Below are 69,093 nucleotides of genomic sequence, written 5' to 3'. Positions count from 1 at the left end.
TTCTGGAGAAAATAAGGCATAATTCCTGGCAGTGATGGGCCCTAAGCAGAGCAAGCAGCACATGGGTGTCTTTGCATCCTGGCTTTGCCTTCTTTTTTTTAGCATTTCCATGTGGTCTCCAAATTATTTCAGCTCTTTAACATCTATTTTGAAAACCTGATGTCTCTGGTGACCCACCTAATTATGGGCCTACCATGAAACACTGGGTGCTGGGGAACGTGGATCTCCTCCCATACCTTGCTTCTCCTGGGATTCCCTACTGCTGCTCAGCATCATATTTGATCCTGGGCTTGCTTGCTTCAAAATCAAAGTAATTAGTCTGTTTTAGCAGAATCCTGGCTTCCTCATCCTTTCTTTCTTCACCGTTCCCTCCTAGGAATCTGAGTTTCTTGCCTAAACACCACCTTTCTTTCACCCACCAAAGCCATTCACTCTCTCTGTTCTTTGTCTTCAACAGGAGTTTCTGTTCCCAGGTTTTTCTTTCCTTCCTGCAGCTCTTTGCTGCAATCCTGAGAGCCAGACTCTGGAGCCTTTTCCCTGTCCAAGGGCACTGCAGCTGGCTCTGGGCAGCATTCCGGCAGCAGGGAGAGCTCCTGCTGCCCCATCCATCACCCCACTGGGTCCCTGGGGGTGTCTGTGTGTGCAGGGGGTGTCATCCATCTCTGCTCCTGCAACGTGACTCATCCAGTCCCAGCTGCACTTTCTGCTCCTCCTGTGGGAAGAGGGAGGAGGACACGCAAGTCTCTATTTCTGCTGTGAAAATTACACCCTTCTGTTAGTTCAGAAGGAGTGTGGAGGGAAGGAGTGGAGCACCCAGGCCTGTCAGCCCCACCAAAGGTGGAAAATTCAGTACCCAAAGATATGGTCTCACATCAGGCAGCCCATCCTGAAGCCTCTTCCTCTCTCCCTTAGAGCATTTGTGAATTTTATAGAAACCCACTGCAAAATCAGAGAAAGAGTTGCCTGAATTTGGCCTCTTTGAATGGAGAAGGGGAAGTTCATCCACATGTGAGTGTGAGAAGTTTCCTGGTGGTGACCCTGTCCCACCCTGAGCCCTGTGCAGGGTTGTGCTGGTCCTGCTTTTCCTTTCAAACCAGGGGCACAGCCAGCAGGGCCCTGTGACCTGTGCTCTGCTCTCTGCAGGTGATTCCTTTTAAAGCATCTGTGGAGTTTTAGAGGTCCTTGGTCAGACATGCAGGCATTGCTGCTTGGGAAACACTCTCTGGTGAGCTACAACTCATATGTCTGGAGGAGTTTGATACATACATGTGTCTATCCTGCTTCACTCCTGTGTAATTGAAGTGGTAGCAAATGCAATGGTTGGTCCTGGTGCAGGCGGCACAGGGTTGCTACAGCAGGATCACGTTGGTGCTGCTGAGTCAAATATTCAAATCCCTCGTGGATCAGAATGGAGACATGAAAATGTCATGGCTTTCTAACCAGTTGGAGCTTGTTTTTCTCGCCTCCTGCTTTTTCAAGGCCAGTCACTGCTCTTCAGCACCACTTAAAAGCTGGTACAGCTGACAGCTCACTAACATTGGTGGGTTGGGAGGGAAACCAAGAGTCCTTCCCAACCCCATGAGTGGAAGCTGGAGGTGTGGGGATGCTGGGGGGGTAGGACCAGCACAGGGGGGCTGGAGCTGTGTTTAGGGATGGCATCACATTACTGGTTTCCTGAGAAGCAGTTTGGGAAGTTGCCTATTGCCAGGTTCATTCTTGGGGTATTTTTTTTCAGACCCCACTCTCAGCAGCAGCTGAACTGTTTCAGCTGAAATTTGCTTCAAGGGTTCAGTTTGGGGTCAATTTAAGCCTGAACAGTTTCAAGTTTAACAAAGCTTCATGACACTGAAGATGGAGCTTGTGCTGGGCAGTATCAGCCTTCAGGGTGCATTCTGCCCTCCCTTTTCAGAGGGCATTGACTCATGGAGTTCTGCTGCTCTTCTTCCCCTCTAATGAGCAATCAGGAGAGTAAATAACAAAACTGGGTTTGCAGAGCACCATGTGCTGCATGTCTGCCTTAGCTGGAGCTATTTTCCCAGTGCTATTTCTGTGCATAGCCAGACCCCTGTGCCCAGGTCCGGGGTGTCTGCAGCTGCCTGCCTGCCTGCACAGTTTGGGAATTCATCTGATACCTAATCAACCTCCACTTTTGTTATTCATGGATGTTATTTAAGAAACTGGGAGCAAGAAGAGGTGCCAGGGCTCTTGCAGACCCAGCCCCCTCTCTTTTGGTGTTCACAGGTCTCACACAGCTTTCCAGAGCAGCCTGAAGAGGGGCAAAGTCTGATCCAAACCAGCTGTATTCTTCCCCAGAGTGGCATGGCTTCCCTGGGGATGCTGTCAGCAAGAGCAGTGCCCACAAAAAAAAGGAGGAGAATACATCCCATGTCCAGACTAATGCCCAAACCTCCCCTTTCCTGTGTCAGTCCCATTGGCTCCTCTGATTCTCCATCTCACCTGCCCCAGAGCCTCCTGCTCACTGCCCGGCTCTGCTTCTCCAACAGTGTGGATTTTTTGCCTTATTTTTGGCTTTCTCTCAGCTGATGCAGAAACAGCTGGGCCCCATCGGCTCGGGGGAAGCTCTGACCTGGGAAAGGCTCCAGGTCTCTTACGTTTGCTGCAATAGCTCATTCCTTTCCTCTCTCCTTCAGGAAAACCAATTAAAAAAAAAAAAAAACAGTGCAGGAGAAGCCAGAGGAGATGGGAACTGTTTGTGCCATCTCTGGTCTCAGTGCCTCCTGATCCACTCATGGTAAAGGTGGCATAAAAGATTTTGCCCACAAAAATAAGTCTCTGCTGATGGTCAGAGCTGGGCAGCAGGATTTTGTGCTCAACCTCCTCCAGGCTGTTTGTGTGTCCGTCCCTTCCTCCTCCTTCTCCTCCTTCTCCCTGCCCAGGAGCCCCGGGTGCTCTGCCATGTGCTGCAAGTGTGTGATTCAGTGCCAGAGCAGCGCAGAGCCAACATCACCTGCCTGTGCTCAACATTGCTGTTTAAAAATATTTAATCCTGATAGTCAGGATTTGGGCACTGTAGGGAAAGGAAACAGTGCCTGGGGTCCCTAGTGGGTACGGTGCCAGTTCCCAGAGCCTGGCCCTGTGGCAGGCACCAGCTCTCCTTCCCAGGTGTCCTGTCCTTCCTGCAGCTCTGCTGATCTCCAGCTCCCAGCGGCCTTTCAGCATCCTGCCTTCCTGGCTCTTACCCTGCTGCTGCCCTGCCTGGACAGCAACATCTCAAACCACAAATCCCCCTGCACCTCAGCTCCAGCCCCTTTCCTTCCAGGTCCCCTGACTGGTCACCCTCTGTCCCCCCCCAGTGTCACCTCCGGGTGCCCCACCATGGGCTCCCAGTGAGGGTCCCCAAGCCAGGGGACAAAACTGGCACAGGGAGAGAGAGAGTAACTTGGAAGGGGGTGATGGCGTTGGCACTGCACACAGAGGAGCCAGAGGGGCTCTGGGGACTGTCTGGAAGTCCCACTGCCCGTTCCCTCTGGATTTCACCTGCCATGGGGCGGCAGCAGCGTGGCCCTGGGGGCGGGGGACAGCTGGGCCAGCGTCCCAGATTGGAAAAACACATCTCAGGAGTGATCCCGGCTGGGCTGCAGGCTCACAGCCCGAAAGAGTTAACAGGCAGCCAGGCCGAGCCGGTCCTCCCACCGGCATGAGATCACCGCTGCCACCGCCAATCCTTGCTCCAGTCCTCCTCCAGTCCTCGCTCGGTCTGGCAGCAAAGGAGCCGGGAGCCAAAGCTGGGAGTGAGAGCAGCAGCAGACAAGACCCCGGCCCGTCTGCACCCCGAGCCGCCGGACAAAGCGACCATGTAGGATCCGGAATCTTCCCTCCGGCAGCGGCACGGCAGCGGCTCGTGGTGGGACAGAGACTTGCGTCCATTCCACGCGCGCGTTGTGCTGCTCCGTCCTGGGTTTTCTCGTCAACATGATGGGCTGCAAGTCCAACTCACTCACTTGCCTGCAGGGAGGAAAACCAGGGCTGCCGCTGGCCACGGCCACCGACTCCACTGCCACACTCAACAAACTGGCCCTGGCCACGGGCGGGACCGAGAAATCCTGGTACCGCTGCATCTTCCCCTTCGGCATCGTCTCCGTGGTCATCGGCGTCGCAGCGACGTGCATCACCTTCACCATCAATGGCCCACAGATGGACATCGCTAAGGTGGTCTCGGTGGCCACCTTGATCTTCGGGGTGGGCCTGCTGGTGGCCGCCTACGTGTGCTGGCGGGCCAAGCGGCAGCGCAAGCGGCACCGGCAGGAGCCGGTGGCCCTAGAGCAGGGAGCCCTATGACCCGGGCTGGGGGCAGAGGCTCAGCTCCACCCGGAGCCCCCTGCTTATACACCCCTCTCCGCGAGCAGAGGGGTGACAGCACCGGCTTTGTCGCACCCGAGGAGGTCCGGACCCTGCCCGAGGTCAGCTTGCCGTCATTCTCCACCCCGCCGAGCCGCCCGCGCCAGCGCCCGGCCATCCCCGCTCCCGGCACGGGGTAGGGGCAGCCCGGCCTCGCCTGCCCGGGACCGGCATGGAAAGAGCCCGGAGAGTGGCCAAGGAGCGAGTCACCGCACAGGGACCTGGCCCTGCCCGCACCGCCCGGCAGCCGCAGCGAGCCCCCGGCGCTGCGCCGGGACACCGAGGCAGCCCCGCGACCCCCGCTCGGTGTCGGAGGAGTCCAGCGTCACTTCTGTCCTCTGCTGGTTTTTCCCTGTGGCGCAGAACAGAAGGAGTTTCGAAAGAAACTCTCTGGGTGCGGGGAGCACCCGGAGAGCTGCGAGGCCGGCCGGGTGTGGGGCTGCGGGAGGCAGCGAACAGCGATGGGTTGGCCTGGCACGGAGCCCCTGGGACAGCGTGGGGGACAAGGGAGGGCGGGAGCTGAGCGTGGCGGGGGACAGCGGACCTTGGCGGCGGCGGGGGGACGCGGGGAGCAGAGGGGACTGGAGGGGGCAGCGGCTGTTGGAGGTTTGTTGTTGGCGGTGCGGCAGGTAGAGAAGGAACTCAGGCTCTTTCCATCCCCGTGCGGGTGAGCCAACCCGGGGATGTCCCGGGGGACATGTCCCCTCTGCAGGGATGCCCAGGGCGAAGGGGATCGTGCTGTGAGCTCGCAGCAACATTGCCCGGCTTAGGTGTGGCTTAGGTGGGAGTCTGAGAGCAATTCTGTTGGGGAGAAGGAGCTAGAGGTACAGCAAAAAGGAGCAAATACATTTTTGCCTCTTTTTTTTTTCTTTTGAAAAGAAGCGCGTGTTCCCATTCTTTGAATTTAGCCTTGAGCTCATGACCCTAAAAAAGAAGCCTGAGACGTGCAGGAGGATCCCTCTCCGGATGCCCTGGTGCCCCGACGCGGAGGCTGCGGCAGATCGCGCTGCTGCCCTGCCCCGGCTGGCCCCGCACCCAGAGGGGCCTCCCGAAACCAGCCCCTCTCCGGGTTCCTGCTCACGGGCAGCGCTGCCAAGAGCTACAGAGCAGCCACGCTCCCGGCCCGCGGCAGCTGGAGGCTATCCATGCACAGCACAGACAGCGAATAAGGCCAAAAGCCACGAGTGGGGACACACAGGAGCAAAGCCGAGCTTGTGCCGAGCGCCCGGGGAGCCGGGGACCCGGGGCACAGTCGACCGTGCCAGGCCCCGTGCCACCCTCCCTGCCCACAGCTCTGATCCCCACGGCTCTGGCTCCATAACTAACGCGTGCTCCACAGCCCCGGGAGCTGCTGCTGGTCACAGTGTGCATGGCCCGGAGCCACCATTCTCAGGATAGTGGGATATTAGGATACCAGGGCTTGGAGTCCCAGCCCTACAAATCCAGGCTCAAACACCCACGGAGTTTGGGAGGTTTGGGGACACTTTCAGCCTCAGCTCTGATCAAAGCTTTACTTCCATGAGCAATTAGGAGAAGAGACGATGTCACAGAGCCTTGCTCTGTGGCAAGTGATAAGTTTAGCAGGCTCTGAGCCCAGACTGTTGTTTCAGGGTGTTTAAATATCTGTAGTTTTTGGTTTCAGCCTCTCTCAGGGTTAGCAAACCAGGGGTTTCCTGCCAGGGGGACTCAGCACTGCATGGGGGATGCTCAGTGATGCATTCATGTATTGAGGGTTTGAAGTGCCAGCTCGGTTTTATCATTACTACTTTTTATTACGTTCTTCTTGCTCTAATGTTTCAGCAAGCAGTTTTGTGGCTGCCTGCAGATCCCTCTGCTCTCACCTTGCTCATCATGGCCACTAGGGCCAGCAGCCCTGCTCCTGATCCTGCCCAAATTGATCTCACTTTTAAAGTGCTCAGCCCTTCTCCCCCCACTCTGAATGTGCAGATGGGTTGTCCAGGTGCACCCAAGGAAAGCCTTGGAGCCAGCCCAAAATGTCTGATGTCAGGCCCCGTTATGTCTTACCCTTCTTAGATCTTCAAATCCAGTTCCCCGGAGCCAAATCCCCTCTCTCCTGCTCTCAATAACCTCGGGGCAGCTCTCCACAGGGCAGTGCCCAGGTGGAGCCCATCCCAGAGACAGCCTGGATGGGTCCAAGTGCCAACCCTGCCCAGTCCTGCACAGACTGAGGTTTTCCTTTGTTTCTGTTGAAAATTTTAAGGGATTTGAGTTCTGCAGTGAGAGGCACAGACACACAATCCCTCCTGCTGCCGGAGGGACAGACTCCAGGAGGTTCCCCTGCGGGGCTGCGGCCACTGCACACGCTGGTTGAACGGCAAGTCCTGGGGAAATTCAGCTCCTTAAACAGCATCAGGGAGGTTTCTTGGCTTCAGGAATAGATGGCTGGTAAAGTTATGCCCAGCTCAGCAAATAAACTGAAAGATGAAAGGCCCCCAGTGGTCAGTCCATACTCACAAAGGACCTGGGGATCCAGAATTTGCCACCCTGCTGGCACCACCCCACGTTGCTATTTCTCAGGCAGTGTGCAGGGTAGAGCTGGTGGGTCTGTGCTTGCTGGCAGACACCACCACCACCACCACCACCTTACCCTCCTCCTCCTCCTCCACTGGCATCTGGTGCCAGACATTGCAGATGTGTGAGAGCTGCCTGGGTCCCTTCCCTGTGCAAGCTGCAGAGGTTCCAGAGGACATTCTGCCCAGGCATCCCACTTTGGGTATCCCATCTGGGTATCCCATCCACCCCATTCATCCATCCCACTCATGTATCCCACCCATCTCCCCCACCCAGGCATCCCCCTGCACACCATGGCATTTTTCCTGGGATGCAGGGCCCAGCAGTCACCCACCACTCTGGGTGCCCCAGCCCTGGATCACAGCAGAGCCAAAGGCTGGATGTGCCACCCCAGCACTGTTTTGGGGAAGGTGGCTCACTCGGATGCTGTGTTCCCATCCCAGTTGAGGTGCTGGCACAGGAGCTGTCGGTGCACAGCCGGATCTGCCTGTCTCCAGAAGCAGGAAAGCACCCTGGGAAGGCAGTGCTGTGGCTGTCTTACCACAATCTGGGGCTAAGAGACACTCTCCACCCTTTCTAGGGGAACAGAATCAAAAATTAATAAACCTGTCAAGCTCACTCAGATACCAGTTTTCCCCTGCTTTGCTTCCCCACCCTCCCAGCACTGGAGCCACAGCCTGGCCTGGCAGTGCCACCCTGCACAGCACTGCTGCCTGGAGACCTGCCCCTGCCAGACACCTCTGTGCCACTGGCAGGAGTTATGCAGGGATGAAAGATGGCTCAAAGGCTGTGCCTTGGCACCTGCTTCCCAAAGCCACCTGCCCCTTGCATTGCACCAACACCCCTCGCCAGGCACTGCTCTTCCAGTATAGCAGGAATATTCCCTATCCTACAAACCCTCACCTTGCCTCCAGTGCCTCCCCAAGACTCTCTGCACACAACAACTCATCCCCATTCATGTATTCAGCTGTTGTGACAGTCCTATGCCCTGTTTCTGCCAGATCAACCTAAATCCCCTTTCAACACTGAACAGGCTTCAAGAGAAAAGCGCAGGTTTTGTGGCATCAGAGGGAAGGGTTAAAAATCGTTGCTGCCAGATTGGGAACAGTTACAAAAGGGAAACATAAAAATAAAAATATGCATCCCTAAAATAAGCCTGACATTTGTTTCTTATCTTGGCTGACACGTGAGTCCACTCCCACTGCATGGCTTTGGCTGCAGAGGGTGGAGGTGGAGCTCCCACCAGAGCTCCAGTCTCCCCAGGATACCCCATCTCCAGTCCTCATCAGGGCCATGGGGACTCCTATTCCCATTCCCTTCTGAAGAACCTGAAGTCTTGAGCCCTTCAGAGGAGCAGTGACAGAGGGACAGCCAGAGAGGGACCATTTTTCCCGGCTGCTGGAGGATCCCGGCGTATCTAATGGAGAAGCAGAGCCACCACGTCACCTTGGGGTGATGCCTGAACCCAGAAGGGTGATGGGGGACATTCCCTGCTCTGCTCACTCAGCTCTACCACTGCTGTGGCTGGTGTGGCAGGGAAGGATCTGCCCAAGGAAGGGGATTTTGGGCTGGGGTGTGCACCTGAGGTCCCCACACGTGCCATCAGCTGGGGATGTGCTGTGTCCCCTTTCCTGGTGAGCCAGAGGAAGAGGTGATCCTGCTCCTGAACAGCTGCATGTCTGAGCTGTGCCTGCACCCCCTGAAAAAGGACACGTGTTCCACCCTACTACACGAGCCCATACAGACTTAAAAATACATTTATTTTTGCTGCTTGCCCAGGTATCAGCTGGGCCTGGAAACTCCAGGCATGACTAGCAAAGCTCTCCCAGCCAGAAGGAGAGGTCCAGGCATGCCATGGTCCTGCACAGCTCTCAGCACTAGTGCTGATCTCCTTATCCCAGCCATGAGCAGAGAACCTGGCACAGCCTGGGACATCCATCCATACCAAAAATCACCATTCCCTGCACTTCAAAAACAAGTCCACGTGCCCAGCGAGGTGCAGGAATGGCCAAGTCTGGCTACTTGGCTCCACTCCGAAGCTGCCAGCAAAATAATGAGTAACTCTGAGACAGCTGGGCTGAATTCATGGCTAATCAACTAATTTATTTACTCCTCTGACAGGTATTTTTTGTGCAGGGACACAAATGGAAATTTTAACAGTTTTTTTTCCCTAGCTGTGCATGGAAAATTATGTCTTCCCAGGGCAGGGACAAGGGGTGGAATGCCAGGCACAGAGTGGGCATTGGGAGCAGGCTTTTGGGAACATTAAAATGACAAACAGACCATCTAACTCAGCACTCCCTCCCATGGGGTTGCTCTAATCTTGGTTTAGGAAGCCTCAAATGGACAATTAGAGAATATTTTTCCAAGTGAATGCAGTTTCTGATGGTCTGTGTGCGTGCAGGACTTGCTGTCACAGAAATGTCCTTGCACCAGCCCTGTAGCCATGCTGCAGGGATGTCCCACCAGCTACAGCTTCTCCTGGGAACTCTGAACCAAAGTCCCAAAGCCATCACTCAAACTCAAACCATATCTTAAATGTGGGGTTCCCCCTCAGAAAGCGGAGCTGCAGCACTTGGTGTCTCCAGCCCCGAGGAAGGTCCCCGTGGCTCTGGGGAGCTCCCTGTCCCTGCTGCAGGAGGGGAGGGGGGCCCTGGGGGCTGTGGGTGGAGAGAGGGGTGAGGCCACTGCTCACCTCCAAAATGAGATCACCAGGTGTCTCCTTCATTAGAGATTCAGCTCCTCTCACTGCTGCTTGCTTGAGCCCTGGTTTGGGTTTGTATCACCTTCCCACAGGGTTTTTACATGGATTAAGGGCATGGATTAAGGTTCGGAAGGATTTTGGAGATCTTGTAGCATAAAAAGCACCACAGAGAGGTAGGGGCTCAGCACAACAGAGATGGTGGTGGTGGTCAAAGGCCAAAGCTTTACAGACCAAGGGGGAACGGCTTCCCACTGCCAGAGGGCAGGGTTAGATGGATATTGGGAAGGAATTGTTGGCTGTGAGGATGGTGAGGCCCTGGCACAGGTTGCCCAGAGAAGCTGTGGCTGCCCCTGGATCCCTGGAAGTGTCCAAGGCCAGGTTGGACAGGGCTTGGATTCACCTGGTCTAGTGGAAGATGTCCCTGCCCCATAGCAGGGGGTGTCACTGGATGATCTTTAATGTCCCAATCCCAATCATTTCATAAATCTATGGACCTGCATCCCTCTGCTTTCCTGGTTCTGGTTCCAAATGCTGTGACTGTTCCCAGGCTCCCAAATGCTCCCCCTGAAGTTTCTTGAGCAATTCTAATCCCTCCCCAGAGCTATGCTGAGGGATGGCAGCTTCTCCCTGTGTCACCACATACAATCTTAGTTCAGAGACTGCTCCAGAGCCCTGGAAAAGGCCAGCTGTGCTTCCTGCTCAAGGCATCTCCTGCATCAGTTTAGAGTTTATTCACTTTGTTTGTCAGAGCACCAGGACATCAGAGCAGATCTTAAGTGAATTGGCTTCTTGCAAAGCACCATGGCACCATGTGGTGTGTTCTGCCCACACCCAGGGGCAAACCTCTGGTGACACTGGATGGCAGGTCCCCCAGGTGGGGGTTAGAAATAATGTGGGGTTTACCACAAGGCTGAAAAAAACCCTTCATAAACATCTTTGCTGGCTGCAAGGTTTTTGGAGCAGTGCCTGGAGCCTCAGCCTTGATGCAAGACCTGAAAGTCATAGAATCACAGAATGGTTTGGGTTGGATGGGACATTAGAGCTCCTCTCGTTCCACCCCCTGCCATGGGCAGGGACACCTTCCACTAGAGGAGCTCATGCTCTGAAGGAAAGAAGGAGGTATTTTCTTCCCTGGGCAAAAGGGAACTGAGGCACAGAAACCCTGTAATTTGGTCCCATTTTTCATATGGAATTTGCCAGAGCTGAGGCTTGAGCTCAGCTCTCCATGAGTCAAGCAGCTGGTGCCTGTAGAGGCTCAGAGGGTTGTGTTCGGCAGGACCCCACATGCCTGTCCATCAGGTGTGGGTGTCGGTGTGTCTGTGCCTGTGCTGAGGGAGGGGATTGTCCCGCTCTGCTCTGACCCGGGGCAGCCTCACCTGCAACACTGGGGCAGTTTTGGGCACTGCAGTGCAAGGAAGTTGAGACATGAAGCCATCAGAGAGCAAGGAACACAAAGATGGTGAAGGGCCCTGAGGGGAAGCCGTGTGAGGACACTGAGGGCACTTGGTGTGTTCAGCTGGAGCAGAGGAGACTGAGGGGAGACCTCAGTGCAGTTCCAACTGCCTGGGCAGGGGCAGAGGAAGGGCAGGGACTGAGCTCTGCTCTGGGGGGACCAGGGACAGCAGCCAGGGAATGGCTGGAGCTGTGCCAGGGCAGGGTCAGGTTGGATCTCAGGAAAAGGTTCTTCCCCCAGAGGGTGGTTGGGCACTGACCAGGCTCCTCAGGGCAGTGGGCACAGCACCAGGGCTGAGGAGTTGAAGCAGCCTGAGCCAGGGCTGCCAAGAGCCAGGGAGGGAGGATGGCAGAGGACTCACCGTGCTCGGCACCCGCCAGGGACATCCTGGCACCGTGCCCAGCCAGAGCCCATGGGGCAAACCCCCCAACCCTTCAGCACAGCCATCCCAGCCCTGCTGCCGTCCCACCCGCTGTCCCCCCGCGGGGTGAGGAGCAGATGGGCTGGAGCCGCCGGTGCCACAGCCGTGCCAGGCCCCGCCGCCGTGCCAGGCCCTGCCGGGGCCAGGTGGCTCCTTCCGCCGGGCTGGGCTCCTGCTCTCACAGGGGGATGGGGCAGTGGAGCCTTTTAGGCTTTTAGTTTGTTAAAGAAGCCCTGCTGTTGAGTCACAAGGTGCAGAAAGGACACTTTTGCTTTCCAAAATCCTTCTCCAGAGGAGCCTGGGTGCAGCTGGATCCAATCTCAGCCTTGGATTTTGTCAACAGTTTAAATTTGAGGCATTATAGAGGTGTGATTGAACCCCTTTGTCACTTGGGTTTTAATGATGGCAAACTGAGAACATTTATATAAAACAAATCATTTATTATTACAAATTATCAGATGAATAAATAGATGAAAGATCTTAATCAGAATTATTTGCTACACAGTATGAAAGTTAAAACTAGTAGTAGTTTAGTATAGGATAGAATAGTGCACTATCTTGAAGCAATTATATTAAAGCTAGCAAAAAGAAGTAACTACTGCTTAGAGATTTGATGTTATCCAGACCCCCCAAGGCTTGTGGGGACATCTCTTCTGCTCAACCTCGAGGAGTGACCTTGAGGGGCATCCCCACCCCAGGGAGGAATCTCCACTCAGACACCCCAAGAAGGGTTATGTTAGAAGAACCTGCCTGTATGAAAGGAGACTGGACTTTCACGGTATAAAGTGATTGACTGACAGTCACCTGACCCCAGTGGCTGCCTCACCACCAGGATGTTAATTCGGGGTTGAAGCCAGGCTGGTTTTCACATCTCCTGGTGCCCCTCTGAGCCCACCACTTAACCACTGGCAAACAGAGCATTGTCTTGGTCATATTCCAGGAGGGATGTCCTGCCACAGATGGAGGGATCATTTTGAAACCCTCCCCACCAGCAGACTTGGGGCTGGGAAGGGGGCAGTGGGATGCACAGCCCCCAAGAAAGGCATGGGGTCCCTGTCCCTCTTTTGCTGGGATAGGGTTAATTTTCTTCCCAGAAGCTAGTCCCAGGCTGTGGTTGGGATTTAGGATGAGAACAATGTTGGTGACACACTGATGGTTTGGTTGTTGCTGGGAGGTGCTCACTCTAAGTCAAGGATTTTCCATTTCCCATGCTCTGCCAGCGAGGAGGTGACAGGAACTGGGAGGGATCATGGCCAGGACAGCTGATCCAAACTGGCCAGAGGGATATTCCAGACCATGGAACATCGTGCCCAGTACAGAAACTGGGGAGGTTGCCAGGAGCCTGCTAAGGGGCAGTGGGTGGTGAGAGACTGTATTGGGCATCACTCCTCTGCCTGGGGGATTCATTCTCTCTCTCTCTCCTTTTCATTACATTTTCATTATTGTTATATTTTATTTTGTTTTAATTATTAAACTGTTCTTATCTCAGCCCACAAAGTTTATCTTTTCTTTCCAATTCTCCTCCCCACCAGGGAGGCTGGGAAGTGAGTTAGTAGCTCCCTGGTCCTTTGTTGCCAGTTGGGGTTAAGCCACAACACTCCTATATGGAGCATTATAAAACACCCTATTTTCATTCCAAGAATGAGACCCATGGGCTCCATCATTTACAACAAACTCTCCCATGACTTCTATGCCCATGTTCCCTATTTTTTTCAGTTTTGGGGCTGTGTGTCAGTGACCCACCTTGCCCTGGCAGCCCTTTGAGACCAGGGAGAAGCTGCCCATGGCTGCTCATCCCAAAAATTAGCAATTAAAGCCCATCTAACAAACACATACAAGCTGTGCTATGCCAAGGGAGACAGGAAAGCACAGTGCTTCAGACACCCAGGATGCAGCTAAACCACCCATGGAATACCCACTTCCAATCTTAAGACACAATTCTGCTGGTTTTTTTACTCAAAATAAAAATATGTTGGTGCCCAGCATGCAGTGCTGAGGAGCAGGAAGAACTTGTACTCAGTGGAAAGAAAAAATGCTCCAATATTGGACTGAGATGCAGCAGGACAAGAAACCTGGGTGTTGCCTCTGCTCTCTGCTCCTTGGGATCAAGGAATAAGGGACAGAACCAGAGGAAACAGCCTCAAGTTGCACCAGGAAAGGTTAAGATTGGATATTGGGTCAGGCTATCCAGGGCAGTTTTGGAGTCCTCAGCCCTGGAGGGGTTTAAAAGCCATGTGGATGTGGTACTTGGGGACATGGGTTAGTGGTGGGGGAATGGTTGGACTCGATGATCTTGGAGGGCTTTTCCAACCTAAATGATTCCATAACTCTATGATCATGACAACCCCACACCACTCTTGGTCTGTGCCTCCCATCTGACAAGATGCAAACCCCATTTTTCCTGAATCCCTGCACATGGAACTTGTGGAGATGGTAGAAAATGACAGAAGGTCCTCATTACCTCTCACTGCTCTTGAGAACACGAGGTACAAACCAGCAGTATGTCATGAAGTGTGTTAAAAAGGCTGTAAATCCCATGGCATTATCAAGGTAAAATGCCAGAGGTGGTTACAGCATCAGGGGTTTCTGCCAGACTAAAATCAGGTTCCATTAGAGGTGCAGGGACCACGCTGTCTCTCCATCCTGTCGTGCTTATGGAGGTTGTTTCTGCACTCCCAGTTCTGAATACGGAGTGAAATCTCACTTTCATATTTAAAATACAAAGTACATTCAGCCTGGAGAAGCCTGGAGAAGAGGAGAGTGAGGGGAAACTCATCGGGGCCTGTGGTTTCATCATGAGGGGCAGCTCCCATCTCTGCTCTCTGTGAGCAGGGACAGGACCCAGGGAATGGCTGGAGCTGTGTCAGGGCAGGCTCAGGTTGGATCTCAGGAAAAGGTTCTTCCCCCAGAGGGTGGTTGGGCACTGACCAGGCTCCCCAGGGCAGTGGGCACAGCCCCAAGGCTGCCAGAGCTCCAGGGGTGTTTGGACAACACTCTCAGGGACAGGGTGGGATTGTTGGGGTGCCTGTGCAGGGCCAGGAGTTGGACTTATGATTCCCTCCCAGCTCAGCATATTCAATGATTCTATGATACATTAGGTCAAGAATGTGACCCATCTCCACTAAGTCATTGCACAGGTCGAGCACGCTCTGAATTTGTTAAAAATCCGAGCAAACCCAGAGCTATTTAATGGTAGTCAACCTGGAAACAGTTAAAATGGAGGGTTATGTGGGCAATGAGGGTGTTTTGGAGAACTCTGCAGCACCTGTCAGCCAGGAATAGGTTTGCATCCCTCTGGAAAAGGTGTCACGCAGCAGGACTGTGAAGGAAGCAGTGAGATCCTCCTGGAGAGCAGGAGGAGAATGAACAGTGAAAGCTGTTTTAGCAGGAGGCAGCACAGCAGAGGGTGAAAAACACAGGCTGTTTTCAGGCTTTGGAGAGGAGGTAATAACCAGTGAGTCAGGAAAAATAATAATAGCTGGAATAAAAGGTGACAATAAGGTTTTGTTGAAACTGAAGTGGCATTTGCTCACAGTGCCAGGGATGGAGAGCTCTCACCACGGCCCTCACAGGGTGTCTGAGTAAGATCAAGGAGGTGACACTTTTTTAAAAACTCTTTACAAGTACTTCTTTAAAAGTACTCCTTGGATTATAGTTCGGAGTTTTCTAAGTCTCCGTCTTCCAACATCCCACTTAAAAACTCAAAAACATGATGCCTGTGAGTTTGTCCTTCTCTGCTGAGATGTCACAGAGGCTTTTGGAGGCATCTCCCAGCGGGTGCAGTTCCAGCCACACGTGGGTGATGCTCCACAGTCCTGCACCAGCCCTGAGCATCCCTGTATCCTCCCTGCTCCCAAAACCCAGCTCCCCACAAGCAAAACACTCAGCTTTTTGCACTAGAGATGGGGACAGAGCTGGGAAGGGGCTGGAGCAGCAGGAGCAGCTGAGGGAGCTGGGGGGGCTCAGCCTGGAGAAAAGGAGGCTCAGGGGGGACCTTCTGGCTCTGCAGCTCCCTGACAGGAGGGGGGAGCTGGGGGGGTCGGGCTCTGCTCCCAGGGAACAAGGGACAAGACCAAAGGAAATGTCCTCAAGCTGTGCCAAGGGAGGCTCAGGCTGGATATTGGGAAAATTTCCTCATGAAAAGGGCAGAGGTGGAGTCCCCATCCCTGGATGGATTTAAAAGCCATGTGGATGTGGCACTGGGGACATGGGTTAGTGATAGTCCTGTCAGTGCTGGGGGAATGGTTGGACTGTGATCTTGGAGGTCCTTTCCAGCCTTAATGATTCTATGATTCGATGGCATTTTCAGGACTTTATCATTTCCTTCTTCTGCTCACAGCAAAATAGTGGTTTTATTCAGAGTCCTTCGTCCTGAGGATGTTTTCCTGAAGAGCTGCCTGGCAGAAATCCCATGGGGCTGGCTCAGGGATTTGATTTCCCACAGGGCACTCACCAATTGAAATGTTTTCCCTGGGTTTTTATTACACTGAATCGTTACAACGACTCTTCCCAAGGCACCCAGCAGCCACTTTTGAGGAAAAAAAAGCACAAGACACAGCAGCACCCAGCAAAACCCATCTCACCTGTACAGTGGCTCCAGTTCATGCCCTGTAGTTTTACTCTTGATTGGCTTTTGTTTGCAATATCTACTTTTGTTGGGCTTAAAAAGTGCCCAATAAAGGCTGAATTTGTGGAACAGTGTCTCATGGCAGTGCCCCAGCCTGGTGAAACAATCCCGTGGGATTTATTTTAAGCCTGTGTTCAAGACCATATGCTGGGATGTTTTGCCAGAGCTAAGAATGGATCTGAAGTGATGAGTTTTACACTTTCTTAAGTGAATCCCTGAGTCGAGCCTGAAGTGGGTTAGTTGACAGTTCTTCCAAGGATCGATGCTCGGATCCTGCTGGGATAAAGGAGACAACAAATCCTGCAAAGTCTGTTCTTCCCCACTCCAAGTGTTGACTTTCAGCATTAAAAGATGCTCAAGGCTACCAAATCTTTACGTTGAAATTTTCAATTTGACTAAAAACTTTGAGGTACATTAGGTGAGCAAACACAAATAACTGGAAATCCCACAGCAACAGCACATCCCAGCCCTGCTGTCCATGTGACCTTCCCCTTCCAGAGGGCTGGACTGGCTGGTGGGACTGGTCAGTGCAGTCCCATGGGGATGTAGCAACCACAGAGGAGAGCAGAGGAATGAGGCACCTGGGGGATAAAGCTGAGAGGACCCAACTGCCATTTCTAAATCCTAAATCAACAGTACTGCATTTTTATGTCTTTTGGGATTTGATAGTTCACAGAATCATAGAATCATGGAATGGTTTGGGTTGGAAGGGACCTTAAAGCTCATCCCATCCCACCCCCTGCCATGGGCAGGGACACCTTCCACTAGACCAAGTTGCTCCAAGCCCTGTCCAACCTCATGGTGGAGGGTTGGAACTGGATGATCTTTTAGGTCCCTTCAGCTCAAACTGTTCTGGGATTCTGTGATTCTGAGTCTATGATGGGTGGCGTGTTTTCAGGAAGGACCTGTTGGAATCCCCTCACAGTTGTCTTTCTTGTGACCTAAGATATATCAAAGCTGTTAAATATAAGCACTTAATTTTTGGATGAGATCATCTCAGGGTAGGATGGGGTCATGAGGAGGAGTCATGAGCCTCACCATCATGATTAAATCCCACTGTGCCTGTAGTGCAGCATTGCAGGGCTGCTCTGAGTGGGACTGGTTTATGCTGTCCCCAAATCTCCTGGGGTGGTGGGAAACCTGGATGGGCTGAGCAGGAGTGGGAGGCCCATTGCTTGGCTGGATGGTGCTGAGCACAGTCCTGTGGGGCTTCTCTGCCCAAGAGATGTGCAATGTCCATGGCAATGTGAGGGATGGGACCCGAGGGTCACAGGAGAGGTGGCAGGTCCCACTCCAGCAGTTCTTTAATGCTCCGTGTGCACCCCTGCTTTCTGCCTCGGGCTCTGAGCCACAGCACGCCCCAGATGCCCCCAAGCACCTGCTTTGCTCTCTGTCAGTGCACAGAGCCCCTCCAGGTGCAGTGTTTAGGCAGTGCAGCAGCTCTCCAGCCCCCCCAGCTCAGTCTGTGTTAGCACAGGCACCTTCATCCCTGGAGAGTGTTCCCAACTTTCTCAGCCAGCACAGAGAAGTTCTCAGGTTAAACCAGCCACGAGATGCCAGCACCAAGCACGGGAGCTACAACCCAGGCTCTGAGGGTGTCTGATGGGGGTTCTGATACCTCACGGGGCATTTGAAGGTTTAGTCCCCACAACAAAGCTCACACCTGGAGGCACACTCAGGTTTACCCCTGTGCCACTTGCTCTCCTGTGCCTCCTCATCAGCCCGAGGGCTCTGGAGGCATTTTGCACTCTGAAAGAAATCAGAAAGTTGTGCAGCTTGCTGTTGGCAGCAGGAGACCTGCAGCACCTCCACACCTCCCACTGTAAAGGTCAGTCTTGTTCTGGGGGGGTTTCTGCTGAATATCTGCAGTAACACATGGCAGGGAATGGAGTGAGCGTGGCCAGGTGTCAGGAGACTGCTTTCATCACTTTTCCATTTCATGCCTTTCAGCCTCACTGATGTTCCTTCTGCTCTTTCATTAGGAAAACAATCCACAACATTCTGTTGCCTGTAGCTCTGTTGACTCTCTTTTATTTCCAGCCCTTTACAGCAGCAGGAATGTGCCTTCAGTGGCAGAATATACACAAGCTGAGTGTTTTTTGGTAAAGGCTTTTTAGAAGTGATCAGTGAAAAACTCTGAGTGCTGGGGCATCACACAGGTTTCAATCCAAACTGTTTAGTTCAAACATCATAGTGCCAATACAGGGACTGGGAATTTCATGTTTACTGCAAGAAGAATAGGCAAAAGTTAGTAATCTTCTGCACAGAAGGGATTTTAAAGGGTCTCTAACTGAAGGGTGAACCCCTGTGCAGGCATTAACCTGCATCCAATGTGGTTGGTATCCATGGCATGAGATATTAGCAACGAATCTGGAAAGAGGGATTCACTGGGGAAGTAGAGAGTAGAATCACGGAACAACCTGAGTTGGAAGGGATGCACAAGGATTGAGTCCAACTCCTGGCCCTGCACAGGACACCCCAACAATCCCACCATGTGCCTGAGGGCATTGTCCAGGTGCTTCTTGAACATGTTTCCTTGGGTCCAATCACTAGACACCACAATTAGTTGGATTTGTTGAGATTGAGTGTGTTGGGGCACTTGTCTAGAGTTTCTGGACATCCAGAGGATTTTGGAAGAGTAACTCCAGAGGGGCTAGTAGATATCTGGAAAACTCATGGTAAGCACCTTGCTTGGGCTGAGGGACAGAACCTTGTGATGTGCTAATGTGGTTACAGACAGTTTTGGGCTCATTCCCTAAGGATGCATAAACCTTAATGTTAAGGGATAGGGTCTTAACTACAGAGGAATAGCACTGAAAAGGTTAAAAAAGGACTGGACTCTCCAACAACCCTTTCAGCAGAAAATACAGGCTAAATGAAATATAAATGGAGTAATATATCATCAAAAATGGAAAAGAGGGACAGAGGAGGATGAAGCAATGAACAACCTTGGCCCTATAAACAGGAGATAAAAATAGGGCAAAGGGATGGCATCAATCTGAGGGCTGTTTCCAAAACATCACTCCCAAAAAGCCGCAGACTGACCTTTGGGGAGAGCTGGTAGGTGCTGAAGAGAGGCCCCCTCCAAGGGCACTGCCCAGGGTGGGAGGGCTGTCTGGGGTGTGAACAGTGGGCAGATGGGCCGGGTCCATGGAGGAGTCCCTTGGCTCAGGGACTTCAGAGCTTCTGGCACTGCATATGGTGATGGGAACTCTTATTTCTGTGTCCAGGCTGCTCCAAGGCCTCCTAGGAAGGGACACAGACTCTGATGAAAACATTTTCTGGAATTTTTATTCCCTTTTCTCTAGAGAACATCCCTATACACAGTCACAAACCCATCCCATTGTTCTTCAGACCTTTTCCCAGCACTTACCCTTCTTGCATTGCCTACAAGTCATGGAGATGAGGACAGCTGCTGTCAAGCTGCACGTGCTGACCAGGACCAAATCCTGGCTGCTTTTGTTCCTTCTGTCCACTTGGTGGCCAGTTTGGATGAGAAGCTCTTGGGGTGGGACCATCACTCTCTCCTGTGGCTGCATCCTGCACATACATTGTGCTTCAGACCCGCTCCTGGGAGAGACATCAGCAGCATTTCTTCTGCTAAGTACAATGATCTACACCATTTCCTTTGGGAATATTAGCAGGAAGAGGCTGTGCAGTGTCAAAAATGCTGATCTCCTTCAGTATTCCCTGGTGGAAGTCTCTCAGAGTTGCTCTGTTGGAGTGGAAACTCCATAGAGGAGTCTCTCCAGAGCTTTAACACTCTGCATCCTCATTTGCAGCCACAGGCACTGCAGAAAAGCAGCACAGCAGCATTTGGGGGACGCACAGTAAAAATCCCTGGCTCGTTTTGCATCCAAAGTGGCTCTTTCCAAGGCCACATCTTGTGCTCTGTGTGGAGCCTGGCTGAGATGCCAGTGAGCATCCCATCCAGGGAACACAGCATCCATGGCCAGAGAAACCACAGCCTGTGTAGGAAGGGTGGAAAATTCCTGTGATGTGAGGAAGAGGAGAGTTGTGAAGGAGAAAGTGATGAGGAAAAGGGATTTCCTCCCTGAAGAGGTCAGAGCACTGTCCAGGACGGAGAGCAGGAAAGCCCAGCACACCCACCAGTGTGTCCCTGACTGGCTGAAGAGCGGCTCAGGACGTGACTCTGGGGAGACGGAAGGAGAAAGCCAAAGCCCACGGCATAAATTCCAACCCTTAGAGTCAGGATTTCCAGGAAAAGAGTTGGAAGAGACAAGAGCCCTTCTGGGAGGCTGGTGGTGCTCAGCAAAGGCAGCAGCAAGTTCTCCACTGCAAAACCTCAAGGATATTCCAGCAGTGAGTCTCCAGCCAGGCAGGTTTTGGCTATTCCTCAGCCAGAGTAGAGTAGACCCAGCAGCAGATTTGACCTGGAGAGAGCAGGATGGGGCTTTCTCTCCCCCCTGCATGGCACAGTATGATCCCAGGCTCAGCAGGGTCTGGACTTGTTCTCATTTAATGGCATTTTAACCATGTCTGACTCTAATCTTTGGCCTTTCAGCCTTGGCCAGCTGACAGAAAGGTCCCCACAAGCCTTTAACTGTGTCTGTAGCCTTGTTGTGATGGCAGGTGAGTGATGGCCCCAGCCCTGCGGGGGGTGGCAAAGAGGGCAAAAACACCCTCTCGCCAAACGAGCTGGGATATCATTACAGCTTCGTGTCACAGCAGAGAGCTGAGTCACTGCCAGGTACAGACAGTGACTGTGAGTCACCAGCACAGCCCAGCTCACCCCTAACGGGCTGTCCTGCTGCCCTGTGCCCCAGCCAGCTCTCCTGGCACTGCTGTACCCTCACAGGCACCCTCGCTGCTCCAGCACCCACTGCCAGGCACTGGCACTGGCCTTGAAGCTCCTCTGCCCTCCCTGTGCCAGAGGGATGCCAGGCAGATATCCCCTGGCAAAGGTGGTTGCTCACACCATTCATGTGCATCAACAGCTTTAAGGTGGAAGAGGGTAGGTTTAGGTTGGATATGGGGAGGGAATTACTCCCTGTGAGGGTGGGGAGGCCCTGGTACAGGTTGCCCAGAGAAGCTCTGGCTGCCCTATCCCTGGAAGTGTCCAAGGCCAGGTTGGACAGGGCTTGGAGCAACCTGGGCTGGTGGAAGGTGTCCCTGCCCATGGCAGGGGGTGGAATGGGATGAGCTTTGGGGTCCCTCCAACCCAAACTAATCTGTGATTCCATGATGATTCTACATCCATGTAGAAATGTAAACTGGCATCTGTTCCCCTCTCAAACCTCAAAGGCCTGAGCTCTCACCCACATGAAGGATCCCTTTCCCTGGTTCATCTTCCCAGTTGCAATCCACTCCCCCTTCCTGGCAGACCAGAAGAAGTTGGAGGAGACGTGGCCCCCTGAGGTCCCTCAGCTTCAGAGCCAGGACCTTGCCATGGAATAAATGGAATTTTTTTGACTTGAGAACTTGATAAAAGATCTATTTCCCCTGTCAGGGCTGGTGAAGCCAGAATGCCCCAAGGGCAGCGTGTCTGTAAGGAGAGCATCAGATGGGGTGGGACTTAATGTTTCTGATTCTTGGTTTAGTGTGCTGAGTTTTAATTGGTGAAATCAGACTCAGGGGAAAGATGTGCTTTCACCTGAATCAGGTGCCTGACAGAGGGAGCTCTGCCACACTGCCCAGACTCTGGGTTAGTACAGGGGGGAACTTGTCTTCCAGCACTGCCCTGTGCCCATGCTGGGAATACACAGATGTTCTTTGGTGAGACTCTCTCCTGGAAAGCTTTACTTTCAGAAGAAGTCATTATAAAGATAAGCCAGAGAAAATGAAGCAATAAACCTCTAGAAAAATTAAAGGAATAGGGTAATTTAACACAGAGTTAATAAAGGAAATTAATAATCTGCTGAGTAGCCAGCAGACAGACATGGCTGGAGCTCTCACTTGAAGTCTTCACATCCTTCTTTCCTCACACACCTTCTGTGAGCACTCCCCCATCTCCTGCCCTCATCCTTTCATGTCCAAGGTGCCCAAGCACTTCCCACCCCTCTGTGTACAGCAATCACCTCGCTCAGCCCCAAAATACATCTGTGAGTGTGGGAGGAGTGTGGCAGCACGAGCTAACTAACATTGCACAACAGCTCAGGCCCAGAGCGAAGGATAAACTTGGGGCTGGATTCAAAATAAGCTGGGCTGTGTGGGATGAGCCAGCCAAGCTGGAATTCAGCCACGAGTTCCTCAGCCCTGGGCCTGTGAGTGAGCTGGCCCTGTGGGTTTGACTGCATTTTAGGAAGGCACAGTCCTGGCCTGGCAGCACCAGCAACAGGCTCGGTCTTGGCTCAGCAGCTCTGCCAGCAGCACCCTCTTGACCTCTTCGTATTTCCAGGAAAGCTTGGAAGGGGGCCCAGCCTGCCAGACAACTTTTTTGAAATTGGGAAACCAATCATAGTTTAGGAAAATGGCATTAGTGTCTCTGTACTGCAGGGTATGTGCACACGTGTGAGCCACTCCCACAGCCCAGGATCCTGCTCACACCAGCACTGCAGCCACAGCAGCTCCGGGTGCTGGGTGGGCTCTGGGTGCTGGGTGAGCACAGCAGTGCTGGAACAGCCTCCTGTCTGTAGGAGAGATGGCAGATGGGACTGCCAAGCCTCGCACCAGCCTGTGCTGCCTGTCCATGATGGCACTGCTGGGGACCTCAGCTCCCCCTGGTTCACCCTGGGGTGACACATGGGCACATGTGGCACTGGAAGGACAAGCACCGGGAAGAGCTGATTGTTTTGAGGGTGGTGAGGTCCTGGCACAGGTTGCCCAGAGAACCTGTGGCTGCCCCATCCCTGCTCAAGGACATATTGGACGGGGCTTTCATCTAGTCTAGTGGAAGGTGTCCCTGCCCATGGAGGGGGTGGAATAGGATGAGCTTTAAGGTCCCTTCCCACAAAAATCATTCCCTGATTCTACGCCCCTGTGATTCAGTTTGGTGATGGGAACGGGCTGTTGTTCCCCAGGAGAACTGTGTGGGGACAGCCAGCACCCACATGCACCGAGAGATGTCACCATGGGCAGCACCTGCCAGTGTCTCCCCCATCACGGGGGTGTCACCTCCCAGCAGCCTGTCAGCAGCATGGGGGCTTGTCATGTTGAGCCTGGGAATGTGTCTGCATGTCCATGTGGTGCTGCAGGACACGGGGTTGGGAGCAAGGAGGTAAGTGCAGCAGTGAGCCCCCAGATCCCCTTCCATCCTCCCTCCCATGGCAGGGCTTTCAAGCACACTGAGAGCCCTGGCCAGGACTAGCAGCTCTGTGTTCAGTAGCCTCAGGAGCACTAGCCATGCTCTGCTGTTCCCCAAGGATCATTCCTCCTGTTCCTCCACCACTATCAAAGCTCTTCAGCTAAGGACAGTCCTGACTGAAGTCGCTCTCCCACAGGGAGGGAAGGAGGTACTGGCCATGAAAGCTTTAAGCTCATTACTGCCACTGGAGCAGTGATTAAGTTGATTTGTGCAGGAAGCACAGTGGGAGCAGTCTTTCTTCGTCAGACAACACCAACACAGAAGGGAGGACTCCCATCTCCCCTCTGGTGCAGAGTAAAGGAACAGTGAGATCTCCAGCAGGCTCTGGAGCCACTGCCACATGGGAAAGGACTGGAGAGAAGCAGAGAGTAAAGGGCTGGTTCTGGGTGGTCTCCAGGTTCAGGCTGGGAGTACAGGTGAGGAAGGAGGATGGTGCAGTGGCAGGACTAGCATGGGGCAGGCATCAGATCTCCTGCACAGACTGTCCTGAATGGAGACTTATCGCGGCTTCTGCTGCTCATTTACAACTCTATCAACATAAAAAAATCCAATGCTGTGCCACAACAGCCTTGCCCCTGGAATGGTGGGCACACGAGGTGGCTGCAGTATCACTGCCCTGGCTGGGGGTCCCACAAGACCCTGACCCCCTCCAGCTTTGCCCCTCCAGCGCTGCCCCACGTGGCACCAGGCAGGTGGGAGCTGGTATGGGGTGTCCCTCAGCGTGGGCAGCAACAGGGAATGGAGCACTCAGCACCTGCTTTCTAACAGGCACTAAATGTTCTGAGCATCCTCAAGTGAAACCAGACCCCAGAACCATCCCCGAGCCTCCCAGGTATGACCATACCTCAAACATTATTTTTCTCTCCAGGGAAGAACATATTATCATAGAATCACAGAATCACAGAAGAGTTTGGGTCAGAAGGGACCTTAAAGCTCATCTTGTCCCACCCCCTGCCATGGGCAGGGACACCTTTCACTAGCCCAGGTTGCACCAAGCCCTGTCCAGCCTGGCCTTGGACACTTCCATGGACGTTTAACAGATTATCACGGGCAAAACCAGAGTATGGCAATCCAGCACTGGTCTGTGGTTTTGCTCCCAAAAGTTCGTGACATTTGAGGCAGATGAGTGTTTCCTGCCCACACCTCCAGCAGAACTTCTCTCCTGCTGACGCAGAAGCTCCTGCCCGGGCTGTGTGTGGCACAGCAGAGGCACTGCAGTGGGAGCCCGTCGTGCAGGTGCCACGTGTCCCCTCCTGTGCCACCCTCCTTGTCCCCGCAGGATGCTCCTGGTACAGCCTGTTTTCCTCCCGGTGCCGGGGGAGAACGATGGGGGCCCTGGGCTGTGTAGTGGTGTTGTGGGGCTTTTTCTGGAAAGCTGTTAGCCCAGGGCTGCGGGAACACGGCGAGGTAATTGGGGAAGATGAGCCTAATCTCATTTTTTTGTTGTCAAAAGGGTGTGAAGAAGAGAAAAGGAGATGTTCTGGTAAATCACCATCAGGGCTGCTATAGTAACACGGCTTTAAAGATTGCCTCGTTGGCCTCCTTGGGGCTATAGAAAGCTCTTCAGACTGTTCTGTAGTTTTCCACTTTCTCCTGGCACAGGCTGGCCAGGGCTGCCTTGTGCCTGCCAACCACACCAGGACTTTTGTCCTGCCTGTGCATCCTCTGGGTGCAGGAAAGGAGCAGGGGAAGCAAGGGGCTGAGTCCCAGAGGTGTTTGTTAAACTGCTCCCTTCCAGGCCCCAGAGAGTTTCAGAGAAGTACCTTTACTCACTTATTACTTCTTTCTCCTCCCTCATTCACTACTCTGACTCATTTCCCTGTAGGGAATCAGAGAGGGCCCCCAGCCAAGGCAGCTGGTGAATCACAGCCAGCCCAGGACCTGCAGAGTCCAAGGGAATGGGAGGCCAGAGCATCTCTTGGCCAGCACAGCACCCTGTCCTGAGTCCTGTCCTGAGCCCAGAGCTGAACTTTGTCCTGAGCTCTGTCCTGAAACCCAGTCCTGAACCTGACCTGAATCCTGCCCTCAGCCCTGTCCTGAACCCTGACATAAATCCCAGCCCTGTCCTGAACTCCATTCCTGAGCCTGCCCTGAGCTCCATCCTGAACCCTGTCCTGAGCCCTGTCCTGAACCTGGATCTGAGCCCTGTCCTGAGCTCTGACCTGAGCCTGGAACTGAGCCCTGTCCTGAGCTCTGACCTGAGCCTGGAACTGAGCTGGCCCCCAGCCCTGACCTGAGCCCTGCCCAATCCCTTTGCCCCTGCCAGCAGGAGCTGGGGCACAGACAGTCCCCCGAGGAGGGCTGGGGCCAGCACAGGGCCATGTGAGATCTGAGTCCAGGGTGGGAGCTTCACTTGCCACAACTGTGCAATTCCCCAAGAGTCACTTGCCACCCCAACAGGGAACAGGTTCCCTCCTGTTTTTAAAGGAAAGCCTCAAACATCTGCATGGCAGTGCAGTAACCCGAGTCTGAAGTGCTATCAGATGCCTCAGCTGAGACAGTAAATACCATGGGAATGAGTTTTTTCCTGCAATCTCACATCAAGCTGCTGGAGTTTGCCCCTTACACATGGACTATTTCTATTTCTGAGCAGTTCCCCAGCCCTCACCCCTGCAGAGCCCCTGCTTCTCTCTGCATCCTTGAGAGCTCCTCTTGCTTCCAGCACAGCCAAGCTCCAGGTCAGATGTGTTGCTTAAGTGTATTTGCTGGATAAACAGAATTTAACAGGATTTCTGGCTCCAGGAACTACTTACAAATTCCTGTCCTCTCCTACCACCCGTGCATTTCATTCCTCTTTGCACCAGCTTAACACAGGTGGAGGCGTGTGTGTTTTATGCCTTTGTTTCTTTGGAGTTCACTGGGATGGAGAAATGCTAATGTTTAATTTCTGCAGGAGGGAGAGTGTGTTAACAGCCAACCCCCTCAAAGGATCCCAGATTAATTTAGTAAAAACAAAAGTCTGATGTGAATTGTGCCATGAAAAACGGGAACTCAGCAGGTGAGCTGGCCTGCAGCTTCATGCATTGAGGAGTTTGCAGTAATTTCTCCAAATTCATAGAAATAATTTGTCTTATTCTTATTAAATTAGCACCTAAGGTGTAATTTCATTTCAGATGAGACGTGTCCCTGTGCTGAAGAGCTCAAGGTCTCCTAGATGTGCTGCAATATATGAAACCAAGCACAAACGAATGAAGATTTGGCTCCCAGCACATGTGGCCTCGTGGTTTCTCGGAAGCAGGAGAGCACCAACCCTTGTTATCCATCCCCTGGTGGCACACAGGCAGCCCCTCAGCAGCACCCCATCATCCCAGCACCCCATCAGCCAGGGGGGACATGGTGGGGTTACCCATGGTCACACCATGCACAGAGACACGGGAATTAGGAGGTGGATCCTGCAAGTCCCACCCAGCTCTTCATCACTTCTCCCTGGAGTCAAAGGCTCAAAGTCCAAGTTGCTGTGGGGTGGGGGAGAATCACTGCCCTGTCAAAGGGTATCTAAAAACCTGAACTGTAGGGATTTGGTAAAATAACTAAATACCTGTGCATGGCTGTCACTCCTTTTGCTTCCTTGGAGCCTTGGGTACAGGAGGAATTCAGTGGGACCACTCACTGGTCCATGTCGGCCCCTCGCTGCCTGAGGGCTCCATGAGCATCAGCAAAGAAGCAAAAGAATCACAAAACTGTTCACTTCTTATTCAAAGATGAAGTAAAATATGGAGGTGCTATTTAAATGTGGGTGTGCTGGAATAAAACACCCATCTGCAATGAGTCCCTGCTGGCACCTGGGCCCTGGACACCCTTCTGGGGATACACACTCAGGAGAGAAAAGGGGTCTGCTGCAGTTTGAAGCCTGGGAAAGCAAGAAGCCATAAAACCAGGAGAGCAGCTCCATTCCCTCCTCTCCTGCAGCACTGGTGTGATGTGCTGTAACACACCAGAGGTGGATCTGCGGAATAAATCAGAATAATCAGCTGGTGTTTGTCAGAACCACATGGCCCACTTACATGTCTCACATGGAGCACATCCATCCTCGGGAGTGAGACCAGTGCCTACAAAGCAGGCAAGGCTTTATCCAGGAAAGTGCTGTTGGAGAGGAGGAGATCATGGTGCACAGCCCAGACAGTCTTGTGCTGCTCCATAGTTTCCTTCCATTCTCTGCAAGGACAGGAAGGCTCCTGCCTCCTGTGGCAACCATAGGTGTGAATCTCAGCTGTGCCCAGCTCTGCCCTGTCAGTACACACATGTTATCCCCCGGGGGGGATAACACCATCCCTCAGGAGGCAGCCAGTGCCCTCAGACTCTGTGCTGCAACTGGAGAAATTCCTCTTTGCCACGAGCCTGGGTTCAGGAGGAACAGCTCTCCCAGGCTGGCACTCCTTGGAGCACGGAGCACCAGCAGCACAGCTGTACCATGGAAGGAGAACATTCTTAATCTTAGTAAAAAAATACTGTCTTTTCCCCTTTGTGTTTTAATGAAAGTATGCAGTGCTCAGAAGGTTCCTATGTGTCTGTTATGAATTTTTTCAGTTTACCAGGATGTGGCTGTTATTCATCAGTTTTCAGGTTTGTGAGCTGAAGGGTAAGGTTTTATTAACATCTTCTCAGAGGAAAGGACTCAGCCTTGGGGTTTCATGCATATTTACATTCAATGCTAAACATGCAGAGATGTTCCTCTTGACATTTCACTTGGTTGCCCTCTGAGAATAGGAACCTTCCCATCCTCTTGCGGGATATTCAAGCAAAAAACAGACAGAAAACAGCTTTTGGCTCTGAGAGAGACATCTGAGGATCTGACATGGAAGTGCTGCTCTCTAAGAAACTCTGCTGCTAGTCCCCAGCAGCTGGTCAAGGGCTTGATTTTTCCATGATGATAAGGGAGCAAATGCAAGGAACTTTCCTGCTGGAGGCAAAAGATGCTTTAAAGCAGATGCTTCGTCTGCAGCTCTGGACATCTGGAACTGGTTCCCATTTTTGCTGTAGATCCCATGTGTGACTTTTCCAAAGCCTTTGCTTTTCATCTTGAGATCTCCTGCTGAAGCTCTGAGCTCTAGGCCAGGCACTGCAGTGCCTAAGTGTCAGAAGATGATGATTTAAAACACAGCCCTGCAGTGCTGTGATAAGGTATGGGGATGATTCATCCTAAATGGAAGCCATCCCTGCTCCTGCCCTTTGAAATGCACCGTCTGCTGCCTCTTCAACCTGTGTTCTCCTGTCAGACAGGACTGGCAGAGAGGAAGTTTTTGTGGCACAACCCTCACTTGCAATTTGTAAAGGTTTTCAGTTGGTGGGGAAAGGCTGAAAATAGCTCCCTAAAAGCTTTCCATTGCTCCTCTGTCTCTCTTCCTGTTGTGTTCCTCAGGAGGAAGGACATCCATCATGTCTCGCTGGATGTCCCAGCCTTCAGAGAAGTTCAGTATCAGGAGACTTTTGACCTGTGGGTCCTGCCTTTGTCTAAAGTTGGTTTGATGGAGTAGAAGACAACTCCCTTTTGGAGAGAGGAGGGATGGGGCTGCACACGCTTCTCTTCAGAGTTGGCTTGCAGCAGCTCAGCCCCATCCTGCTGGTTTGGAGGCTGCCTTCCTCCCTTCCTCAGTGAAACTCTAACCTTACAGCCAAATTAAAACATTTAATCTCCAATCTTCAGGCTGCAGAAAAAAAAGAGCTTTAAATCTGGAATGGAGTGCAAATAGATCCATCAGTGTCTGTCTCATTTGCTGAGCCTGGCTAAGCAGAGATGCTGGGATGAGTGAGTGACCCAAGTGCCCATCTGTTTATCCAACCCTCTGCTGATCAAAGTACGGAAGGAAGGCGAGGTGGTTGAGCTGGGAATGACTGTGTTACCCCCTCAAACAGCACTTGAGGAAAGCTGAGCCCACCACCCACCACAGGAGCTGCAGTATTGTATTCATCTTCATCTTGACACCTGCATTCTCACTATTCCTTTCCTGTTTGTCATTCTTGCTTAACAAAAGGATGTCAAGCTGATATTTAAGGCAGCCTTGAGAATATTTACTGAGTATTGTAGCATCACTTTAATGTCCCTGAAATGCTGGGCTGGAGAGTGGTGCCATCCACTGCCTCCTGGGGCTGAGAGCACACCCCACCAGCAAAGGAACAATCTGCAGCCAGATGTTTCTTACCAAAAACTATTTTGTGGTGGTGGCGGCAAACTCAGGCTGGCCAGGCAGCATGGCACCCATCCAGCAGTCCCTCCTGAAGCAGGGAATGCATTGAGTTCTCCTGGGAGTGCTCAAGGCCCTGCCCAAGTCACAGGTGTCCAGTTGCTGATGCTGAGTCTGGGGTTTCCTGCCTTTAGTGGGATTCCACACTTGCCTGAATTGGGGGCTGCCTCTGCCAGGTCTCAAACTGAAAGAGCACTAATTTTTTCCCAAGATTAGATGAGAGACTCTCTGAGTGGGTCAGGGCAGCACAGAGAGCTCCACCAGCAGTGCTCTCTGCTCCGAGCCTGGCTCGGGGTGACTGTGCTGCCCAGCAAGTCCATCTTCCTGCTGATGGAACTGCAAACAGAGGAGGTTCAGACCCCACAGTCCTGTGGAGTTCCCCTGGTACATTCCCAAGAGGAGGCTGTTAATCCTGACTGCTGTTAATTCAGGCTTAATTCCAATCAACATGGGAACACTCTGCCCACGCAGGGTGTCCTGATACAGTTCCTTGGCTGCAGTAGAGGTTCCCATCCTTTTTCTGATATTTTATCCATGTTTTGTAAGTGCAGTGTCACAGATACCTTCTGCCTTGGCAGTCCCACATGTCTTGTTCCCAGTGTCCACCCCTGGCTTCTTTGTCCAATATCAGAAGTTTTGTCTCTCAGATTTTGAATATCTGACTCTGCACCCTTGGAGCCCTTGATGAAGACACAGCACCTTCCATCCCGATGCTCCCCAGGGCAGTGGGCACAGCACCAAGGCTGCCAGAGCTCCAGGAGCGTTTGGATGACGCTGTCAGGACCAGGGTGGGATTGTTGGGGTGTCTGTGCAGGGCCAGGGGCTGGACTGGGTGATCCTTGTGGGTCCCTTCCAACTCAGGATATTCTGTGATTCTTTGATTAAACCTGTTCCCTTCACCCCAGCACCACTCGTGGCTTTGCCAGTCTTCTTCCATGCAGGTCCTGCACTCTTCCAACACACTATGTGGCACTATCCCTACCTCTTTCCTCATTCCATGGCATCAAATGATCCTTCCTACCTGCTGTGAGCTCTGGAAATGCAATGGTTTTGCTCTGGCAAACAGTTTTCCTCTTGTCCTGGTTTTGCGTGGCAAGGAGGGAGAGTTCAGGAGTGAAGTTGAGCCTGAGAAGAATTCGGGGGCAGGGAAATGTTTTAAGATTTAATTTTATTTCTCATCATCCTCCTCTGATTTGATTGGTAATAAATTAAACTCATTTCCCCCAAGCTGAGCCTGTTCTGCCCGTGACAGTAATTGCTGAGTGATCCCTCCCTGCCCTTATCTCAACTCACCAGCCTTTCACTTCATTTCCTCTCCCCTCTCCAGCTGAGGAGGGGAGTGAGAGTGGTTTGGTGGGTACCTGGCCCCCAGCCAGGGTCAGCCCATCTCACCTCACCTCTGGGACTGGATGATGTGATCAAAGCAAGTGCTGTGGTGTGAGAGGGCAGCAAATCGAAGGGCCTGTCTGAGATCAGAAGAGGCAGGAGGAAAACAGTTGCCTGGTGGCTCATGGAAGCTCAGCCATGCTGTGGCTCTGAGGATGCAGAGTGTTACAGAGGGCCTAGAAAGGACCAAATTATGATGGTTCTCCTCATGCAAACACACACACAGACAAACACCTGGTGCTCTGCTGCAGGGAGGGGCTGTAGAGATCCAAGGATCTCATGCCAAACACGTTTCTGAGAAGGAGGGGATAAAAACTGTTCTCCGCAAATGCAGGAGCAGGCAACCTTCTTGACAGTGAATAAAAATTGCTAATCAAAAGAATTGTAATTAAAGCAATTACCGTGTTCTCTACAAACACATGCCCTGCGTGTTTCAGAAGGGCTAATGGAGTGCAGTGTTGGGCCCTGATGGATAACCCCAGGGAATGGAGAACTTCCTCACCCAGTCTTCAGTTAATGACTTTAACACACTCTTTTGAACTCAATTTGTACTGGTTGTGATTATGAAGAGACTGTTTTCAGTGAGGTAAAGCTGCACTGCTGCCTGTGAGTGTTAAAACCAGCACTTGATGTGAGGTTTGGTGTCGTTGTTAAAGTCGGAACGGCCAAAACGACACAGATATCAGACGTAGTCCAGGTGTGAGGTGATCAGGAAGCTGTTTATTGCTCTCAAGTGTTTCTTTTATACTCTTTGTACACTATCGTGCCACAACACAATCGGTCAAAAGTCTCAAGCATAAAACAGTACATATTTTCATTGGAGACACAGAAGACACTGTGCTTATTGTCAGTGGTGACCTGAGGACACTGTGCACACGGTCATTGGTGGTATTATGCACATTTTGATTGGTGACCTTTGGTCTGGGCTGCATTACGTTTGTTCCGTCTGGCATTACAGTAAATATTTCCTTAAAGTTGTTTAAATTCCTCATCACTAATTGCCAGGCTGCTGACAGGTTCTCTGTCAACCCCGACAGTTTGGGTTCTTGGGTCTGTGTCACACTCAGGGGAAGGCTCGTTGATGACTGTTGGGTCCCCTCACAGCCTGGGATGGGGTCACTTGAGGTTCCCCAGCACAGCCCAGAGCACACTTTCTTCACCTAGCTTATCCACTGGCAAATCCAACTTCCCAGGAGTTTATTCTCTGGTTTCTCCCTCTAGCCTGGACCCAAGACTGCCCTTAAAAGCCATATTTCATTTGCAATTACAGCCCAGGAGCTCTACTGCCACAGCCTCACGGGGGACCTGCCAGGGAAGTGCTCACTCCAGAGCATGTGAAACCTTTTGTCTTAACTTTTTATTCTTCCACTGTCTCTCTCTTTTTTTTTTTTTCCACTTCAATTTTCTTCTAGAAAATGGCTTCAGGTTGACATCTTGAAACTCCATCAGGAAAGCTTTGTCCCTTGGAGACCTTCTCTGAGATCACCTGGAATCCTGGCAACTTTGCTCTTATCTCAGCTTGGAGAAGTCCAAGCCAAGCTGACTAACAGTCATCTGAGATGAAGGGCAGAAAAATCAAGCTATCAATCAGCTACAGAGGGCATACAGCAGCATGAAGGAGCCCATTAGAGGCAAAGTGGACCTGTCAGAGACTCAGCATGAGGTGCCTCTGGCAGGAGAAGCTCCCACACTTTAATGCTGCCTCTTTAGGCATCTCAGCATTGTCTTCTATGGGGGCCTCATAAAAAAAATTAAAATAAATGTCTTCAGAGTACAGTTTTCTTCTCTCTGGGAATGTTTCCAGATCACTCAGTTACAGCATCAGCACAAAGAAAATGAAATTTTATAATTATTGAAGACAGATATCAGCAGAGGGTAATAGTTTAACTGTGGTGCTGCTGGAGCATTGGGGCGATGCCAGAAAGGCACATTCAGAGGTTTTGGCCTGATGCTTCACCCACCTGGTGCCATCAGGCTCCAGGATCTGGAAGAAGTTTGGACCATGCCTTGAAGGGCTCAGGAGCACAGCGAGGTGCTGCTGGGGCACAGCTGGCTGGGGGCAGAGCAGAGCTCTCTGCCTCACACAGCGTGGGGTGATGAGCTCGTAGGTCATGGCACAGTGGGCACATCCCTGATGAACAATCAATGCCAGAGCAGCAGGACAACAGCAGGACTTAGACAGTGAGCACTTATTTAAACCCATTTTTTATCCACAATGAATAATATTAAAAACTGAGGTTTAGCTTCTTTTCCTTCTCCTTCTCACTTTTTCCTGTCCCCTCTTGATGTCCTTCAGGCTGTCCCTTCTCCATCCTGCCCCCTCTTGTCCTGTTTTCCAATGTCCTCCATTAACCTTTTTGCTTCCACAACTGTGTTTATTGCTCTTCTCTTCCTTCCTGATGCAGACATCCTCCTCAGGGATGTCCTGGCTCCCAGTTTGCCGGTGTTGTGTTGCAGATTCCTCGGACAGAGCCTGGACCTTGCAGTGTGCCTGGTGCATTCCTGGCCAGCTCTCAGCCACACATTACACAAGCTGAGCCCAAGGCAGCTCTTTGAACACATTCCCATGCTGGTCTCTCTGGATCTGCCTGCTCAAGCTTCTTCTGTTACCCCATTACAGAAATCACTGCTAGTTTTGTAGCTCATAAAGGCAGAAATGCAATTACAGGCATATCAGCAACTTCCTTTTCTCACACCAAGGCTCCCTTGCAAATGTTTTATTTCACAGGATTTTAAAAAATATCTTCATTTACAGCAGAAACTGGAAAATGTGATCTCCACACTGGTGTCTGACTAGCTGGACAGGATTTTTCAGATTTCTCACGTTGCCATGCAGTGCCAGGTGAGCACATGCTTCTGGAAGGAACCAGTTCAGAGTGCTGGTGCAGCACCTGAAATATGAGTTCTCACCTGCAGCTTGGACCACTCAGTGCAACTGTAATGCCAACAGCAAGAATTCAACAGGGGGGTGATTTTGCAGGAAGAGTCTTTTATTTTAACTTACAATGGAGTAAGAGGAAAGCCAGTTCAGCAGCTGAGTTACAAGCCTGTGGTTTGCCTGCTGTAGATCTTATTTCCAACATCAAGGATGTCACTTGTGCCTGAATTAACCCCACTTTTTGCATTTGGAACCTAAAAAATGGGGTCACTCTTGATGATACCCCCCACACGGTGTCTGATCCACATGTCAGAGATGCCCAGGCTCTGGTTCCACCAGGACAAGTGACCACCTAGAGTCAGGTTAGGGGATTTAATTAAGATCTGAACTTAGGCTGGATGAGTGTTAGCTCTCCATCCTCATCATGGTCATCATGCAACAAAGTGAAAAGTTTACTCTCTGACTCAGTGGGAATCACCCAGGACCTCAAAACTGGGGGTGAAAAAGGCTGGCAGGTGGAAACCAGTCTGCTGCTGAGCCTGTGTGGCATCTGAAGAGGTGAGGACCCTGTACCAGCTTTGTGGCTATGCAGTGAAAATGCACTTTTACAAGGTTAGTTTTCAACTAAGGGAGCTTTGGAGCTTTTGCTCTGTCTGTGTCTTCTGTGGTGGCCTCCACTGCTTTGGTCATCACACAAAGGAGATGCAATGGCTCCTTCCATTTAACTCGAGCATCTTTAGGACCTCATTGGAGTTTGGCAGGTTTGTGAGTGGTGCCATCCTCTGTACTGCTCAGTGACTCAGGTACTGCACCAGCAGAACCATGAGCTAATCCTGTGACTGAAAACAGGCTGGAAAACCCAAAGCTGACTTGGGTGACTGACCAGCATCGAGCAGCTCTTTTGCATGTGTTTTCCTTTGCAGATGAGTGTTTGTCTGCTCCTAAAGATCACAGTTGTTGTGGAATGAATTGCTAAGAAGTCTTTCATCCTTGGAGAATCACAGAATCACAGAATATGCTGAGCTGGAACGACCCATGAGGATCATCAAGTCCAACTCCTGGGCCTGCACAGGCCCATCCCCAACAGTCACACCCAGTGCCCCAGAGGATCAGCCAAACTCTCCTGGAGCTCTGGCAGCCTTGGGGCTGTGCCCACTGCCCTGGGGAGCCTGGGCAGTGCCCAACCACCCTCTGGGGGAAGAACCTTTTCCTGAGATCCAACCTGACCCTGCCCTGACACAGCTCCAGGCATTCCCTGGCTGCTGTCCCTGGTCCCCCCAGAGCAGAGCTCAGTCCCTGCCCCTCCTCTGCCCCTGCCCAGGCAGTTGGAAGTGCAGTGAGGTCTCCCCTCAGTCTCCTCTGCTCCAGCTGAACACACCAAGTGCCCTCAGTGTCCTCACACGGCTTCCCCTCTGGGCCCTTAATCATCTTCATTGCCCTCCTTTGGACGTTCTCTAACGGCTTCAGATCTTTCTTTTATTGCAGTGCCCCAAACTGCCCCAAAACTGCAGGTGAGGCCTCCCCAGAGCTCTGCCTTCCCATTCCAGGTCACGGGGGAGTGAAGAAGCCCAGACCTCCGGGAAGTGTCAGTGAAAGCCAGAGCCCACACAAGGTACTAACACACCCCCAGCTGCCCAGGGATGCTCCTGTTTCAGCCAGGCTGTGCCAGGCAGGAGCTCTCTCTGCTTCTGGCCGTGGTTTGCTCTGAGTCCCGCAGGGCAAACCCAGAGCTTCCCCTGTGAGCACACAGGCTCCATGTAGGAGATGTCATCACAGCTCCCAGGGAGCACCTTGTGGGGTCCCCTATCCTCACCAAAGGCTGCCCAGGAGCACGAAAGCTCCTTGTGTTTTGGATATTACATGTGGGAAGCTCCACACTGATCCATTAGAGAAGGCTGAATATCCACTGAGTAAGGAACTGGTTCCTTTGTTCTAAACTAGATTTTGGCCATGGCTGCACCTGCAGTGATGCCTCTTTCTGCAGGAGGCAGAGGTTTCACTCCCACTTACTCAGAGGAAATTTTGGGGAAGCAAACTGAAACAAAGGCAACTGGGATGGAAAGAGAAATGTTTTGCATTCATTCCAAGTTTTTATGGTGCAATTAAATAAAAGCAAAGAAACTGACAGTGTCCCACAGTGGCACAGAATCCTTCCTACCTCATGGAATCCAGGAGGAGTTGCAATCTCTCCCCCTGATTCCAGTTGTGTCTGAAACTTATTACATTAAAAAAAACAAACCAAATCATTTGTCCCAAATTGAAAAGAAAACCCAAAACAACCAAAAAGCAATCAAAAATATTTTTGTCATAACTTGCCCAATTTGATTTTGCTTTGCAATCACATTGCAAAATAATTCACATGGGAAACTCCTGCCAGCCTAATTCTTACCCTTGCCCTTCTAATTAATCAGACAGTGGCCTTACAGCTTGATTCTGTTTTCTGTTCTACTTAAACTGTTTAGAAATCTGCTAATGATTCACCCTCCTGCAATCAGATGCAGCAGTCAGAGTCCTTCCTACACTTGTGCAAAGTTTGCTGTGAAGAGGAGCACAGCACAAAGAAACCACCCATGGATTCATAAAGAAAATCATTGGCAGCTGGGGAAGTACATTTGGGATCTGGCCCTGTATCTAATGCATGTCATTAGCTACTTGCAAGAGACAAATGACATGAGGGAAAGCAGTTTCTTTCCATCTGTGGAGAGCTCAGAAGATATTCTTCACCCTTTCATATTCCACTTCTATTTTGTATTAAGAATTCAAGTCTCTAAAGATCCACCCTGTAAAATTGCCTCTGAAGTGTAACGGGAGACACCGTGAAATCCCAGCACTGCAAAACTCAGGGAAATGAATTTCCATCATGGCTCTGCATAAATTTGTTCTTTGCTGAGGCTGAGCCTGGGCAGTGACTGACGTTTTTATGCAGGGCTTTGAGGCTTAGATTTCCCAAGAAGTGCAGATGCACTGCTGGGAGTTCCTTGGAAGCTGCTGTGTTTACAGGGCTCAGCCTGGCTGGGCTGTGTTTAATCCAAGTCAAGTCACAGGAGACTGTGTTCCAGCCCTCTCATCACCATCCAAACTCTGTGCTGATATATGCTACTGCGAAGAAAATATGCCCTGTTTGAGAGGGGAGGGCACAGCATCCCTTAATGCAGCAGGACTTGGTCTGCGGTCAAGCTAAGAAGTCAATCCCAGCTCTGGGTCCGAACCAGAGGGACACATTGACAGATGGCCATGGTTGGGATGTGGCTCATGCACTGGCCCCAGGAGCAGGAGCTTGAGCTTAAAAACAGCTCTGGAAACCCACACAAGGCTTCTCACTGCTCTCTCCTCACAGCATCCCAGTCCTGGGTCCAGGATTTGGACACCCCTGGACCCAGGCAGGTGAGCCCTGAGGAAGGGAAGCAGCTCTGCTGAGGGCCCTGCCAGCAGCTTCCCAGCCTGGCAAAGGGATGGGTTGGGAGAACCACATCCTGGAAAATGATCCACGTGCTCTGAAAGCCATGGGTGCAGGCCAGGAGGACAGACACCATGGGCAGCTCCAGAGTGCCGTGCGTTTCAGGCACACATCTGCTCAGGCTTGGGAGGCCTCAGGGGGCCTCTGAGGGGTCATGGGATCCCCAGGGCTGGGGAGCTGCTGCCTGTAAATGCCACATTTCTAAACATGTGGCCTTTGGTGTTTGTTAAATGGTTGCTCTATGACCACAAAGGTTTTCTGTGACCACAGCTGGCCAGTGGTTGTGGTGTACACCTCGAAAGGGTGTTCCTGTCACCCAGTTGTTGCCTGTCCTGTGACAAGCAGAGCCTGTTGGTGCTCAGCAGGCAGGAAAAACTCCAGAATATTGTAGTAAGGCTGGCAGAGATGTGTTGGCTGTGATAAGATGAATGTCAGTCCTGCAGACTGAGCAGTCTGCCCTGGGACACAGGCAAGAAGATAAACCGCTGCTGTAACATTAGCCATGGACAAGGCTTTGCAGGGATTTTGTTTGTTCAGGAAGGAGATTTAATTTTGCTGCAGTTACAGAGAGCAAGCAGGAACCCCACACAATTTTTTCTTCAGAGACCTCATTTTGAATTGAGTGGAGGGGGGCTCTGAGTCACAGCTGGAGAGGCTGCAGTTGTGATGCCTCAACACTTCATTCTTTTCCACTGGTTTTCAAACTGTTTCCTTCTGTAGGAGGTCATAGATGACAAGACAGGGAACACTGACAATGTTGTCTGGTACTTCTATTGCCCCACAGCCCACCTTGCATCCTTCACATGCCAAATGCACACTTCTAAGGGTTACTCCTGCCACACAGTGCCTTGCAAGCTCTGGTGCTGCCTAAGCAACAACACTTGTTAAGTGTATTCATCCACTTCAGCCTCCTTCAGCTCCACCCAAAAGCTCTCGGGCTCCAGCATCTTCCACAGCCAAATGATGATGGATTTGGGCAAAGACCAAGCTTTTGGAGACAATGGGGCAAAAAGCCCTCCAAAAAAGGCTTTTACACCCACCCAACCCAACCTCATGGATAGTCACAGGATGCCACATGTAAATCCTTTTATTTTGGCCTTGGTTTTCTTTCGATGCATCTTCATCCCTTAAAAAAACTCTAAATTGGGTTAAAAATAAAGAAGTTGAACAAAGACATCTAAATGCCCACCATTTTACTGGGATTCTGGGTGGGAAATTGCGGGTTCAGGGGAATATTTGTTACAGGACCTGAAGGAGTGGCCTGAAGCTGTGTCAGGGTAGGTTTAAGCTGGATATTAAGAAAAGGTTCTTCCCCCAGAGGGTGATTGGGCACTGAACAGGCTCCCCAGAGCAATGGTCATGGCTCCAAGGCTGCCAGAGCTCCAGGAGTGTTTGGACAACATTCTCCGGCACATTGTGGGATTGTCTGGAAAACCTCTGTTTTACAGCTTCCTTCTTTCAGCTGAGCCCTCCAGAATCACCATCGTTTCTCTTGCTGCATCAACAGCTCTCCATCCATTTCAAGTTCAATTGAAAGCATATTTTCCCCCTTGCTTGTGTTCCTAAATTATATCCCTAGCTCATTTCAAAATATCAATTCAGAAACTTGGCAAGGTGATTATTAATAACAGCTCTGTTCTTCTCCGGAGGAGAAATAACACTGGAAACATGTGAAATGTGTACACAGCTGTCACTCTCACTCTCCTCTTTTGCCAAACACTCTGTTCTTTACAGGAAATAAAACCAACCCTACATCCACTATTAAGTGGCTGAGCTGTGTAATCAGCACAGAACCATGGAATTAGGGCAGTGTTCCTTCACGGGTCCTGAAACCCAAGGTGGCACCACTGTCTGCCAGGAGTTCGTGCCTGGCTATAGGTGGATCAGCAGCAGATCCAGAGCAGAGTTTTTAGAGCTGGGCCTGGGCAGTTCCTTCATTCACTTGTGTGGAGCTCATCATGCCAAAATGCTTCAGGAAAATATTCTTGATTGGACTCCAAGATATCACATGGGCTTCCCAGGAACCTGGAGCTGCTGGAAAGCACCGAACTGGCAGTGAATTAGAATCACAGAATCACAGACTGGTCTGGGTTGGAAGGGACCTTAGAGATCATCCAGTCCCACCCCCTGCCATGGGCAGGGACACCTTCCACCAGCCCAGGTCGCTCCAAGCCCCGTCCAACCTGGCCTTGGACACTTCCAGGGATGGGGCAGCCACAGCTTCTCTGGGCAACCTGTGCCAGGGCCTCCCCACCCTCACAGGAAAGAATTTCTTTCCAATATTCCATCTAACCCTGTCCTCTGTCAATGTGAAGCCATTCTTCTTGTCCTGTCCATCCATGCCCTTGTCCAAAGTCCCTCTCCAGCTCTCTTGTAAGCCCTTTTTGGGTACTGGAATAAAGTACATGTTTTCTCCTTTTTTATTTTTCTTTTTTCTACCTGTACTTATAAAACTTGTAGTAAAGTCCTGAAGACTTTTTCATTGCCCTTAGTGCCACAGGGTGTGCAGTGAAGAAGCTCTGGGGTCTCTCCTGAAGAAAACCCACATTGCTGTGTGCGTGGGGAGCTGAGCTCAGTGATCCAGGTGTCCCCCCTTACCACATGTCCCCACCCCATCCCTGCAGGAAACGGGGTTGTGCTTCCCCAGTGCACACCAGGGAAGCTTTCCCAAGCCCTTTGGAGGATGAGCAGGGAATGAAGTCCTTTGGGAATAGAATGATGGGGTGCCTGTAACTTCTGTGGTGATAGGACAACAGTAAGGAGTTCCCAAGGAAGAGAGTGGGGGAGAATTCCTCCAGGGATGGATTCATGCACAGAAGGGAAGTTGTGCTTTCAGTCCTGCAAGATAAGGAAGACCCAGCATGGAATGTCTTTGTTTTGAGAGGAGGATAAAGCGTAAAAAAGCTATAGAGGTATCCAGGAGCTTTTAACTCTGAGGATTTGCCCTTGGAGTTATAAGGCCAGTCTTCTTTAGGGACTTAGAGGGAAATAAGTGCTCACAGACAAGGTGCTGCTCACTTTAATCAGTAGTGCCAGTGGCTTTGTCTATCATGGGCCCAACAACCCCTTCCTGGCACCTCAGCCTCTGGGGTGCTGAGGATCTGCTTCAAGTACCTTGAAAACCTGGCATAAAAAGATAAATTAAAAAAATGTATAAATTTAACATCTCATATCAGCAAGAGCTTGGGAGGAGAAAGTCTGGTGGCTTTGAGAGCCTTTGGCTCTGTTCTGTGACTGCCAGTCCTGGTATGGCTGATACAGACCTTCTCTCTCTGCCTTCCTCGTGCAATGCTGTATCCCAATTCCAGCTCCTTGGCTCTGCTCCAGGTCTCTAGCTCCTACAGAAGTGTGTTTCTGTAAGAAGTGGTGCTCTTCAAGTGTTTAAAGGGAATCAGATATCATTCAGAAGTTGGCCAAACTGCCTGTTTTCTGCCGGAGAGGGAATAAGTTTCCACTTGAATGGAGTGGGAGTAAAAGCTGCCCCACTGAGAGCCCCCCAAAGCAAAGCTTTGGAACCAGCCAGAGGATGGGAAAGGCCTGGGCTGACAGTGAAGTCACTGAACCTCCAGTACCTCCACAGAACCTTTGGAACTCACCCCAGAACCTCCAGACATCAGTCACTGCTCCGTGGCCCTTCCTGGGGCTGCCCAGGCTGGGTCTGCCCATCGTGGGGGCTGGGTTGTTACTGGATCCACCCACACCACCACAGACATTAGCATCACTCCTCATGCTCCCTTTTCCATGGGATTCCTGCAGCACCACGGTGCCTTTCCCACCCCGAGTCCCCGTACAGAGTCTGTGTGCTGTGCAGTGTGGGGCCTGGGTTCTGCAGCACCTGCAGGAGGACACCAGGGTGATCCACCACCTCCTACCCAGTGCCAAGGGCTGTGCCCTGTCACAAAACCTGCCAGGATGAGGATTTCACACATCTGTGAGCTGGCCCAGTGTGCTAGGTGCTGGTTTCACCTCGTGCCCTGAGCCTTTGCGCGCATATGGCAGAGAGCACCAGCAGAACTCACAGCCCTCTTTCTGAGAACCTTTCTGCAGGACACTTTTGCCAAGTCATTTGTTCCTAAAAGCCATGTTCACCCTTCCTCTGCCTTGGTGGGACCAGCCCTGGATTTTGGAAAGCACTGCATTAACCTATTTCATACAGGTTAATTTACCTGGTTTACACTCAGGTACCACCCTAGAATAGTGCTACTCATGGAGGGCAGTCAAATTACACCTAACAAAACATGCAGATTTGTGAAATTAGAGCTTCTGGTTCCAAAATATCAGTGCACCCCTTTTGGCTTCGGAATGCTGCACTGGGATGTCCTCAAACTGGAAAAATGCCTGAAAACTGAAGGTTCGATGCCCCATCACATGAGTTTGATGCCACCTCGTGGTAGCTCCATGTCTTGATATACAAGAGAAGGGTTTCACTCTCAAGGTGTTCCATGTCCCGATTTGCAAGGGAAAGGTTTCACTTTTGGGATGTTCCATGTCGTGATTTGCAAGGGAAGGGTTTCACTCTTGGGATGTTTCCCAAGCATGTTCCTTCTGATAGCGAAACACAGTTTGGAGAAAGGATGGGTATCCACAGATGTCCAGCTCTTCAGTGCTGATTTGCAGCCCCACAGCATTGTTAATAAATGTTAGTATGAATGTAAAACACAGGGATTGCATCAGTAATGCTATGTGGAAATACCTACAGGAACGGGATGTGGCCACCAGAGAATATGTTGAGATGTCCTGATATAAAACTTTTCCCTCATTGTCTTGGGATCTCAGACAAACACTTCCACCCAATTTGCAGCTGGATTTGTGGATTTGGAGGAGCTCTTTCCTCCCCTGGAGAGCAGCTCCTTCTCCAGACCAGTTATCATTATATTATACTAAAGGTGTAATAAAGAGCTGAATTATCTCACCTTTCAAAAGTGGGATGGGAAACATTACAAAACCGGTAGGACTATTTCAATTGAGAATTGGCTCTTTCCAGAGAAAATTTTCTCTCCTCCCTTCTCAGCACTTCAGCCTTATGACAACAGGGAGAGATTTGCCAGGAGCATTCATGGAGTATTTGAGCCTTCCATGCAGTAAATAGCCCAGATTACTTTCATTTGCCCTTCAAACTGCAGGAAAGATGCCGCTTTAAAACTGCCAGAACACATTTTATGGCCACTATAATATAAAATTCCCATGTCCACCGATTGAATAATCACAGACTAAATAAATATTGTAGTGAAATGACTCCCTTTTTCCCAAGCCACAGCTACTCTCGTATCCACAAGGCCCTGCAGAAACGCTGGATCCTGAAGGCAGCATAGCTGGGACCTTTCTGCAGCCGAGCTAATTACTCTCAGGTTTCTGGCTAACTAAGCTTCATGTGGCCCTATGACATCACAGGCATTTTCTTTTCAATTCTGGAACTATCTCGGATAGTGTTGGTTAGAAAAACCTCTGCAAACCAAACAGCTCTGCTGTGAAATGAGACAGATGTCCCTTTACTGTCTAGATAAATGATATTACTTTTGCAACAGCATGTAATGCAACCTCCAGCGTTCAGGGGCTTGTCTGCAACTTTTTCACCAGACTGAAAACTCTGAATGTCTAAACTTAGCTGTTTGTTAACCTGTTCACTAACTGAAGAGTTTAGAGGGGATGTTACATTCATATAGGTTTATATCACTGTCTCCAAGTCCTATTGGACCGAAATTCTTCATCTTTGCTCTTTCCTTAAAATCTGTACATTTGAGTCTGATTGCAATCCATTAACAAATTAGAGTGGAAAAATGGACTAGTTCTAAAGAGACTTTCATAGATTTCTGAAGAGGTTTTAAAAACTGAAGTGCCTGAGGCACTGACTGAATGATAATCTGTGTATCCTCTTTCTCTCACATGGACTTGAGAAAGCATAAGCTGATATTTGCCTGGCTAAAAGGTATTTTCAGCAAATTTTCAGTTTTTCTGGGGGAATGTTGCTGTTGCATGTATTGCTTAGATGGTCTCAGGCCCTCGGATCTCTTCAGAAGAGGGATCAACACCTTGAGTGAAACTGGAGCTCGTGTAGAGCATCTCCAATGCCTGGAGAATCCCAGGTTTGGCAGAACAGAGAGTAAGTGTCACCCTTCTGTTGAGTCTTGTTTAAATCACAGCAATCAAGGCAAACCAAACATCTTTATTGTATTTACCCTCATTTCCACAGCCAGAAGTGAAGGGAGCAAGGAGGCTTTCTGACTGAGGAGAAATGCAACCCTCTACCTGCTCTTTAGTGGAGAAAGAGGCAGGATAAATAAGGGAAATCAGAGAATCCCAGAATGGTTTGGGAGGGACATTAAAGCTCATCTCAATCCAATCCCCTGCCACAGGCAGGGACACCTTCCACCAGCCCAGGTTGCTCCAAGCTCTGTCCAACCTGGCCTTGGACACTTCCAGGGACGGAGCAGCCACAGCTTCTCTGGGCAACCTGTGCCAGGGCCTCACCACCCTCTCAGCCAAGAATTTCTTCGTAATACCTAATCTGAACCTGGCCTTCACCAGCTTAAGGATATTCCCCGTTGTCCTATCACTACATGCTCTTGTGAAAAGTCCCTCTCCAAGGGAAATCCAGCTCAGAAGCTGGAAACAGTGATGAAATAATGCACTAATCAGCCTTCTCCTCTGCAGGGACTGACTCTTCACTGTAATGGCTTTCCAAGGAGGTGCACCTGTGTTTAGCATGGTGAATCCAACCTGGTCTTTTGGAGAAGTGGCCATGTTTAGGTAATGTGTGTCCTACTACACACTCGTCAGGCTCTGCTCCAGTTTCTCTATCAGTGACAAAACCACCTGGATGTCCTGCCATCCTATTCCAGAGGGGACAAACCAGGCCAAGGTTTACTGCTTCTGAAAACCTCACCTCCCACCTCCCTGTGCCCACCCACGTTTTGGCTATACCTGTCCTTCAAACGTAACCCTGCCATGTCTGGAAAGAACAGGATCTACCTGAGGGGACTCTGCACCACAGCTCATTCAAGGAGCATCTTCTGCTGCTGTGATCTGAGCTCTCTGTGGGGAGCTGATTTCTCATGTTTTGTTTGCTGGTTCAGCTTATTTTTAGTTGACAGAAACAGCTGTGAGGCAGAGAAGAAATAAGGAACAAAAGTCGACAGCATGATTAACTTTTTAACTCAAAATGCTTCTCAATTAAAAGAAGCTAAATATTCCCTGCGCTCCTGGGGCTGCTTTTCCCTGTCAGCAGCTGTCGTGCTCCCCACGAACATGACGCAGTTCCACAGATGGAGGAGGTGGAGCTGCATGGGAGAAAGGCTGATCACAGCTGCTGGTCCACCGTGGTCACCTCACGGGAGTGGGGGACAACGCATGGGGTGCCAGCCCAGCACGGCCAGAAGAAGCCACTAGGCCGTCTGAGCTCAGCCTCCCTGACCATAAAATGAGATCCCTGGTGAGATTCCAAAGCTATCCCAATCCCAAGGGTGTGGGTGCAGAGAAGCAACCAGAACTTCATGTCCTATCACTGAAAAGTGCTTGTGAAATCCTCTAACAAGTCTCACAAATGCTACCAGGAAGAAACCTCAGCTCCGCTGGGATTGACAATGTTTATTCAAGGTACAGCATTGGGAAACTTTTCAGCCACCACAAACTGGGGCACAGTCATTTTATGTCCCACAAAGTAACAGCTCCTCTTCTCACTGCTTTACATCTTGTGAGACTTGAGACTCACAAAAGTCTTCAGATGGGCAGATTCAGTATCTGATTTTGCTTTGTTTGCCTTCCAGCCTTTTCAATACACCTCCTTATGCCACTCTGCTCTTTGCCTTGGGAGGATCAGGGCTTTCCTCTAAATCCTGCACTCAGGGTTGAACTTTGACCCCCAATTGTCTGCCTAATCCCCCCTGGCCCTCACACAAGGCCAGGAAGGGGCAGGAGCAGGGCAGTGTGCTGGGGAGGGTCAGGGCGATGCTGTGGCTCAGGACATCAGGAATGGCCTCTGTCTGGGTAGCTTTGCTCCTTCCTCAAGCAGGAATCCCAGAATGGTTCAGCTTGGAAGGGACCACAGTGGGGCATCTGGTCCCACCTCCCTGCTCAAGCAGGGTTATCCCAGAGCACATGGCACAGGATTGTGTCCAGGAGGTTCTGGAATATCCCCAGAGACACTCCACCCCCTCCCTGGGCAGCCTGTTCAGTGCTCAGTCACTGCACAGGAAAGAAGTTCTTCCTCATGTCCAGGTGGAACTTCCTGAGCATAAGTTCCTGCCTGTTTCTCTTATCCTATTGCTGCCCCCCCCCATCAAGCAGAGCCTGGTCCATCCTCTGCCCCCTCCCTGCAGATCCTGACACACACTGGGGAGGTCCCCTCTCAGTGTCTCAAGACTAAACAGCCCCAGCTCCCTCAGCTTTTCCTTGTCCCATCAGCATCTTCCCTCTCTGGAGCTGCTGGAGCAGGTCCAGAGGAGGCCACGGAGATGCTCCCAGGGCTGGAGCCCCTCTGCTCTGGAGCCAGGTTGGGAGAGCTGGGGGGGTTCACCTGGAGAAGAGAAGGTTCCAGGGAGACCTCAGAGCCCCTTCCAGTGACAAGGGATGGAGAGACAGGACAAGGGGAAATGGCTTCCCACTGTCAGAAGGCAGGGTTAGATGGGATATTGGGAAGAAATTTTTCAGTGTGAGGGTGGTGAGCAAGTTGCCCAGAGAAGCTGTGGTTGCCCAATTCCTGGGTGTCCAAGGCCAGGTTGGAGCAACCCAGGCTAGTGGAAGGTGTCCCTGTCCATGGCAGGGGGGTGGAACTGGATGGCCTTTAATGTCCCTTCTAACCCAAACCTGTGTGATTCTGTGATCTGCTCCAGGAGCTCAGAGTTTCCCTTGTCCTGAGGAGCCCAAAACTGGGCACAGTACTCCAAATGTGCCTCCCCAGGGTGAGCAGAGGGGCAGGATCCCCTCCCTGACCTGCTGGAAATGCTCTTCCTCACACACCCGAGGATGCCCAACCTTGGCTCCAGGGCTGGTCAGGGACAGCTGGGGGACACAGGGACCCCCAAGGCCTTCTATGCAGACCCACTGCCCAGCCGGCAATGCCCTCCCTAGTGCTTTAGCTCCAGCACGGACACTCTCAGGCGCCGGTCGCTCAGGGTGGAAACCATCAGGCAGCAACAAACCCCCAGCAGCTCCCTTGGCCGGGCAGCATCAGCCCATCACAGGTGGCCGCGGGTGAGTGTCACCGCAGCGGCAGGGCCGGCTGCTGCCAGCTGGGTCGTGCGAAGAGAAGGGACTCCTGGGCCCGGGGCGAGCCGGGGACGGCGCTATGCCCCAGGCCGTGCGGGCGCTGGGTAACGCAGCACCGCGAACATGGCGGCGGCTCCGTGAGGGGAAGCACCGCCCCTGCCATGCACCGCCCGCCCGGTAGGGGGCGCGCTGCCGTGTGCGCATGCGCCGCCCCGCCACGGGTTCGAACCGCCAACTGCCCCAATTCGAATTCGCATCCTCGCTGCCCAATCACAGCGCGCGGCGCGGATCCGACCCCGCCCCCTCCGCCCTTCTGGCCAATCGCAGGCCCTGCTGTGTTTAAAACAAGTGAGCGCGGGCGGGGGGCGGCACTGCGGGGCGGCGGGCGGGTCCGGTGGGTGGTGCTTGCGCCGCTCACGGCGCTCTCTGGGCGCGCCCGCGGGGCCAGCGGGGCGTGTCTGCCCGGCAGACCCCGCCCGCTCCCGGCGCTCCGGTCCCTCCTCTGGCCGTGCCGCTCGCTTCGAGCCGGGCAGGGCGCTGTGTCCGCCCGCTCCACGCTGGGTCCTCGGGGCAGCGCTGCGATGAAGACGGGCGGTGAGCGTGGGTCTGCCGCGGGCGCCGCGTCCTCCCGCGCGGAGGGGCGGCCCCGCCGCGCGCCTCGTGAGGGGGCTCTGGGGTTAGGGGTGGGCACGGGGCGCTCCGAGCCCTGGCCGGGTGAGGGGCTGGCAGCGGCGGGTGCCGGGCCGGCGCCTGCGCGCCCAGATTCAAACGCGGCGGTGGCTCGGGGCTCTCGGCGGCTCCCCCGGATCCCGCCCGGGGCCAGCGCTGGGCGCGGAGCGCTGCCCGCCCGGGCCGCCCCGGCCGCAGGATCCGCGGCTGTGGCTGTGCCTGAGCGCTCCGGCCTCGCACCAGGGCTTCGGGATGTGTTCTGGGAGTGGGATAGCGCAGCAGGCGCCTGTGAGCTTGTAGGGTGCACGTTAATGTGCAGGACACTCCATTCAAGGCTGAGAGAAAGCGGTTTTCACGCCACGGGTGGCTGAGTGGTGGCACCGGTTGCCCGCACAAATTGTGGGGTCCGTGTCCTCGGAGATGATCAAACCCGCCTGGATGTGATCCTACCAGCCTTGGCAGGGTGCTTGAACTGGGTGACTCTAGAGCTCCCTTCCAGCCCAAAGTACCCTGATTTCATGAGGCGACACTTTGGAAATTAACCTGTGCCACTTCCTGCCTTTAGAAATTGAGTTTTCCCTGGGTTGCTCAAGTACCCCCTGCTCCCCAGGCATTTGGATGCTCATATAGACAGAACTGGCATCCCAGCGTAGGAGTCCATTTCATTTTCATGGCAGTGATACTGCTGAAGAGAATATGTTTTTTATATATATATATGTATATATACGTATCTCTCTCTAGATATACATATATATAATAGCAATAAATATAAAGAGATATATATATGTTATATATGTAACATTATTGTATTGCAATAATTCTCCAGAAGGTGCAGGCAATGGATCTTACATCAGCACCCATGGCAGCAACTGGCTGCTGGGAGATGGGCTTGAGCAGGTTTGGTGGTCTTAACTTCCTACTATCTGTGGTCACATTCCAAGGGCTGCTGTCAGTTGAGAAGGAAAAGTTGGGGTGTGGGGGAGGTAAATTAAGTTGTAGTGGTGACAGTTAAACCACTTGTTGCTACTGAGCAGGGACAGTTAATCTGATTGTCACCACTGAACACGGTCACAGGAGTCAGGGCATGGAGGGGCTCTCTGTGAAGAGCATGAGCCATCCCTTCTGAGCCTCTGGGCTTTGTTAACCAAACTGAAGGAGCCCCTTACTGCTCTGAGGCTTAGTCTTGTCGTGTTATGTGGCACATGCTACATTTCTCTGGTTAATATGTTTGAAGTGTCCTGTGCTGCAGTGAAAAGGAGCTCAAATGAACACCTTTTTTTGTGTGTATACTCTGCAGTGCCTTTTTTCCTTGTGCTGTTCCATCACTAAGTGAGGTGTCCCATGTCTTTCTTTTGCAGTGGTTCACTGTAGATGTTCCAGATGTTTTTCTTTTCCTTCAAAACGAAGGATAATAAAACGACCTCGAGTCCTGACATTCTTAAACCTGCCTGAGGATGTTCTGTTTCATGTCCTGAAAGGCCTCCCTGCTGCTGACATCCTCTCAGTCAGAGCTGTAAGTCTGCTGCTGCTTCCCCTCTGGCAGGTACCACGGCTCAGCCCTGCCTGCAGGAGCCTGGACTGCACATGGAACAGGCTTTTCATGTCAGAGTGAGCCTGAAGAAACCCAAAGAGTACCTGCAAGGATTAGACTTTTGCTCTCCTAGTGGCAGTTTGATCTCTCACTGCTCAAGCTTAAGAGTAACAGCAGTATTTGAGTGCTCTGTGCTCATTTTCTGTGGCAATTGTCCTGCTGGATCACTGTGACTGAACAAATTGGTTTGCCATCTTTTACCTTAACTTGTTACCTACCTGATAATGGTTATGATTAACTGGTGATTAGTTAGTTACCTCACAAAGACTTGCTTTTCTGTTGGTCCCTTTATTTTAATAATTATTATTTTGTGTTCCCTCCGTGCAGGTGCACTCACACCTTAAATACCTTGTGGATAATCATTCCAGTGTTTGGGCACACGCAAGTTTCCAAGACATGTGGCCTTCTCCAAACAACCTGAGGATGTTTGAAAGGTAAACTTTAAATATCAAATTTGCCTGGCCTTCTAGAAGGGGATATTTGAAGACAGATACACAGTTCTAATCAGTCTTCAGTGTAACTGGGGGATGTGACTTGTACAAAGAAGAGAAGTCTTGGTTTGGGGGATGAAAAATGGTTGATTTCAGGTCTAAACTGCAGCTGATCGCTGCTCTCTTCAACCAGAGCAGAACCCATGGCATGTATCAAAGTTATTCCTCTTTATGGGCATCAGTATTCGTATTGGAGCATAGTACATTAACTGAAATCTTTCCTGGTGCTTACATATGAATGACCAAGTGAAATGAGAGGCTCCAGAGAATAACTGTGTTTCTGAGTTGGCTTGGTCACTTCTTGTGTAAACCAGTGTATTGAAAAATAGGTGAATTTCAGTAACAAAGTTTGAAAGGGTAACAATAAATATGCTTTAAAAAGATGGAAAATGTCTTTTTATCCATCTGATTTGAAGGGCATCCATTGGTTTTGTAGTGTCAGAAATGTCTTCAACAGGTTTAAGTGCTACAACAATTGTTTTTCTTCCGACTGCCACTTTGCATGTGCATGTGTTCTCTGTGTGCACATCAATTTGGGAGAGAGGAGCACAAGGACTTGATGGTTTGATGCATGTCCTTGAGGGTGCAAGTCCCAAAATGTGCATTCTGGTGTTGGGAATGATTTCAACCTCAAACACCTTCTTTGTTTGCCGTTCAGGGCTGCTGAAAGTGGTAACTTCGAAGCTGCTGTGAAGCTGAGCTTGGCATACCTGTACAACGAAGGCTGTGAGTGTGGAAGCTTGTCCTGGGGCTTTGGGGAACATGGCATGGCAGAAGGGAGCTTTACATTTCAATGCTTTACCACTGGCTGCTAAACTGAGCACAGAGCCTGTGAATTTGGATTTAGGAGTTGTCCTCTGCAAACTTCTGATCAAACTCAGCTGCTTCCCTGGTGTGATAAAAAATGTGTCAGAAGAGCCTGACAAGTGCCAGGAGGAGCCTCCTCACAGAGGGTCCTGGCAGGACAGGCTCTTCCACGCTGGTTTGTTTGTACACTGGCAGGAGTTAACACTACTGTGAGGGCTGGGATTTGCAGCCCCCCTGCCCTCCCCTTGGGGTTATATATTTCTTAACTCTGACTGTAGTAAGATTTTTCTTCTGCCGTCTCCATGATTTTTAAGGCACTAAATGGAAGAAATAGTTCAGTCTTCCTGTTTCCTATTGTGTGTCTTGGCCTTGCCAAGCCAGGCACTGTGAACCAACTGTACATGAGTTCTGTTTTTGTCTCTGGTTCAGTGTCTATCACGGGCCACGGTCGTGCAGAAGTGAACGGAATAAAGGCATCTCACTACTTCAGCTTGGCAGAGCACCTGAATGTGTGTGCAGTGCCCTTCATCTGGCTGTTCATCCGTCCTCCCTGGTCCTTCACTGGAAGCTGCTGTAAAGCTGTGGTCTATGACAGTCTCAAGGCAGAGTGTCAGCTCGAGAAGGTTTGGTTTATTTCTGCCCTTGACTTTCTCATTATTTTGGAAAGAGTGCTTTTGTTCCCCCAAGGAGCCTCCTGTGCTCTTGTTGTTTCAATGGCTGTGGCTCAATCATTTTATTGAATTTATGGCCAAACCACACATGATACATCCCCAGTGCCAGAGGCCTGTACTGTCTGTTCTGAGAGGTTCAGTGCTGTCTCAGATCTAACAAAACATGGAGAAAAGCAAGGGGAAGGAGTGATTGAAAGACAAGCCAAAACTGTAGTCTGAAATTACTAGCAAGAATTGCTATGGTTCTTTGTTTAACAATCTTTATCTTTCTTCAGGCTCAGAAAGGATCTATTCTCCACAGCTTGGCTAAGGTCTTGAATTTCTTTGAGGTGAGCAGTGTTCCCAGTATGATGTTTGGGTTTGTTTGATGCTGGTGCTGTTTACCTTGATTAAAAAAATAAGTCAGCCAGATGCTCTTATGCTCATCAAGTGGCCCAGGAATTTCTGTTCTCGTGAGTTTAATTTACTGGTTGTTTAAAGGAACATTATTAACTTAGTTTATTGAATTGTACAGACAGTGAAATTAATTTTGGCTTAATCATGGGCTTGTAGTGTGTTCAGGTCTCAAAGGAAGCCTTCCAGTCGTAATGCCTAGAAAAAAAAAAAAAGAAAGAAGCCTTCAGTGGCAAACAAGCCAAAAAGCTTTTTTCTGGCTGAGGAAAAGCACTAATTGCTCCCAGAGCCTGAGTCTGCAAATGAGTGGATGTGGGAGCATCCCTCATAGGCTGAAGGGCACTCCCAAGGGATGGATTCTGCTGTTATGTGTAGCTTCTGAAGTGTTGAGGCATCCAGTTGTCTGGGCAGAAAAAATACCAGTGTATGCCTTCTGTTTTTAGGATGAAGGAAAAAAGAAAGAATCCCTTGAAATGCTTGAGGAATCATCCAAGCAGGGTTGTTTAATCAGCTCCTACCTCCTTTGGGAAAATAACAGAAAGGCTGCTGTAAGTAGTAACTTTTTGTGTCACAACAACTTTTCACTTAACTTCTGGGCCTCTGTTATATGCAAGGAATGTCCTCAGAAAGAAATTGCTGTTCCTGAGCTTACTTCATGGACAAGGAGAGCACTAAGACCTCTCTGAAATGAGCTTTGGTGTCTGGCTGGGGGTTTGAAGTGAGGAGTTGTAGCTGAGGTGCAGCAGAGGTTGCTTTACACTCACTCTGCTGAAGACCTGGGCACTGCTGGCCAGTGATCCCAGGGCTCACTGGGGAGCAGGAAGGGGAGGCTCCTGCCTTGTCAGTAATAAATCTGCCAAAGCTCTCACCTTGTAATCCTGAGTGCCAGGTCTCATTTCCTGTGAGACCTTGGGCAAGAACTGGAGAAAAGTTCTTAAAAACAGCATTGTCTTAAAAACTGGTTGCTGAAATAATAGATGTACCCCCAGGCAGTGTGTTTCCTGTGGATATTGGTACTACTGTTCTTCTGTTTGTTGTGTGAAGGCAATGGGTTTTTACATCTGCTTACACTCCTCTCTGTAGATGTCAGATCCTGGCAGATACCTCCAAAGTCTCAGGAAACTACGAGACTACGCAGCAAAGGGCTGCTGGGAAGCACAGGTAAGACTGAGTTTTCCCAGAAGAACAGTCTTTAATTGGTCCTTTCTGTGCTGCCACTGTAGGTTTAGATTTCTCCTTTTAGAAGCAGGGCCAACACTGCTGGATAATGTCGATACGTGCACGTGTATCTACTTTGCACATTCCCCTCTTTGGGAAATGACTGCACACCTGGGGTACAACGAGTAAAGATCCATCTTTTGATGGACTTAAAAGCCTGGCCCCAGATAATGTGTGTGCTCAACATTTTAAACCAAACTAGGAACTACTGATTCAAGTAGTTTGTCTTGTTCTCTCTGTTTTTAACTGGAAAATTAGAGGACCATCCTGTGCTACCTGAGTTTGTATTTGGTAAAATAAACACACTTTCTTTTGTGTTCTCTCTACTACAGATAGCTTTAGCCAAAGCTTGTGGGAATGGAAACCAACTAGGATTAGAAGCAAAGTCTTCCAGGGAAATGGTTTCTCAAATCTTTCAAGCTTCCCTTCCTGTCAGCAAGCAAAGCATCTTCACTGTGCAGAAAGGAATGAATGAAATAATGAGGTAAGAACTTGGATCCAGGAGTCAGGCCACACAGCAGAAACCATTCCCTATTTCCCTCTACATCTCTACATTCCCTCTACAACTTCTCTGAGCAACCTGTGCCAGGGCCTCACTGCCCTCATAGGGAAGAATTTCTTCCCAATATCCCACCTAACTCTGCAGTGGGAAGCCATTCCCCCTTGTCCTGTCTCTCCAAAGTCCCTATGGACTGTCTTTTCCTGAGTAAACACCCACAGTGGAGTCAGCTGTGTTATCCTGCTTCTCAGTCCTTACCTAGTTCTTTATCCATCCCTGGGCAGAGCTTGTTACATTCCATTGCTCTCTCCCATGAAGGGCAGCTCCACCACTTCAGCCTGCTGGTGTGTCCTTCCTAACAAGTACAGAGCCATCCATGGCAGCATTCCAGCCACACAAGTTATCCCACCATGGCTCTGGAACTGGTGAGATCGTGACCCTGTGACTGCACACACACTTCCAACCCCTCCTCTTTATTCCCCATGCTGTGAGTGTTGGTGTGCAGGGAGGTGAAGGAACAGGCAGGTTTTTTGGAATCCAAAAGAATCCACCACATCCACACCCACCCTGAAGGGGCTTGGCCTTCTGGCTCCCACCTTGGGAGGCAGCTCGGGAACACTTGGCACTGCCTGGCTCATTCCCCTGTTGGATGTGATGCCATGAGCATCTTCATACACTGCTGTCCAAGTCCTTCCTTACATCTCTCTCTTCCCATTCTAGGTACATCCTGGTGGATTGGCTGGTGGAAGTGGCCACCATGAAGGACTTTTCCAGCCTGTGCCTTCACATGACAGTGGGGTGCGTGGATCGTTACTTGAAGCTGCGCCCTGTGCCTCGTGCTCGGCTCCAGCTTTTGGGAATAGCCTGCATGGTCATTTGCACACGGTGAGGGTTCTGCCTGGTGACCAGAGGTGGGGACTGGGATCACCCAAATTCATTCCCGCAGCTCAAACTGCTCCCCCAACCCATCCATTGCTGGGAATGCTGGAAAGACTCCTTGGCTCTCCTCTACCTTGGCAGCTGCTTAACTGTGTTCACATACAAACACAGTCTCTGCAAATGAGGCACAAAATGCAGTTCCTTGCAGTTTTTTTCATATTTTAAAACAAGGTCATAGTGGTGGATTGCTCTAAATGTATTCCATCGGCAGCTGGAATTTGGCATGAGACATTGGCACCATGCCAAAGTAATAACTGCAGCAGTGGTGTTCTGTAGTTTAGATTGTTTGACTCAGGTGAACTCTGGTGAGGTGCAAAATTATCCTTCTATGCTAATTTCCTCAATATCCTGCATCTTAACCTAGGAGAGGTTTCATAAATGAAGAATTAAAATCACAGAATCACAGATTGGTTTGGGTTGAAAGGGACCTTTAATAACCATCTTATCCCACCCCCTGCCATGGGCAGGGACACCTTCCACTAGCCCAGGCTGCTCCAAACCCTGTCCAACCTGACCTGGAACACTTCCAGGGATGGGGTAGCCACAGCTTCTCTGGGCAACTCGTGCCTCACCACCCTCACAGCCAAGATTTCTTTCCATATTAGGAAGAGTATTCCAAATCAGGAACTTTGTAGTAGATGGTTCTGACTTACAGGTGAAATAAATGAAGAACTGCAGTTCTCTCTTTCCTGGTCTGCCTGGGAAAGTACCTTGTGCAGTTTAACTGGAGTCATCTTGGGTGCATTTATCTGCCAGAGCTGCACAAATTCCCTTTCTGCTGGGGCTGACTGTCAATATTATTTGACATTGCAGTTTCATCAGCAAAGAGATGCTGACGATACGAGAAGCTGTGTGGCTGACAGACAACTCCTACAAGTATGAAGAGCTGGTCAGAATGATGGGAGAGATCATTTCTGCCCTAGAAGGAAAGATAAGGGTGAGTATGGAAAGTGGATGGAATATTTCCCCCCCAGGCTGCTGTTCAACTCAGGCTGTGGCAGTGCTTACCTAAGGAGCTGGGGGTTTATGTGAGTGTTCCCAGTCAGCTGTGGAGCCTGTGCATGTGTCAGAGCATGTAGATGCAGAACCCTCTGCTTTCTGTAGAGATTAAAACTTAAGTTTTAGGAGGCCATTTATTCTCTCACTGGAGAACGTTTCAATGTAGTAGTTAAAAAAAACAAAACAAAAAAACCCTAAAAAACCAGCATCTCCTGCAAACAACTGTTCTAAACACTTTGTGCTGGTCCTATATTTCCAACCTCTCCTTTCTGCACCAGATACCCACCATTTTGGACTACAAAGAAGTTCTGTCAAGCATAGTCTTGCTGGAGAGAAGAACTCTTCACCTTTACAGCTTCATTTGTGAGCTGTCCCTGCTGAACACGAGCCTCAGTGTGTACTCCCCGGCCCGGCTGGCGGCTGCAGCTCTGCTGCTGGCCAGGATCCTGCACAGCCAAGGTGAGGAACCTGACCTGGACTGGGGCTGCAGCACCGTGTGCCACTCTGCCTGCTCTTTTTAGGGAGGTTTTGGGGTGGGTTTGGGTGTCAGTTTGCCTTGAGGCAAGATGTCCCAGTCACTTTGCTGGGGGAGGTGGGAATGGGGTGGAAATGAGGGGGATATGAGACTTCAGAATGAAGAGTTGAGTTCAACCTCTTCAGCTGTACTGGGCCACCAAGCTGGTTAGAAGGATGGAGCACCTCCTGTGAGGAAGGACTGAGAGAACTGGGATTGTTCAGCCTGGAGAAGAGAAGGCTCTGGGGAGAGACATTAGAACCTCTTCCAGTGCCTAAAGGGGCTCCCGGAGAGCTGGAGAGGGACTTTGGGCAAGGGCCTGGAGGGACAGGACAAGGGGGAATGGCTTCCCACTGCCAGAGGGCAGGGTTAGTGTCCAAGGCCAGGTCGGACAGGGGTTGGAGCAACCTGGGCTAGTGGAAGGTGTCCCTGCCCATGACAGGGGGTGGGATGAGATGAGCTTTAAGGTCCCTCCCAACCCAAACCATTCTGTGATTCTATTATACCTCTTAATAGCTGTGATGCACTAGAGCATTAGCACCAGACTGTGCAAGCTTTGTGTTTAAATGAGAGTGAGGATTTCTGTCCTTAGCTGGAACTTCAGTTTGGCAGGTAAACCTCTCCTTAAAGCCAGCTGTGAACTTGAACGAACTATGGACAGACATAAGCTTGTTAAGATCTTTATATTTATCCTATAAAAAATAAAGCTGTCTGACTACAGAACTCCTAAGCTTCATGAATGTGTAATTCAACATATGAATATGTATCTCCTCCAGCACACCCCTGGACCAGCCAGCTGTCTGAGTGCACCGGTTTCTCTCTTGAAGACCTTGTGCCCTGTGTGCTGAGCCTCCACCAAAAGTGGTAATGGTTTAGGGACTCTTTGGGAGGGCATGAGTACTTGGATTGCAGCTCTTGCAGATGTGCTGCACCTGCACAGTCAGCCCTTCCCAGTGAAGGAAAAGCTTATGGGAAACTGCCTTGATCCCCCCACAAGACACTGAGGCCCAGTTCAGGGCCAGCTGTTTTATTTCTCCCAGCTGGTCTGGCCCTGGGTCACAGAAAAGGGATTAAATGTTCATATGCTTAGAACCAAATATCCTGTCTAAGCTGCAGAAACACCAACTCCCTTAGCACAGCACTGAGGGGGACAGAGGGAAAGTGCCTAAATTGGCAGGTTTTCCTAGTATTGTTTCATAGCATCTGAGATTGGGGTTTCCATCTTTCTTCCCAGCTTCCATGATGATGTCCCAAAGGATTATAGGCAGGTGTCCCTCATGGCAGTGAAACAGCGATTTGAGGATGAGTGTTATGAAGAAATAGGCAAAGAACAGGTGGGTGAGCTGGGTCTGCATCTGCTGCTGTCTGACACCCAGAGCTGAGCTGCCCAAGGCAGGGGGTGGGGAACTGCAGGTAATGGGAAAGGGATTTTTACTTCAGACCTTTGGAGGGAGAATATCTAAATAAAGTGGTAGTTTAAAACTTGATTTGCAGAGACTCTAACTGCTCTTTGAGTATCTTTGGGAAGAACTTGCTGGGATAGATTTCTCCTAGAAAATAAATAGCCTCCTGCTGGCTATTTAGTCCTTCTGGGAATCTCACGGTCTAATTCTTACTGGCCTTTTTTTTTTTTTTTTTTTTTCCAGGTGATGAGTTACAGCCAGCTCTGCTCAGCTCTAGGTGTGAAACAGGAGGACCCAGAGCCCAGTCCCTTGCATAGGAATGTAGTGGAAATTCAGACTTTCCTCAGCTCTCCCTCTGGAAAGAGGGCTAAACGGTGAGTGTAACTCATGGCTGTCAGTGGCTCTGAAGATCAGCCTGAGCCTTTCCTCCTCTCTGGTACCCTGAGGTTTCATTCTTAAATACAGTCGATTTTCTTGTCCTTACCTGGACATGCCTCTTAAAAGAGCTGGAGAAGAAGACTTGGCTTTTAACACGTGACTTGTGGATTGTTTTGCCACAGGAGGAGGGAAGACAGCATTCAGGATGACAGGGGCAGCTTTGTGACTACACCCACAGCAGAGCTGTCCTCCCAGGAAGAAAGTCTGCTGGACAACTTCCTTGACTGGAGCTTAGATTCCTGCTCTGGTTATGAAGGTGATCAGGAAAGTGAAGGCGAGAGAGAAGGAGATGGTGAGCAGTTTATTCTCCTTACATAGAGCAGCCAGGAACTTTAAACCTGTATTTTCATCTTTGCTTAAAACCGTTTCTCAGGCACCAGATGCCTGAACTTTCAGCTGAAGACTGATTGGAAAAACTCTTCCCCTTCCCTGGTGGTTATAACTGTTAAACTATCTCAGAGGTATCTGTTTCTCTGCACTGCTTCAGAACATGATGAGGGGTTTTGTAGCTGCTCAGCATTTTGAAGTGAGGCTGTTTGCAGTGCACTAAACATGATGAACAGCCCACTGTGTTAAAAACACTAATAAGCTGTTGGTTTTGCTGACTCTGGGCCTGGCTGCTTGTTTTCTAAATAGCTCTTAGTACCTTAGATCTAAGTCCAAATAGTCTGAGGGGGGAGAAGACACTGTGTGAAAAGAGGGTGAACTTTGAGCTCTGCCCTTCGTGTGTGAGCAGACAGAAGGTGGACACTCTTGCTTGGCTTTGTTCTGTTTGACTCTGTGCTGAGTGCCTGCTTAGTGCTGGATTTGGGCAAACTAAGTTTCTGCCTTCCCCCCCTGCAGTGACCAGTCCCAGTGGGATCCTGGATGTGACTGTGCTGTACCTGGACCCTGCAGAGCACTGTGGGCAGGACTCCAGTGACGACGACGGCCCCGCCGGGGACTGGGATGTGCCTGCGGTGCCCCGGAGGGACACGGAGCTGCCAGGGGAGTATCTCACCCCAAGGAATCCCAACCCCGAGGGGAGCTCGGGCTACTCCTCTGTCAACAGTGCCAGTCCCACCTCTTCTGTGGGAGGCAGCCCTGGAGTTCCCCCCAAACCTACCTCAGCACTGCCCCCTAGCAGTGCCATGAACAGGGAGCCACCCCGGCCCCACGACCTGCACAGGAGGCAAGTCAAGAGGAAAAACATGGCAGAACACACTGAAGAGAGGCTGAACTTGGGCTTCTTAAGCCTCTGATTTCTTTGTGCTTTTAACTTTTCCAGGATTCCTGGAAACCATATTTCTGTTGCAGTCATACAGGGATGATAGTGAATATTGTAAATACCTCCAAAAAACAACCCCCTTTCCCTAAGCCTTGTCTGTTCTGTGTTTCTGTAGCTCCCATGTGGGCTCTTTCCTCCCTTCACAGCTGCCTTTTTACATGTCCCCTATTGTCTGATCCTCTGCTAACTAAGGTTCAGCTCCCTCTGAAATTTTTAGCCCACTTTTGTCATCCTTCCTAGTGATAAAAAAGAACTGTCCTGTCCCTTGCTTCCTCTGAGGCCTGGCACTATGAAATGAATTGACATAGGATCTCAAGTTTCTGAATGTAACACTATGCTTGGATTCTCCCACTTGAAAGACCTCTTTTGAGATTGTGCTGCCTTTTTATTCTGGCCAGGTCTCCCTCAGTTCCCCTCTCCTGTCTATGGCATTTGCTGCACTGATACAAGGTTTTTATTGAAAAACCCCAGAGGTAAATGAAGGCTCACTGCAGGTCTGAGCTGCTCTCTTACCTACCTCTCATATGGTTTAAACCTCATTTGCCTCTTCTCTTGTTGCCATGTTTTCCTCACCTGACAATTCCTTCTGTGCCTTAACACATAATGAACAGTGGAATACCGAGGTACAAGACTTCCAGGAGGTGTCACTGAAGTTAACACTGGAACTGGACTCCAGGACTGTTTAGAAGTTACTGTGGCATTGGCAACAGTTCAGATACAGTGTAGTGAGTGTTTATTGACAATGTTTTTTATAAAATTGTTTTGTTACTAGAGGTGGCTCCTGCTCTTCCTTCCCCTTGTTCACTGGCCTGAGGCCTGGAGAACTGCTGGGGTGGTTGGGGATGAGGTCAGGTTTAGCTCTGAGCTGAGTTCTGACGGTTCAGTTGCAGTGGCACTGCCTGGAGGTTATGTACATGAATAGCACAAGGAGCTTAAACCGCTCTCACAACCCTACAGCAGCCCCAGAAAGGCCTTGAATGTACCAAATAACCAGCAGCAGCTTTGGGTGTTTGTCCACAACATTTATTACAAAACTATGTTCTGCCACTCCAGTTAAAAAAAGTCCCTGATTTCATTTCCCTGCTCCCCGTGGTTCCATTGCAATTCTCCAGCTACTGCTTCCCCTGACCTGCCAGGCAGGAGTGTCTTCACATTAACTTGGTACAGCAGCACCTCAAACTTCAGCACTGGGTCACATTAAAATGGGAAGAAAGCACTTAAAAAAACCTCTCTCATTCTAAAACTGGTAAAAGTTAAATATCTGTGGCAAAGGCCTCACTGCAGAAAGCTCTGAACTCTTCCTGTGCAAGTTCTCTTGATCTGAAAGAAAAAAGAGAAGGGGAAGATTAATCAGTTCAACTCCTTCCAGGAACAGGGAATGGGGTGATGAGGAGCTGGCTCTGCGTTCCTGCTGCTGAATGCTTGGCCTTGTCTGATGCAGCCCTGGGCTAAAACCAGGTCTGGATCTGTACCAAGCCTCCCTCTTGGAGGTGCCTCATGTCTAAAGCAGCACCTGGGCTTGAGAGCCACCACTGCCTCAGGGCTGAGGCACTAAAACCAGAGCTACACTCTGCTTTCTGAAAGGGGAAAGCAGACGCTACAGCCCAGAGCTTCAGTTCTCTTAAAAAAAAAAAATTACCAGATTGCATGAGTCTGCATTTTGTTACCACCTCCACAGCCCTTTGCTTTATTAACCCTTGTTCTATTCCTTCAATTTCAAGTATTTCCAGAAAAAATTGAGGAAACACAGGCTAAGCCTGGCTCTGTGTAGCACTGGCCTGGCGTCTCAGTGTGTCAGGAGGAGCAGGTCTGTGGCACCTGGAGAGATGTCACAGACAGGCTGCTCTGTCCTCAGGCACAGGGAGCAGGTACCAGCTCTGTGCTGCCATCTCAGCTCCTGGCACTCACCTAGGGCACCACTGGGATATCCACAGGGTCATAGGCTGAAGATTTCATCTTTTCCAGTGGCTTCTTGAAGAGCTGCCGTAGGGCCTCATAGTCAGGCTTCTCCTCATACTCCAGAGCCATCACCTGCTCCAGGTATCTCTGCAGGGCCTCTGCAAAGCAAGGGCTGTCACACCTGGAGCAGCACAGCAACTCCAGCCACCTCTGCTCGCCCTGCAGCTCCTCCACCCACCCTGGGCAGCTGCACAGAGAGGAAAACCAAACCACGGCTAACACGAAGCTCAAAGACAGGATCGTAGAATTAGAGAATAAAATAGAATCACAAGAGAATTTGGGTTGGAAGGAACTTTAAAGCTCATCCAGTCCCACCCCTGCCATGGGCAGGGACACCTTCCTCTAGACCTCCAAGCCCCATCCAACCTGGCCTTGGACACTTCCAGGGATGGGGCAGCCACAGCTTCTCTGGGCAAGAGAACGGGATGGGGAAATGACCTCTAGCCCCAAATATTGCATTTTTAAACCCACCAGAACACCTGTCCCTTCAGCAAGGTTCATGAAACAGATCATGGGAGGCAGCCCTCCTTGTTTTGCTGTGCAGAAAACAAGGGATTTGTTCCCAGCTTGCCCACCAGTCCATGCAATGCTTGGTCACCATCACCACCAGAAGCCACCCTGGACCTGCAGCCCAGCACAAGACAAGGTTCTGGCCTCAGGTACAGTCAGTCCTCCTTCCCTAAGTCCCACTGCCACTGAGAGCAAGCCCGTACCTGGAATGGCTCTGTGCCCGAAGCACAGTCGGAGAAGGCATTTCACATCCTCTCTGTACCTGCAATGGCACAGATGCTGTCACGTGAGAAGCAGGGGAGCAGCCACCTGAGCACCTGGCTTTGGCAGAGGGACAAAAAACCCAAACAGGCTGAATTCAGATGGCCATGTCCTGAATGGAGCAGAACCTGGGGTTCATCAAACACCTTGGGCCAGGCTCAGCCTTGGGATTTACCCCATCCCAACAGTGTACTGGGACTGAGAGATTTCAGTCACAAAACCTCCCTCTCTGCTTTCTGCTGATTTCCCAGAGGAGTAGATGATTTCTCCTACCTTTCCTTCTGCTCCACCACAGTTTCTACTCTGTCCAGCACATTAGACCAAGGCAAAAAGCCACAGAGCCATTTTACAAGACAGTAGCCCAGAGATTCCAAGTCACTCCGGCGAGATGGTCCTGATGGGAAGAGATGTTCACATGTCACTCATGAAGGGGCACAAGTAAAGAAATCCAAGTGCTCCATTAGGATGTGCTCTGGCACATCAATACTTCTGTGAGCCTGCTAACTCCTACAGATGAGGAATCATCTCCCAGCCTCTGGAGGAAGATTTGCTGAGCACTGAGAGAGAGCAGTAACATCCCAACCAGGTGAGGGACCGGCTAATTTGGAGCGGGATGCCCAGGGCAGTGGTGGAGTCCCCATGCCTGGAGGGATTTAAAAGCCACGTGGATGTGGCACTTGGGGACATGGGTGGCCTTGGCAGTGCTGGGTTTACAGTTGGACTCAATGCTCTTAAAGGTCTTTTCCAACCACACTGACTTTGGGATTTAAATGCCTTTCCAGCTTTCATTGCTTCAAGGTCAGAGCAGAGCCTGCTGCAAATCTGTTTTGGGCAGGATCCAGCCTGGCTTGTAACAGATCCCTGCTAAGCCAGCACAAAGGGCCCTGTTCTCTATTCCTCACACGCCTGTAGCAGCCAAGGCTCCAGATGGAGCAGGAACATCCCTGCTGCAGTCACTGAGTGACCTGGAGAGGCACAGCAGCCCAGAGCGAGGCAGGAGTGAGGAGCCCAAATTGGAAGCTGGTTCCTGGCACATATGAAGGCCTGGAAAGCAGCAGTGACAGGAATGCCAGTGGGGAGCCCCAGCTCCAGGGAGCGCTGCCACAGGAACAGCTCCAGCATGTGCCAGGAACCCAGACCCACCTGCACCTTTGTGGCTGTCCAGGCTGATGAACTCCAGGGTGCCCTCGTGAGGGGTCCTGCTGCCCTCCCGCCAAGCCACGTGCTTCCCGCCGGGGCAGTACCGGAACGCGAAGCCATAGCCTGCCAGGGTCACCTGTGGGACAGCAACAGCTCCCCCTGAGCGGCTGTGGGGTCACTCTGCTCAGGGCAGCCCCCAGTCCTGCACCACAGAGCCTGCCTGAGCACTGCACACACTGCTCTGCTGCCCTGCCTTATCCCGTTTCCCAAGCCCACCTCCACTGCCAGCCCTGCTCCTGCTCCTGCTCCCTACCTGTGTGAGGTCTGCTGGGTTCAGGTAGATGTTCTCAGCAGTGATGTCCCCGTGCACGTACTCATTCTCATGGATGTACTCCAGGCAGTCTAGCTGGGAATAAACAGAGGGGAGCCTATCAGACCCATGCAGGCTCCTGCAGCACCCTGGCTATCACCGAGTTGGACTCTCCCCAGCTCCCCACAGCCATGTGGAGGAGCACTAAAAGCACCATCTCAGAGCCTTTAAGTTCAAAGGTCAGGTTTCTCTCACTCTCCTTATCCCAAATTCCTTCAAGGTGATACAACACTAAAAAGATGATACTCAAATTTACAAGGGGCTTGAAAGATGCTACTTAGAGACTCCAGCCAAGCCCCTGGAGCAGCTTTAAAACATCTCTGAAAGATCTGGAAGGAAGTTACAGGTCTTTTCTGACAAAGTCTCTCAGGAAGAACTGGCTCTCCACATACCAGCCGGACTGCAATCTGAAATGCTGCCTTCTCCCTCAGCAGGTTCAAGCCATCACTCAGCACCGACTGAAGAGTTCGCCCCAAGTCAGAGAACACCAAAAACCTACAAGAGAAAAGGGTTTTGCACATGGCAGCACCTTCTTGCTTTGGAAACCCTGCAACAGACACTTGTCCAGCAATCCACTAGATCCCACTTTAACTCCAAGTTGACCTGGGCAAACACTTTCGTGATTTTTGATAAGAGAAAACTTCTTAAGAGGAGACAGATGTGCTGGTCTTGTGTTGCAGATACACAGCCTGAGTCTCCTCTTTGTGTTAAGTGTAAAGGACCAGAATAAGGTGTCCCCTGGCTTGAGGGGCAGCAGAAGCAAAAGCCATGGTTTCACTCGCCACACAAGGACTGAAGGAAACAGGACAATGAGGCAAAGCATTCAATAAATTATACAGGAGCAGTGCATAAGGTCAGGAGCCCAGCGGACAACGACAAAGGGACTAAGAGACAGCAAGGGGAGGAGAGGGAACACTCACAAAGATGGCCCAAGAGCTCACAGTCCCCTCACCTGTAGCTGTCTCCATGCAGCCCAAAGCCAGTGCAATTGGGAATGCCCAGCAAAGGCACAGAGTGACACTTCTTCCACTTCTCCACTGCAGAGGGAGAGAAAAAGACACAGGGCAGCATAAGCTGCTGAGGAGATCCAGGAGGAAGGAGCTCAGAGACCTCTGAAGGTCTGCTCTGCCCTGGGCAGCTGACAGCTGGAAGCCTCTCTCATCCTGATTCTGGCCCCAAAATTCCAGCCTGATGTGTGGGGGTACTGGCATGTCAATGTGCACAGCACTTCAGAGCATGAATGGAACTGCACAGCAAGAATGGGATCCCTCCCATCCCAGGGAGGATACTGGGAATACCAGAGCAGGCTAAGGGGTTGCCACAGGGCTAGGGAAAACAAAGAGAGAGGAGGAAGAGGGGGATGGAGAAGCAGATTTTTACAGTCCTCCCAGAAGTGCAGGTTTGACATGAATTCCTCCACCACCCCTACCCACATTCTCTGGGCAGCTTTGCTCTTGCTCAGGTTTTGGTGACATTGGAGTCAGTACCAGAGAGCATCTGACAGAAATGCCCATGGAAGGGGCACAGGAGAGAGGGGGAGCCAAGGTGGGTGAGGCTGCAAGGCAAGACAGCTCCCAGGGACATCAAGACAGAGTGGGTAGAGCAAGAAAGCTTCAAAATGCCAGTACTGCAGTGTCCTACAGCACACACTGCTGGGAGAGCTGGCTCTTGGCTGAACTCCTCAGCACTAACTGAGCAGGGAATGAGTTCATCCTGTCCTGGCCTTCTGAGAGACTCATGGAACTGGTGAGAGAGGGATGCCAGTTGTCCTTAGTCCTTGCCCTCCCAAGAAGCACCAACCTGTGCCTGCTTTGGCAGCTCGCTGGAAGAAATTCTGTTCATTGTATATCCTCCCATCTTTGGCATCCTAAAGGGAACAGGAAGGAGGAGCATTATTTCAGCCACACACATCCTGCTGGAAAGGGCAACTTGGGCAAGATTGCTACAGGACCTCCACTAACTGTTTTAAAGAGTGCAGTGTCCCCCCCTAAAAAAATTAGCAGAGCTCAGGTGCTTTGGTTCACTCTCCAGTGCTGCCCCTAACAACCACATAAACTCTCAGCATCAGCACAGAACAGGGGAGTGGCTGTCTCGGGTGGGGCCTTTCCAGCAGTGCCATTTACAGCTGCCTGTGGGTGAAGGACAGCCAGGCACTGCAGCCCATCTGGCAGCCTGGAGTGAGCTCTAGTCCCAAAGCTGTTACATTAAAGGGAGCCAGAGGTGACCTTCTAGTCACAGCAGGGATGAGGGCATTTCTGCAAACAGGCAAAACTCTGTAACAGAGAGCTGTAACACTTCAGTCTAGCTGTCAGAAAATGAGACAAGTTAAAATGTCTGTATCTGTGATATTTAAGATATTGGTGCCATTGAGTGACCTCAAAGGCACATAGTTTACATTCAGTATGCCTGTGTTTGCCTACACACATGTAGATATTCAACACACAAACTGACTCAGGACAGCTGCTATCATGCACAGGAGGAAGCAGAAGAGTTATATTCTAGCTGGTTTGATACCAAACTGGAGGATCAGCAGGCTTCAGACAACACAGAGACCATGTCCCAGAGGATATTTCACTCTGCACCTTGCCTGGTGAGCCCATCTGAGCCTTAAAATGCTCTCCTGTGCCTTATCACACTCCACAGTGCTCTGCAACTATAAGGGCTGGGCTGTGGCATCAGCAGACTACCAAGCAAAATGCCAAAAGACGTCAAAAAGTGCAAAACAGAGGAGTTGGGAACGCTGCCTACAGAAGTGATTACAGTTTCCCAGCTAGTGGTTCTAGTTTTGTGGCACTTAGCTGTCTTTTCTCATCAACACTGTATTTCTCCTCCATCCTCTTACATGTCTCCTCTGACAAAAGGCAGAGTGATTATTGAAGTGCCTGCAAGAGCCCCACGCACCATCCATCAGCACCGGCCCTCCCACAGACCAGCAAAGCCCAAAAGCCACAGCAGACAAGGAAACAGTCTTTCTGCTCTAGTTTGTGAGCTACTGAAAATCAATCCTGAATTTCCACCACAGAACAGCTATTCCTGGAAATGACACACTCCTGGAGAACCCAAGGTATTGACAAGTGCCTGGAGAGCTGGCTCAGAACTCCAACTATAATTCCTGTTTGCTTTAAAAGTGTGCTCTGGCCTGATGGAGTATCTCCATGCTGGCTTGTCAGCACAGCACCAAGTTCCAACCTCTCCAGTCTCCCCAGACCTCAGTCATACAGGAGAAAAGTTGGTCTGACATTCCTGAATCAAGATCTTCACCTCACACCACCCAATTCAGTTCTGGAGGTTACTGAGCCTGGTAGACCAAGGCAGCAACTTTCTGTGATTAAGGCTTTTATTTTAATCCTCATATCTATTTCCTTAATATCTTTAGTGGAAGGGCCAACCTGTACTGAACTCCAAGCATAGCACCCTCAGGAGGTTATACCCATCCCTAAGCTGGAAGGGGCCTGTGTGACCACTCCCTCTGAATTCCTGGGACACTCCCAGCCAAACAGGTCAGGACACAGTACTCTCTCTATGCACTATTCCTTACCCAAACAGATCAAAACTCACAAGTTTGAGGGAGTAGCTTTGCTTTTGAGGGCAGGTTCCAGATGCTGACTGTGCTGTGGAAGGATGGAACAGATGTGGTTACAGGAGCACGGAAAAGAGGTTCTGCATCATTAAACGCAGCCTGTGCAGCTGGATTTACTCATCCTCTGCTTTTGCTTGGGCTTTGCAAAGCATCCTCTGTGACAGTGCCTTCCCAGATCACTACAAAATCATTCTTACCTTGCTCCAGGAGCTCAGCACCCTGACATGCTGCGAGTGCAGTTCTGCTTAAGTCACAGAAGCATCTGGGCATGGCTACAGTACTGGGGGGCTTTGAGGGGTATGTAAAGAACAAATCATTAGTGGAATCTCAAAGGCACCCCCAAATTCATTTGCTGAGCATTCCCTCCAGCTCACTCTGTGGTAAGAGATGCCAAAGTCCCTCTGCTCTGTATGGATGTTAGAGTTATATGTGGCCTCGTTTCTCCAAAAGGATTTGCACCCATGACTTGGCCTCGGGGCAGTTCCTCTTCTGTTCTTAGACCAAGTGCTATACACAGGTCACCCAAAACTTGTATCTATCAAAGCACCCTCCACTATTGATTTTCACTTTTATCACATCTTTTAAAAAACATAGATGGATGCTCAGACTTTGTTATGCAACAGCTTAAGTAATGAAAAAGAAAGTAAAGCCAAATATCAGGCAAAACTTGGTCATGGAGAAAACTCTCCCTGTACAGTTTCCAAGTTAACAACAGAGAATAAGATCAAAAATTCCCCTTCAGAAGTTTACAACTAGACTGGAGAGAAGGGATCAGCAGTCACTAAATGGCTGAGTAGCAGTCCACATGATATAACTGCTTTCTTTTAGCCCACAAAATAGGCTACAGAACACAGAACTGACATTTAGTGGATACTGACACCACCTACAACACAGAACTCTTGCACAGTGCTGCTGGCAGTTAGGTTTTGGACCTAAAAAACCAGAAAGAGGAAGCATGGCCCCTAATGACAGGCATTTCCTCATAACAGAGCAGCCAGGCCTCGGCTCAATCTTGTTATCAGTGGCAGAATCACTGATGGTGGATGCCCAGCCAGAGAATGGCATGAAGCTGTATCAGGGCAGGGTTAGGCTGGATCTCAGGAAAAGGTTCTTCCCCCAGAGGGTGGTTGGGCACTGAACAGGCTCCCCAGGGCAGTGGGCACAGCCCCAGGGCTACCAGAGCTCAAGGAGTGTTTGGACAATGCTCTGAGGGCCAGGGTGGGATTGTTGGGGTGTCTGTGCAGGGCCAGGAGTTGGACTGGATGATCTTTGTGGGTCCCTTCCCACTCGGGATATTCCGTGAATGCCGGCCCCTGCCGGCCGGTGGATCCCTGCCAGCCCGGCAGACACTCAGTGTCACCCCAGTGCCACCCCCTCTACGGTTCTGGGGGTTTAGGGACGTCCCGACAGCCCCCTCCGAACCCACAGCCGGGGACAGGCCCCCCCTCACCGCCCCCGTCCCTCCCCGGGCCCCACAGCACCTTCGTACACCAGCCCGCAGCCGCCCTGCTCCAGCAGCCGCCGCAGCCGCCAGCGCCGCCCGCCCTGGTCCGCCAGCACCGTGTCCGCGGGGAGCGGCGCGGCCGGGCCGGGCCGGGGCTTGCGGGGCGAGCGGGGCCCGGGCCGGGCCGCCCGCGGGGAGGGGGCGGCGGGGCTGGGGGCCGGCGGCGGGCTCGGCGGGGCGGGCTCGGCGCGCTCCTCCTCGGGCAGCTCGGGCAGCTCGGGCAGCCTCCCGCCGCAGGCCGGGCAGAAACGGAACGAGGGCTCCACGGCGCGCCCGCACTGCGGGCAGAACCGGCCGGGCCTGCGGGACACTGACAGCGTTACTGCCCGCTCCGCCCCGCGCCCGCCGCCACCCCGCGCCCGCCGCCGCCGCGCTACGCACCTCGGGGAGCCGCCGACCGGCCCCGCCCGCGGCCGCTCCGGGGTCGGGGTCCGTGTCGGGGTCCGTGTCCCGGCCCCCGGCCCGCGCCGCCCGCGGACCCGCCGCCCCCGCCCCGACATGGCCCGGGCCCGCCCGCCGCGCCAACAACCGCGCATGCGCCGGGAGCAGCCCGGCCCTGGGGGGCACCGGGCTGTGAGGGGATATCGGGGTGTGAGGGGACACCGGGCTGTGAGGAATTATCGGGGTGTGAGGGGACACCGGGCTGTGAGGAATTATCGGGGTGTGAGGGGACACCGGGCTGTGAGGAATTATCGGGGTGTGAGGGGGCACCGGGCTGTGAGGAATTATCGGGGTGTGAGGGGACACCGGGCTGTGAGGAATTATCGGGGTGTGAGGGGACACCGGGCTGTGAGGAATTATTGGGGTGTGAGGGGACACCGGGCTGTGAGGAATTATTGGGGTGTGAGGGGACACCGGGCTGTGAGGAGATATCGGGGTGTGAGGGGACATCGGGGTGTGAGGGGACATCGGGGTGTGAGGAGATATCGGGGTGTGAGGGGACACTGGGGTGTGGGGGGATATTGGGGTGTGAGGGGACACCGGGCTGTGAGGAGATGTCGGGGTGTGAGGGGACACCGGGCTGTGAGGAATTATTGGGGTGTGAGGGAACACCGGGCTGTGAGGAGATGTCGGGGTGTGAGGGAACACCGGGCTGTGAGGAGATGTCGGGGTGTGAGGGGTTAAGGGGGTGTGAGGTGACACCAAGGCTCTGAGGGGACACTGGGGTGTGAGGGGACTCCAAGCTTTCATGGGACACTGGAGCTGTCAGGGGACGTCATGGCTCTGAGGGGCACGGGTGCTGTGAAGGGATACCTGGGGCTTTTTGGGGACATCAGGGCTCTGAGGGGACACCAGGCTTTGAGGGAACACGGGACTCTGAAGGTCCTCTGGGAGGGCACTGGGGCTCTGAGGGGACACGGGGGGCTGTGCTGGGGCTGTGAGGGGACAGGGCTCTGAGGGTG

At 51.4% G+C, this 69,093-nt stretch overlaps 2 protein-coding genes and 1 long non-coding RNA gene across 10 annotated transcripts; 1 reads left to right on the top strand and 2 right to left on the bottom strand.

Annotated features, from left to right (window-relative positions):
* Nucleotides 1–39,899: 39,899 nt before the first annotated feature.
* Nucleotides 39,900–40,805, bottom strand: LOC127468640 (uncharacterized). The gene is made up of 3 exons (XR_007903627.1): nucleotides 40,527–40,805; nucleotides 40,282–40,386; nucleotides 39,900–40,101 (listed from the first exon to the last, which is right to left on the bottom strand). It is a non-coding gene; the product is annotated as an uncharacterized LOC127468640 (long non-coding RNA).
* A 1,612-nt stretch (nucleotides 40,806–42,417) lies between these two features.
* On the top strand, nucleotides 42,418–59,259 carry CCNF (cyclin F). 3 transcript variants are annotated; one of them, XM_051780449.1, is made up of 18 exons: nucleotides 42,419–43,189; nucleotides 43,278–43,363; nucleotides 48,495–48,649; nucleotides 49,055–49,161; nucleotides 49,877–49,944; nucleotides 50,455–50,648; nucleotides 50,972–51,025; nucleotides 51,533–51,637; nucleotides 52,173–52,250; nucleotides 52,640–52,791; nucleotides 53,527–53,691; nucleotides 54,559–54,682; nucleotides 55,023–55,203; nucleotides 56,035–56,122; nucleotides 56,493–56,592; nucleotides 56,905–57,035; nucleotides 57,222–57,391; nucleotides 57,943–59,259. In XM_051780449.1, coding segments are annotated over exons 2-18 (2,271 nt in total). In that variant the 5' UTR covers nucleotides 42,419–43,189; nucleotides 43,278–43,362; the 3' UTR covers nucleotides 58,341–59,259. The 3 variants fall into 3 exon arrangements, with proteins under 3 accessions (XP_051636389.1, XP_051636409.1, XP_051636399.1); XM_051780429.1 differs by having other exon boundaries at nucleotides 42,418–43,363; XM_051780439.1 differs by lacking the exons at nucleotides 42,419–43,189; nucleotides 43,278–43,363 and adding an exon at nucleotides 46,951–47,061.
* A 114-nt stretch (nucleotides 59,260–59,373) lies between these two features.
* VRK3 (VRK serine/threonine kinase 3) lies at nucleotides 59,374–68,198 on the bottom strand. 6 transcript variants are annotated; one of them, XR_007903429.1, is made up of 12 exons: nucleotides 68,072–68,198; nucleotides 67,668–67,990; nucleotides 66,165–66,217; nucleotides 64,407–64,473; nucleotides 63,559–63,643; nucleotides 62,999–63,101; nucleotides 62,550–62,642; nucleotides 62,240–62,372; nucleotides 61,370–61,490; nucleotides 61,039–61,152; nucleotides 60,275–60,423; nucleotides 59,374–59,686 (listed from the first exon to the last, which is right to left on the bottom strand). XR_007903429.1 is itself a non-coding variant. In XM_051781099.1 (12 exons), the coding sequence occupies exons 1-11, from the start codon at nucleotides 68,188–68,190 to the stop codon at nucleotides 60,275–60,277; spliced, it is 1,449 nt and encodes a 482-aa protein (XP_051637059.1). In that variant the 5' UTR covers nucleotides 68,191–68,198; the 3' UTR covers nucleotides 59,374–59,686. The 6 variants fall into 6 exon arrangements, 4 of the variants coding, with proteins under 4 accessions (XP_051637059.1, XP_051637060.1, XP_051637078.1 ...); XR_007903428.1 differs by having other exon boundaries at nucleotides 60,275–60,512; nucleotides 61,039–61,097; XM_051781099.1 differs by having other exon boundaries at nucleotides 60,275–60,512.
* Nucleotides 68,199–69,093: the final 895 nt, after the last annotated feature.

This window comes from Manacus candei, unplaced genomic scaffold, assembly GCF_025592945.1.
Source record: "Manacus candei isolate 608988 ecotype Guabito, Panama unplaced genomic scaffold, ASM2559294v1 h1tg000002l, whole genome shotgun sequence".
Lineage (NCBI taxonomy): Eukaryota > Metazoa > Chordata > Aves > Passeriformes > Pipridae > Manacus > Manacus candei.
This window is presented reverse-complemented; position numbering and strand designations above follow the sequence as displayed.

Bases quoted from the DNA above. Each gene is read 5' to 3' on its own strand.
- CCNF (XM_051780429.1), top strand. From the start codon at position 43,117: ATGATAATCTGTGTATCCTCTTTCTCTCACATGGACTTGAGAAAGCAT. The intron at 51,026-51,532 runs GTGAGCAGTGTT...TTCTGTTTTTAG, and splicing joins AGGTCTTGAATTTCTTTGAG to GATGAAGGAAAAAAGAAAGA. The intron at 55,204-56,034 runs GTGAGGAACCTG...TATCTCCTCCAG, and splicing joins CAGGATCCTGCACAGCCAAG to CACACCCCTGGACCAGCCAG.
- VRK3 (XM_051781099.1), bottom strand. From the start codon at position 68,190: ATGTCGGGGCGGGGGCGGCGGGTCCGCGGGCGGCGCGGGCCGGGGGCC. The intron at 63,644-64,406 runs GTTGGTGCTTCT...CTCCCTCTGCAG, and splicing joins AGCTGCCAAAGCAGGCACAG to TGGAGAAGTGGAAGAAGTGT. The intron at 63,102-63,558 runs GTGAGGGGACTG...TTTCTCTTGTAG, and splicing joins CTGCATGGAGACAGCTACAG to GTTTTTGGTGTTCTCTGACT.